Source organism: Bidens hawaiensis, unplaced genomic scaffold (genome assembly GCF_021521415.1).
Source record: "Bidens hawaiensis isolate Kalapana, Puna unplaced genomic scaffold, B.hawaiensis_p1.1 tig00017158_1, whole genome shotgun sequence".
NCBI lineage: Eukaryota > Viridiplantae > Streptophyta > Magnoliopsida > Asterales > Asteraceae > Bidens > Bidens hawaiensis.
Window position 1 is genome coordinate 234157 of NW_027492595.1, and position 58779 is coordinate 292935.

General features: G+C 33.7%; 3 protein-coding genes across 3 annotated transcripts; 1 reads left to right on the top strand and 2 right to left on the bottom strand.

Annotated features, from left to right (window-relative positions):
• Positions 1-12211: 12211 nt before the first annotated feature.
• Positions 12212-13644, top strand: LOC143553208 (uncharacterized). The gene is made up of 3 exons (XM_077043243.1): positions 12212-12353; positions 12459-12588; positions 12775-13644. The coding sequence occupies exons 1-3, from the start codon at positions 12218-12220 to the stop codon at positions 13517-13519; spliced, it is 1011 nt and encodes a 336-aa protein (XP_076899358.1). The 5' UTR covers positions 12212-12217; the 3' UTR covers positions 13520-13644.
• A 25571-nt stretch (positions 13645-39215) lies between these two features.
• Positions 39216-43748, bottom strand: LOC143553210 (lactoylglutathione lyase-like). Its single transcript, XM_077043246.1, has 8 exons — positions 43594-43748; positions 42560-42621; positions 42373-42433; positions 39994-40073; positions 39852-39922; positions 39683-39772; positions 39504-39618; positions 39216-39375 (listed from the first exon to the last, which is right to left on the bottom strand). The coding sequence occupies exons 1-7, from the start codon at positions 43684-43686 to the stop codon at positions 39518-39520; spliced, it is 558 nt and encodes a 185-aa protein (XP_076899361.1). The 5' UTR covers positions 43687-43748; the 3' UTR covers positions 39216-39375; positions 39504-39517.
• A 4909-nt stretch (positions 43749-48657) lies between these two features.
• LOC143553209 (heavy metal-associated isoprenylated plant protein 3-like) lies at positions 48658-50998 on the bottom strand. Its single transcript, XM_077043245.1, has 5 exons — positions 50798-50998; positions 50553-50715; positions 49381-49643; positions 49219-49306; positions 48658-49093 (listed from the first exon to the last, which is right to left on the bottom strand). Exons 1-5 carry the CDS (start codon positions 50804-50806, stop codon positions 48660-48662), a joined length of 957 nt encoding a protein of 318 aa, XP_076899360.1. The 5' UTR covers positions 50807-50998; the 3' UTR covers positions 48658-48659.
• Positions 50999-58779: the final 7781 nt, after the last annotated feature.

Consider the following 58779-nt stretch of genomic DNA (forward strand, 5'->3'; position numbering starts at 1 on the left):
GTTAAACCCAGGAGTAACAAGCTACCATAAGACAAGGGACTAAAAGTGAAAGATTGAGTTTAGGGACCCATCGCGCTACGCGATGAGCCCAAAACACAGGTCATCGCGTATCGCGATAGACCTTGATGAGTCAGCGAACACGTGTCAGCTAGTGGTATAGCGGTAGAGAAAAGGCGGCGCCGCGATACGCGAAGAGATAACCAAGACCCATCGCGTATCGCGATGGGTTACAAAATCAGCTATGAAAGGGAGGGGTCACGACTCTTCATTCTCACACCAAATCTCTCTCTAGATTATCTCTCTAGAAATCACTCTCTCTACCTCGGTTTCCGTGCCCTAACCCGACAATCGTCACCTCGTAATCCGTGCCATACACCAACGATACCTCGAAGTGCGTGCCACCCGAAAATAACCCGACATTCTATCTCGTAGTACGTGCACGTCACGACAGCCACCATATGTTGCCTCGTTTTGCGTGCCAACCTCGCAGTTCGTGCTTAGATCCGAAGTTCTGACAATTTAAGCACCAATATGCAACATAGAGTAGAAGTGCTGCTCATACAAGCTTAGGTATATAACTTCGAATGCCCGTGTAAGGTAGGAGTTCTGCCTAAGTACTACGAGATAGAATGTCGGGTTATTATAAACATTCATGGAGATAGATGCTCGCAAGGTAAAGATGACTCAGTTTTAAATTATTAAAATATTATGAAGATTTAAACATGATTAATAAATCAAACACTTGGGTATTTATTATCCGAGAAGTTTTCAATTAAATTAATATTTTATTTAAACCAAAGTCTTCCGCTAAAAATAAACTGCAACTCTGATATATTTACAAAACAAGTACCAACTTGTGGTCACACGCCTAGGCCCTAAACCGAGGTGTGACATGACAAGCTTGGATGATTTTGAATGTAAATTGATTGTGCAAAGAAATTGTAGAGATTAAGTGAGCTTTATATAGGTTCAAAATCGTTAATAACAATGTCAAAATGAGTTAATTTGATGGATAATCATAAGGCTTGAAATCATGGATTTAGATTAACTAATCAATTATTATGACCAATTAAATGTGTGTGACTCATTTGATAAAAGAAAGATGATATAATACTTAGGATTAAATTTGTAACATCATAAATAGTAAAACAACATTATAAACATAACATCATGAACATAAATACAAAAATAATTCACCATTTTATTAATAAATGAAGTTTCGAAAGGTGTCAAAATTTTAAATGAGTTAGGTTTTTGGTTTTTATAAATGACAAATGTCACAAGCGTATCTCGGTCTACCTATCAGGTCACAAGAATTGGTTTTTGGTTCGTTTTTTTATTGTTTAAGCCCCGAACTCGTGTTTTAACCATTCAAACCAAACAAGACTCAAACCATAATTATTCTATAACCCTCCAAACATGTTTTTATCTCTATTTATAATTTATTTAAATAAAAAATCATTTAAACAAAAGAATCAATGTTTATCCACCAGACAAGTTCATGCACCCTTGCCTCAAACCCTAATCCTTCCCCATATATACTCACTCAATTTCTACAATTTACAGCTCATCTTCACCTTTGTCTCCCAAATTGTTTGAACTTGCAAGTTGTTCTAGCTAGTTTTGCTTAAGTTTGATTTTAAAAGTCAACGGAACCAAATCTTGCATTTTAATCCTTTTCATGTATATGTTTTTGATATTTTTAGTTGTTCTAAGTTATTTTATCTTAAGAAAACCATTTTCATCTTTATATAAGTTTTTTGGACATTCAAACACACACACACACACACACACATATATATATATGCATTTTAGGCCCGTTTGGTCGTTTTCGGGAAAGTTTCACTTGTTTAACCTTTTATTTGAGTTTAAATATGAAAATTTTAATTTATTTTAGTTCTACGGTTTTGGACATGTGGTAACCATCCCTGGTCTCATACCATGTCAAGGACGGACCCAAAACCAAGCACGTGTTTAACCAATATAATAAACTTTTAAGCAACCATGTTGCATGAAACACTTTAGATCTGAGTTTTCTTTGTATTTTAGTTATTATATGGTTGATATGAAAGTGTTAGGACAAATCTTGGCTCGAACCCAAGTTTCGGATAAAAATCGAACACTCGTCTTCACGAGTTAATAACGTCCAAACCACCAAAAGTTCAACCTATCTTTTTTGTTATGTTTTACTTTATATTACTCATATTACTTAAGATTTTGAAAGTGTTGGAACAAACCTGGCTTAAACCAAGTTTCGGGTAAAAATCAAGTAAAAGTCGAACTACTCGTTTTAACGAGCTAGTTACCGTTCAAACCACCAAAAATCTTTCCTAATCCTTTTACTTCATTTTATATTATTTATATTTATAAGGTTATGGTGTGTTGGAACCAAAACTTGGTTTTATACCAAGATCGGTCCGACATACACTCGCTTAAACCCAAGTTTGAGACTTTAACTAATAAAATTCTCAAACTTGTTTAAGCTACTGATTTAATTGAAGTAGTTCATATATTTAAACATTATGATAAGTTGGATTTGGATTTGGATTTGTTTATTCATAAAGTCCCAAACCAACTAAACCAAACATATTTTTAAAAGTAGGATTTTTGATGCTTACATTAGTGGGATTGTGGACACTTACACAAAACCAACCCCCTTGTGTAATTTGAGCCCTTAAGTTTTACTTTGATGAAACAACAAAGTTTCTAAAACAAGTAGAACATAATTAAAATGGTTGATGACTTGAAGTTGTATGGACTTAATTATAATGAGAATATATGTTATCATATGGTTATCTTCAATAAATAAATAAATAAATAAAAATTGTTTAATATGTTTTCCGTTTTCTCAAATAAAAAGAAATTATGGGACAGATAATGTTAACATACCATCAACCTCATACGTCGTTCTTCATTTATTTGTCCGTAGTTTAAACAATCATTCTTGTAAATCAAATAATTGCAATTATTAGTGACCGGTTAACTTATAATGATTAAAAAAAATAAAACATCTCATATGGTTTTAAATCATTTTCTGTGTCATTATTCTTAATTGATAGTTACTTACATACTTATCAAAATCAGTTTTAGGTTACAAGTTCGATTTGTTTTAAACAATACTTACTTGCGCATTTAAACCAAATTCAATTAATGATTATATGCACATAGAAAGCAAATAATTTATGGGGAATTACATATATTCCTCTCTAAACTTGCAAAATTACATATTTTTCACAAAGCATAACTTTTTAACGCATAATGTACAATGTTTTTTAAGCACGACTTACGAAAATATACGATGTTACATGTTTGGTGGTAGATATATATGAAGTTGTGCTAATAGTTTCTACTCTAAGAGAGCTTAACGTTCCAAAAGTTAGTTTCCCAACTTTCACATACAAGCAACAATGTGCACCACTTAAAAGGAGCTCAAGAGTATGTAGCTAAAGATTATGTTATATTATTTGAGAGTGCTTTATAAATGAGAGCTTTACACTTGATCTTTCAAGATAGCTTTTGTGGTACTTTAGTTGTATTTAAACGATGTTATCACCTACTTACTACTAACCATGATGTTTTAGATTGTTCTATATAAATATCTTACACTTCTAGGGGATTTCATGGATCTTTGTATCTTTCTAAGTAGCTATAAACTTCTACAAGACTTGGATAAGGATTCAAGAATAAGTTAGATTTTTTTTTTCTTCAAGCCTTTTGATCCATATTTTAGATGGATTTTCTGCCCACCTAAGCCAACAACGTCATGTCGTGTCTTCTTCGCGGCACACTTTTTATTCCATGTATTGCCTCAATGGATGCACATGTTTCTTATATGGACATCTTCTTTGGGCGAGTTCTGGTTCTCACCCTTGACAACTTCACCTCGTACACCATTCACCTTTGCAGCAACTCTTGCGTCAGTCGTTTGATCTTTCACCCTTGACAACTTCACCTTGCCTTTTCTTTAGGTAACTCTTTTTTGTATGGTGACATCATTGAGAAGTTGTTGCGGCTCCTCCTCGTCCTCGTAGGATTCCTTGCATGCCTTTTCCATCATTTCTTGCAAATTACTTTCTTTCTTTGGATAATCACGTGGCTTATGCAGTCCATCACATAATGTTGAACCATGGTATCTGACTAGGATTTTCCAGTACGTACCAATGTTATATATTGAATTGATCAAAGAAACAAATATGATGTAATTAATAGACCACTGGAAAAACCACAATCGTTGACAAATCCGAACAAAGAGATTTGGTTATATATGTCATAATGTGAGATAATCTAGCAACGGAAATATCTTTGATATTCAGTTACCCCATGTTCATACGAGCATGTAAAAAAGCTAACCATTAGATTTTGGACATGCTCGAAACTTTATCATGATATAGTGTTTGATTTTCTAAAGTTGATGTGGTTTAAGTGCACCTACGAATCTTCAACGCTACTAGTGCAATGTGGAATATTTATTTAATGGAGATGCTATAAAATTAATGAGCACGTCACCAATTTTCATTAAGAAAACACACACAATTACATATATTTATATTTTTTTGAACGCCCAACTAAGTAAAGCCGTATGTGGCCCCTATTGGCTAAAGGTAGCCCGAGCCGGCCACTACTCCGGACGGACAGCGGTCCACATATTGAGGGATTCACCGGATAAAACCCGACCCCCACACCCGCCAAATGGCACGACAGCGAGGCGCCGGTAAAACCGGATGAGATCATGACTCAAACCTTGGTCATCCCTCATATCTCCCATATAAATTAGTGACAGTGAGGTTTAAACCCCCTACCTCTCACTAGTAAAATGAGTGCTCTACCATTGAGCCACATTCAATTTATTACATATATTTATTAGAAACCCAACCAACATAACCCTTATTTATTTATTTGTTATTATTATTACTATCAGTATTTCAATACCTTTAGTTTAATCAAGTTATTATTATCCTGTCGCGAGTATAGGCCTGGGCAACGCAATGACTAGTCAAAAGACTCAAAACACTCATGAGATGGGCTAATATTTTGGTAAAGACTTGGGTTATACTAACATGGGCCTTGTTCGGCTTTCTTCTTATTTCCTCAAAGGCAGAGGCCCACTAAATCCTTGGGAAATGGAGACCTTATTTCATAAGATAAAGATCAAACTTTGATACATCCTAAAATATCAACTTGTCAATCGTCTACGGCATTGTTACAGCTTGTTATCCAATCCAACCTATTTCATTTGAGTTAAATGTATCATGTTCATGACTTCATGTTACATTTACAGTTCTGTGTCATGTAACACAATAACACATGTCATTCATGTTTGGGTTTATCAATTTCAGTATGTAAACACGACACGATTGACATATTATAAGACTTAATTTTTTGCAACATATTATATATTACAAATAGTTTAGAAAAAGCACTCCAAATGCATAATGATTATTGTAAATTTGTTGAGTTGATATTGATTACAGAAGTTCATTCAAGTTCTCGTTCAAATTTTTATAATTAAGTTCGAGGTCTAAGTCCCGAACAAAAATAGAAAAATACATCTCAAATAGTATTCTGTCTAGTACATGACATTGACAAATAAGTGGTCGATCTTATAAAGAAACTAATTATTGTTATATTTATATTATAATTAAAAACTTTGGTGCTGTAAAGACCTAATTGGTACATATTGCGGCACCCGATTGGTCCAAGTAAGTCACGATTATAAGGTTCTCATTTTTGTTATATAACATATGCATTGCACTCTGGTTAGAAGTCAGGGGAGGCTCGGAGGGTGTGCGAGCCGCACCATCGACCGGGGCACATAAGTTTCGGGGGCACAAACTTTTTTTATACATATTACATACATATGTTTTTTGGTGTTAAAAATAAAGTTATTTGCAATGGTTTATGAGATAATTAATGCTCAGAATGGTTTCTGCTTATAATAAATCGGTCGATAAAAGTTTTATCCATATACATTAGCGAATAAAAAAATTTCGTTAAGGCCCACGGCCGAGGTATTTAAATTTTAGGAGACGGCCCTGTTAGAAGTTATGAACTATGAAGGCTGGTCGGTTGGCTTGCATTTTGGTTGGTATTGTTTTTTTTTCCTGGCCAAGGTTGATCCTCTGCCTCTTATACTTTTGGGTAATTTTTCTTTGGGTGGGCATGTAACGATGATAGGTTTTTTTGGTTAGTTCCGATCTTGTGAAAAATGTAACGAAACCAACCGAATGTCAATTTTCTTTTTGTTTTAGTACCGGTATTGTAATGAACGTGACAAAAAACGACTGAACTTGCGTAGACTCACCGTCTCAACATCCGGAATCGACGATGCTCAGGTTTTACCAACTCTCGAGTTTTACCGACCGACGCCACCCCGTTGGTCCAACTCCATTTTTATATTATTTTAATTTACTTTTTTGTTTTAGTTTTAATACCATAACGCACGTAACCGAAACCGAACTAATTCGCATCAACTTACTGCCTCACGCCCAGACGCGACAACGTTTGTGTTTACCACAACTTAGGTTTTACCGACTTGCCCCGAGTTAAAATTCTAGTTATACACAAATCAGTTTGTGATTTATAACAACTGAAAATTTGGGCCAATCTAAAGAACCGACCCACCCTATTTGTTATCTATACTTTAAAATTTTTATTTCACATATTAATCATCATTCCAAATTTGAAACAGCAAGCGGGTATAGCTCAGTTGGGAGAGCGACAGACTGAAGTTCTGAAGGTCACGTGTTCGATCCACGTTCACCGCATTTCATCTCTTTCGTTCTTCTATTTAATTTTTGTTGCGTAACAGTATAATTCTGATTTTCATTGATTTTTTTTTCAATTCGTTGATTTTTAGTTTGAAACAACTTGACTTTATTTTTTTGTATTTCCATGTTTTGTAATCTTGAGGTACAAATATCTCTTCTAAAAGTGAGTACAAATAAATATATTCTTTTTACTGGTGTTATCATATTTTAGTTTTTAAAAGTGTAATTAACTTTTTATCTTGTTATGCCATTAGAAATTTCAAGATCAATAAATATGAATATTGTAATCACGTAAATTATATTACAAATCAAAATTATGAGACTTTATCACGTGTCATCACTTGAAAATATAATACATACACGAGTCGTGTTTTTACATTTTGTTTTATCTTATACTGTTCGTATAGGTTTATAAGACTCGTATAGGTGACTATGCAAGTAGTAAAGGTGTCTATGACTTGTTTCTTTCTTTATAAACTTCCCTTGATTATCAAAAGAATATGATTGATTGTCCTCCATCCGGTTAACACAACTACTCAGATGCTATAGTACCTCACGACTCAATGGGGTGATTCTTGTAGCTCTAACAACATGTCCATGTCGAGGTTATAAATGCGAACGATATACCGAACGTCATGTTTATCGAAGTTATAGTACCAATTTGAACAAATGACATGTATCTGTTTGTTTTGTATGTCATGTATATTTTCAACACATGCGGGATCGAACGCACATTATATTATATCTTACACGAGGTAGGATGAATATAGAATGACTCCACTAAGGCATTAGTGGATGGATTTGTGTGAAGTCCATTAATAAAACTATTATCATGCAAGAGTTTGAAACGAACTTGTATTGGACGCAATGTTTCGTGGTTGTCTTTACTTATACTTTAATAAAACTATTATCATGCAAGAGTTTGAAACGAACTTGTATTGGACGCAATGTTTCGTGGTTGTCTTTACTTATACTTTGATGTTCGCCGTACACAGTTTTAGTGGCGGCACATTTCTATCGTTCCATTCCCCTAGAGTTGATAGTTTGTCACTCGAATGCATATTATGTTTGGTCAGCTTCTTCATCGTACACTTTTTATTATTGGATAATCGTATTGCATATGAATACCCCCCCTCCTTGTCCAAACGTTGAGCAGCTGGATGGTTGTGGTCATCACACATCACCTATAACGTCCAACATCGTACCCTTTGAATATTTACCTACTGGCATAAATAGGTTGTTATTTTTTTTGTACTAGAATGTCTAATTGTTACCTTTGTATTCACCATCACGATCACACTTTAAAAAAGTTAATCACATAACCTGCGACGTTATTCTTCGATAATGGAGTACATATGGTCATACCAATCTCATAAACCTCTCTGGTTTGCACCCAATTCATCAAGATCTCGAGAGACACGAACAACCAAAAAATATATGTTTTTGTTCACAACAATAGTGTTAGGTAACAAACATAACGACAAAATGTTATACCTACAAGTGAAACACGCTTATATTTCGCTAGATGACACACCATGTGATGCTAGATATATAACGTCAAAACTCAACATCGCTAACTAGTTCTTTTATTAAAATTGATATTATGTGTTATGAAATGAGTCGGGGGAAACAATAATATACTAGTTTCAATGGCATTTCGTGTTGTGTCAAATAGTTGGAAAAATCTTTAATTATCCTGTCATTATGTATCATGTTAAATAATTTGTGAAATCTTGCATAACATTAAATAACTGGCAGAATCTTGTATCGTATCAAATAATTAGCCGACACGTTTATTGAAGAAAACCTTGACATGCATCCAAAACCATGCCTTCATACAAGTCGTATAGCTTTATACATTTCGTTTAGTAAAAAAGTCGTATAAGTGTATACAAGCAATTTTCTGACACATCTACAGACTTGACGTGTACAAAAAAGCTACACGAGTCGTATAGCCGTATACAAGTCGTACATATGGCAATGACATGTGTCTGGCTTGGGGGGGGGGGGGGGGTTCCTAACAACTAGCGGTAGAGCTAGAACTTTTTCTAATGAGTTTGGGATTTTTTGACGCTCGATTATTTCAAGCGTCAAAGTTTTCGGCTCCAGATGGGTCGGGTCGTTCATTCGATCAAATAAACAAAATGCAATATCACTATTACAACAAAAGTACATCGTCGAATTATAGTCAAGCTCAAATTTTATCGGGCCGGGTCGATCATTAGTCAAACTCAAATTATATCGAGCAAATATATCTTCAGTAGCATGTTTAAGAGATAAAGTCGTCATATCCAAGAACTAAACAAATAAGTTGCTCTTAAACAAATCACAATTTATCCACATATCTCAACACCAAAACCATTTGTTTCGTTTTAGAAACATCCATGGACTCGTCAACTAACATAGTACTTCTTGTGGAAAACATTTAATAACCTTTTTTTGAATTGGTGGAGACGTCATTTAGCTATTTTTTGTGCCATTATTTAATATAACTTTACTAATTGATGACCACAAAATGTCCCATATAATAGAATTTTTCAAACTCATCTTGACAACGAAACGATAAGGCGCTGATAGGTGATGGTCATTTGGTCGGTAGTAACAGAAGATCAGGCGTTGAGGCGATGGCCGTTGATTTTGTCTTTTTGTTATTTAATTTTGCTTTAGGTATTATGTTTAAGTATGTTAATTGAATTGGGCTTATTGACCGATCTATGAATAATTTTGTATTTTTTATAACCCATATACAGGTTATTATTGACCCATTTATAACGTTTGTTAGTATATTTTTTTATAGCGTTTTTTAAATCTTTTTTATATTTTATAAAAAAGAATCATTGCTAAAAGAATTTTTAACTAAATTTTTCATAATCAATGAGTTCGAATATTTTTTTAAAATGATATTGAGATCTTTGTGATTTCAAGTTCGATCCCAATGACGCCCGGATTTTACCACCATTGGGCCTTTGGGCGGATGGGGTTTCCCCGGAATTAGAGATAACTTTGAGGCGCTTAAGGACTCTGTGCGGCTGGGGTTGGGTCAGGTGGCGATGCCATCTTCCTGTTGAGTCACCCCGTACGAAGTATCTAGGCAATTTTCTTTTGTTGGGCATTCAAAAAAATTAAATTAACTCATATATTAGTGTAGGAAGCTAGTACTGTGCCATGATGATTATCAGTTTGACGTAGCCTCTTTTGAAAAGCAGATTGGATCAGTGTAATGATCATAAAACTGGTTTGACAAATCAAATGAAATTGTTGGATCAGTCGATATGATATACCTGACCAGTCATCATTGTAATGCTAAAATGAAATATTTGTGAGTTGCCTGTACTGTTGTTGCAAATCATTGTTGAAGATTCACTTGAAATCATGCGTGGGAGCTGAGGCAATTAGCATGCACGACCAGATTACTTTATAGTTTATACGCTTAAGTACAATTTATATGTATGGACAGCATTTTTCTGATACTTTTTATACCAACTTTTCTGCATTTTAAAGCAACGAATCAATAATTGTGGGGACATGCATTTCTCTATATACACCATTGTAAGGCTTCAAATGTGGAAAATTTAAAATGTTTACATCCCAATTGGAGATGACCTTGGATCATTGAAACGGTTATAGGACTGTGTGATCTTACGACCGTGAATGCTCTTATAGCTAATCCTGACCAACCATCTAAGAGGCAAATGCTTCAACCGAGTGGGCTAGCCTCACAATGGCGAACTTACACTTCAACTTCTTAGAATTGCAGGATCAATAGTAGGATCTTATATTTGACTAGCGAGATCATTCTAGTTTTGAGTTTTGACTATGGAAAAAATAGGCTTGATGGAAGGCCAAATGGAGTCCATTAACTCATATGTAATCTACCATGGACCATTGGAGACCTACTAAGACCTGATGTGTTCAATAAGGCTCAATGAAGACCACTAAGGACCAATGGAGTCAAATGAATATATCTTCAAACGACTATCTATTCCAACGGCTATATACTCCAACGATAGTATTTTTTTCAACACGTATAAATACGCAACTTGCAAATTCATTTATCTAGTTTAATAGTTTGATTGTGATCATGACAAATCGACGAAACTACATTTATTGGAAAAAATGTTGTTTTATTTTCCAACGGTCCGCAAACTAACGAATGGTTAACTCCGTTAGTCTGTTGCTTACATGGAAGGCCTAGAGGATCGTTGAAAAATATACCTTTAGTCGGGACTTTTATTTGCTAATAGAGCAATAGGGCATAGTTGTTATTATTTAAAACCAATTTTCTTAAAAAGAAACATATGATTATGTCCACGTAATGCTACCACATACATGTTTATTGACAACTAGGCGTGCTACGTAAACATAGACTAATGGATGGTTAACTTTGTGAGTCGCAGACTGCTGGTAAAAAATACACCTTTAGTTGGGACCGCAACCATGCAAGAGTGAAGTTGAGACTTTTATTTGCCAATAGGACATAATTGGAATCATTTAACAACAAATATTCTTTAATTAATTCATTAACATTTTTAATTATTTTATATATTTTGAGGAAAAAAATCCTTAAACGAGCCTAAACCCAGCTTCAGTACGTAGTACCTTAAACGAACCAAAAGCTCTGCTCGAGCTCAGCTGTGTAGTGTGAGTTTAATAGCTGGAAGTCCAAAGAGATCCATTATGCTCAATGAGCCTATATGGGCTTCCTATATAAGGCTCGAGTTCGACTCAATAACAAAATTAACGAGCCAGCTTTCTTGGAGGCTTGGACTCGAAAAAGCTTTACTCGTTATGAACTTTTATCTATCCAAACTCAAGTAGCTTGCGAACGTTTGACTTGTTTGCATCCTTATAATTATGAGTTTATATTTTCTTATAGTTTTCTTTACTGGAAAATTGATTGAAGATAAAATAATCAAGTTTTATAGTATGCAATTATTTTACGGACGTTTAAATTTGTGACTGTAAAGTTTTAATTTTAGAGTACCATTAAGACGTAAAAGCATTAAAAATAAAAAAAATTGAATGAAATGAGTAGCATTAATTTGTGTCGATCTGTAAAAATTCTTGTCGTGTTTGAATTTGTTTCGGGTTCAAGCAATTGATATTCGAACTATGCAAAAGTCTCACTTAAAACTTTAACAAAGATTGACCCAACTCAAAAAAACAAAAAAAGTCCAAATGGTGAAATATGGATGTACCGTACTACTTGTTATTATTAAATTGAAAAAAGGTTAGGAGTTTTGTTATGTTTTGTCTTGTTTACTGACTTTGGTCCTTTAGACTTTTAGACTACAAAAGTCTTTAACCCCATAAAAAGCCAACCAGCATACCCACCAGACAAAATTGTCCACACACAAAGAGGTGAAATTTTCTACTTAAAAAAGGTCAACCTAGTGAGATACTTACAAGTTACAAACAATCAAGAGAGAGAGAGAGAGAGAGAGAGAAAGATGGGAAGAGCTCCTTGTTGTGACAAAGCAAATGTGAAGAGAGGACCATGGTCTCCTGAAGAAGATGCAAAGCTCAAAGAGTTCATAGACAAACATGGTACTGGTGGTAATTGGATTGCTCTTCCTCACAAAGCTGGTAGATATATATATTCTATCTTTCTCACCATCACTTTGTAATTTCTTGCAACAAATTAATTATATCTTATATATAGTTGTGTTAATTATGAATGTATGAACACAGGTTTAAAAAGATGTGGCAAAAGTTGTAGGTTGAGATGGCTAAACTATCTTAGACCCAATATTAAACATGGTGAGTTTTCAGAAGATGAAGATAGGATCATCTACAACTTGTATGCTAGCATTGGTAGCAGGTAATTATAAGTTTGTACCCTTCATGGATTTATTTATTTTTATTGTACCTATATATGGTTATATATCTACACTCTATTTGTACAAATTTTCCATCTACATATAGTACTTCTTTCCATGTTAGGCCAAACATACATGAAACCCTAAATTATGATAATCTTGATTTATTTCCATTTATACATATTCAGATGGTCAATAATAGCAAGTCATCTACCAGGCAGGACTGATAATGATATCAAGAATTACTGGAACACAAAGCTTAGAAAGAAGCTTTTAGCTATGATTCCTTCCATCCAAAAGAAACCATCTTTTTTCCCATCTATGCCCCTTCAAACACCACCTTTTTCAGATCATCCAAAAGATAGTAATTTCTTGAATGCTTCTTCATCATTTTACAATAACTTAAACACTAGCTATTTGATGAATGTTAGCAACAATATTAACTACCCTCTTCTCTCCACAAGCACAACCACTAATCTTTTCTCAAACCCTATGATTTCCAATGAAAAACATTATTTAGGTTTTCAAAATCTGAATATGAACAAGGAGTATTGTTATAATTATAACTTCCCTGAAGTAAAAGAAAGGATGTTGATGTTTGGTTATGGTGGTGGTGGTGGTGGTGAAATGAGTGCAAGTTGTTCTTCTGGCAGTAGTTGCATGAGCAGTCAGATAACCTACAACAATGATAATCATCATCAACAAGGTTTCATGACTGATCATAACTACATTGATCAGAAGCAAAAAGGGTGTTACAAGAATCTTGAAGAAGTGAAGCAACTGAGCAGTAGCATCAATGTGGACATCAACAGCTATCTGATGAATGATGATGATGATGATGATGATGATGATGATGATGATGATGATGATGAAAACAAGACAACACATATTATTACCGATGGGTTTTATAGGATGATTGATGGAGGTAATTAATTAAATGACTGTTACTGTTGTAGTTAAGAAATGTGTCAGGTTAGAGATCTCTTTGGATTCACAGTTTCTTGGGACCTGTGTTGATCTGTATTGATGGTGAAAAGTAATATGAAGTTACATTAGATAAGGGGATTTCATGGTTGATATTAACTTATGGTTAAAGTTTATGTATTTCAATAATTTGAGGGACGTTTATTGTACATACTTTTCTATGTATAAATATTGGTTTGTAACAAAACAATCATTTATAACGTGGATATACCCAGAACCGACTAGCGACCGGACTTGTTAAGCATATTTGGTTCGGTTCTCAGTCTTAATTAATTTTGGGCCCTGTAAAAACTAAATTTGGAAACATTTATTAGCGTATATAAAGATTTGTATTCAATCTTAACCCAACTCGAGTCCAACCTAAACCAAAGAGACTGAGACCACCCCACCATGTATTGGTCCGGTCGTTCGTTTTGATTCTCCGAAAAATTCAAGTTCAAGAACAATTCGATCTGATAACTACTTGGCATGTTAACTTTTTTTTTTTTTCATTTTTTCATTTTTTCATGTCAATCTATTTCCTTCTCTTTTGACATTACCCCTCTCTTCTCTTTAGGCTCTACACCTCTATCATATGAAGGTATTTTAGTATTCAACGAAAAAGATGACTTTATGTTTCTGAATTAATTTTTTAATTTAGTCAAAAGTTAACTAGAAAGTTATGACTAATGCAAGATGTCCAAACAAGTTTTTTTTAAAAAATAATAACATAATCAAAGTTCAAATGGAAACATTGGATTCACCTTTCTACCTAATATACATACATGAAAATTCAACGCAAACTTGCGTTGTTGGTTTAAACCGTTTATATATACTGATCAAAGCATGTCACCCTGGCAGGCAATCCGTTGCATCCCAAACATTTATAGTTAAAAATAGCTATCATTAGCTGTACGTCTATTCATAATCGTGATTAAACTAGGTTTAAAGATTTAATTAAGCCGTAAATGATCTTCACCTCCCATTGGTCTTATTTGAAGTTAGATAGCAGCTTGAATTTTTGTGTCATTAATGTATGAAGATGGTGACACATTTATATATGAAATTGATGAAATGGATGCGGTGGCTATTGAAGATGCTTCTAAGCAACACCAATAAATCAAACCATTAGATTTAACTAAATATAAAATCTCAGTAAACTATCATTGGCCGGAATATTGTAAGTATATATTATAAAACTGTTAAACACCTACCAATGATATGATTCAACGTTGAAATTCGAGCATCAAATTGACACTTGTTTGCTATATTATATGTTTTTATCATAGTATATTTTGGTGATAGAAAAGTTTCAAGGAAACAACAATAATTCAAAGGCTTAAGGGGCACATGCAAATTTATATATTAAAAGTTTAAGGCGTTTGCATTTTAAATAATTTTAAGTATATTAAAATCATAACGTAGTAATTTGTCAAAACCTCAATATGACCTAATCAAGATCTGCTAGTTTAAAGATAACATATTTCATGATCATTAAAACTATGTGTCTAAACAACTTTTGATGGCATCAAATCCATAATTTCACTTGATAGATGTAAACCAAAGTTTGATCACGTTTTCAAGTCCATGCGATACAAGTCTATAACATATATAAACGACTTCTACGAATAAGTCACTAACTATGAAAAACAAGAGACTGTATCAATTAGAAGTTGCCTAATTTTGGTTACAACACCTGCTAGCTCAATTATAAGGATATTGATTTATAGTCCATCAAAAGGATAACCATCATATATAACCTATTGAGTTAATTGATTCAGGTTTGCTTTACCGTGGAAGCTTGTGATTATTGGAAGCTAGTTAGTTAGTTATTGAGTCAATAAAATGTCTGGATCCTTTGCTATTGGATAGTTGTTTTTGATTCGGTCTATATATGTTTCCATTGTAAATTGCCTATTTAAGGCTTTTCCCTAGCGCACCAGTCAATCAATAAACTTGTTCTATTATCAATCTGATCCAATAAATTGGTATTAGAGCTCAATTAACGGGTTGTATATTTAATCACACTTGTAATACTGTAAGCATCTCGATGACGAGTTATACCAAGAGCATCCTCTTTGTGCTACTGGTGCTAATGGCCTCTACTAACACCAGTGGTACACCCTCTACCCCTCTTCCAATGTTTAAATGAGATGGATATGAACTTTGGAAGATCCGTATAAAGAAGATTATTGGAAGAATCCTTCACCACCTACATGCGTTGAGTTCATAACCTATATTAAAAGTGTGGATAACACATCGTTGTTTTTGTAACGTAATTGTTTGTATAACTAAAGTAATTACTTTACTTTTTATGATCAGAGTAACACTATAATGATGTTTACTCTTGTTACATTAACAGTTACGCTACTTAGAACTAGAGCAATCACTCTTTTTATAACTAGAGTAATTATACTAAAATGATATTTACTTTGGTTATACTAACAATTCTACTTATAACAATAGTAGTTACTCATCTTATAACTAGAATAATTAATTTACATTGATATGTACTCTATTTATTCAAAACAATTACTCCAGTTATACTCACAATCACGTTACTTAGGCTTAGGGGCATTGTCGAAGCTTCATTGAGACCCGGGGTGGCCTCGGCCCCCCTGTTTTGTGCATAGTAGTGTAAATTTATCCGTTTTCGTCCGAAAATTATTATACGTAGCGTAAGTTTAGCCTTTTTGGCCAATATTTTGACCCCCCCCCCCCCCCGTGCCTCAGTCCAAACTTCGCCACTGCTTAGGGGTATACTCTAACGCCCAACATAAATTAAGATGACATGACACTTTATCGGTGGATTAAACCACTTCCCACCTGTGTTAAATTTGTTAAAAATGGCCATAGATTAAGCTTTCTACGGGTTAAAAGACAAAAAAAACAATATATTAAATTAACAATTAACAGAATTGAGATGAAGTTAAATGGATTAAACAATTCCCTTTGAGTGAGATGGAGTAAAAGAGAGAAAAATGAGTGATATGATGCATATGTTGAATTAAGAGAGGTTAAAGTATACCTAACTGCCTTAAAACTAAAGTAATCACTCTTCTTAAAACTAGAGGAATTACACCATAATAATATTAACTCTAGCAATACAAAGACACAAAGTAATTAATGTAGTTGTAATAACAACTACGTTACTTATAACAATAGTACTTACCTTTTCTTTTATATTAAGTACACTATAATGATATTTACTCTAATTATAAAAATAATTACTCAAGTTATACTAACTTTAAGTTACTTTTATAATTAGAATCCTCTTTTTTATAACTAACTACAGTACAAGTACAATGATATTTACTCTAGTAATATTAATAATTACACTACCTATAAATAGTTTGATACTTTTATTGTCATCATGTTGATTTTGCTCTTTGCTTTGTACCATTCGCACGGTAAACTAATTTGCACGTGATTGGTAGTCTATTAAGGTCATTTGTTTTTAAAAAAATTTAGAACTGAAGTTTATATAAAAATTCACAGTATTGAAATTTAAATGGCATTTGTTAGACATATATACCTTATTATAATAACATACTAGGTAAAACAAAAGGTAATAAGAAAGAAACTGATCAATTACTATTAAATGAAATACTTTCATTCGTATCTTAAATACACATATCCAAATGGATCCAACATGTTTCTCTATTATTATCTTTTTCTGTGCCATATCATTGTTAACTTGTGTGTTCTTCCTTACTTTTTAAATATAAGTATGTTATTTCACGAATGGGGTGCAGCTCAGTAAAGATTTGGGCTGAAGATATCAAGTTTTCAAGATCGAATCCGATTTCAACAGAGTTTTATCATATTGGGTTTTTGGACAGTGAGTTTTTCTCAACATAGGAGATGACAGGCTTGAGCTATCCAATATTGTCAGTGATCGCAGGCGTATAAGGTCACATTTTACCTTTAGATTAACACAGTAGTTAGGCTTTTCTCGTTTGTGTATATAAAAAAATATGTTATTTCCATCGCTAGGCAATCACTGAAATGATATAATAAATAATAAATGGGGTCCAAAAATACACAAGAATGCAAGATCCTTGTCAGGGTATGCTGCTGTCTTCCCACTTGCCCGCTTAATTTTATATTCCTTACATTTCTGTGCCAATTTTTTATTTTTTGAAGTTGTAAATTTGAAGTCGTCCGATTCGTTTTCGCAAGTTTATTTTCAAACTAAAATGTCTTTAGCATATGAAACATAAGCACAAATATATGAGGGGAAGAGGGCTAAAATTTTCAAAGGAAAACCGGTAATCGGTCTCAAACCAATCCGACGGTTTGTAATCTGTTTGAGAACGCGAACGTTAAAACCGATTTGAAACTACTTAAAACATTTGCTCTGGTTAAAATCGTTTTCAAACCAACCTGATCATTTTCTCCTTATAATTTAGTTTGAGCCAGAACGGTTTTGACGAGCTTTGACTCAATCCAATCTATAGTATGGGCCCAAAACCGGTTTTATGCACCTTTATAACTCAATTATTAACCGTATTAGGCTCGAAATCCAAAATAACTTAACTTTGAACCGAAAATTCAAAAAATGTTTCAAAGTTAAATTATTATAAACAAATCATGTCCCTCGAATCGAAATTAGTCACATATTCATCATAATTTATTAAATCCAGAAAGTATAGCAAAACTCAATCCACACACCAAAAGTACCCAAATCGACCCGACCCTGCTAGACCCATTACCATCCGTGTTGATCAATTTCTCATGGTGATATTGGAAAACATGAATAATATGATAAACCTATAATTATATGTGTACCTGTTACAGTATGGAGAGTAGTAACCGCAGCAGGGTATGATGTAGTCGACATGTTTGTCATCTTGATCGAGTTCCCCTTTAGGATGTATAGTTAAGGATGGTTAGGGTTCTTGAGAGGAACCCGGTTTAGAAGAGAGAGGAGACACATGATTTTCTTATTATGTGTGTGAGATTATGTTATGATGTTAATTTATTCTCTCTATATATACATCAAAGGGGAAACCCTTTATTAGCTATTAAGAGTAATATGACCCATCAACAATTACTAAGCTAATATATAATAAGGTATAATTAATTATTTTGATCTATTATTATATAAATGATAATGATGGCCATATAAATAAATATATAAAATATATTTATTCTTACATTCTCCCACTTGGCCGAATAATAATTTATTATGAGTATTAGATAAGCCTGATCAGGAGTTAACACTCATTTTAGTTTTAAACTCAAACTGGAGCAGAGAAATACAGTCATTGAATTGAACATCAGCTCAAGACCCCCATTAATCATACTGCAGTCTTTTTTTAAAACCTAAGTAGTTATGATCAAAATTTTCAAGTAATCCCTTCAAACGTTTGATTTGTATAATAATTTGTCTATATGTCATTATGCATGCAGAACATATTAAGAGACATACAAAATCAAAACTAGTGAGGAAATATTAATAGTTAATCATTCATAGTGCGATATGGAGTTGTACATGGTCATCAATAAACCCCTCATGATTATAAGCGCTTTCATAATACTTACGGGTAGACCTTTAGTTATAGGATCCTTAAGCATATCATGAATGTATTCGATACGAAAAATTAGATTCCTCAATTCGTTCATAAATGAATAATTAGTTTCATATCGAAATTTAATGCAGCACCTCTCAAACTGTTAATGTTTAAGAAAACATGGTAGCTGACTTTATCACAATTAGTCTTCAATATATGAATTATCTGGAGTTTAATAAAACTTCTGAGTTCACTAATAAAGATTCAACAACATTGTAATTAATCAACATATTATGTCGTTATGACTTAGGTTGTAATCAGTTCATTATGACTCCTCCATGAGATAAATTTATCTTCTGACATAAGAATATATCCCGAAAATTACATTTTCTTATCTCTGAATAGGACAAAGTTTAGAGTAATCTACCGGTTTGAATTCTCACGTTTTCTTTTAAATTATAGTTTTTCGTTTATTTTAAAGATATTTTAATACTCTTTTTAGATCTTTCACATTAATCTAGACATATCTAGTGTGTTGCAATTTTGAGTAATATTTGAACGAGTATAGACTTGAACATACATAAGGCTTCTACTTAATGAAGCATAAAGTAATAATCTCAATGATCCTATTATCCTCTAAATAGAGCAATATTGTTTGTTACATGTATAAGGACCCATTTAAGATAAAAATTATAGAACAAAACTAACGTCCCTTTGGGTCTATCTCAGAATGTTATGATATCTATTATGTAAGGGATATCTCTGAGATCTATCACATAAAAGTATGTACGAACAATGCTTTGACTTACGTAACATATACTTTTCAGAAGAATGTCATCTATATAAGGACAAGTTTGTTTTTAGTTGCTCCCACTCATCTTGAGGTAGGTACATTAATCCACTAGGTTTTTGATGAAAATAATTGTATAAAAATTTCATCACATTTTGATGTTTGCTTTAACCTATATATGGATTTTATTGACTTATATACTAAATGTTCTTTATCCTTCAGTTTATAACTTTTAGGTTGTGTTATGAACATATAAATATGTAAGTCAATTGTTAGGGAAAGTTGTTTTAATATTCATCTAATGTAGCTCTTAACTATTATAAGCTACTAGAACAATAATGATACTTAAAGAAATCTTTTGTAATATAGGTAAGAAGATTCTTTGGTAGTTGATTTCTCCTTGAATATAATCTTTAACAATCAATTATGCTTCTTTGTGTCTTAACGTTTGTGTTAGGATTTAATTTAGTTATGAACACCCTTAGGTGTTTCAACAAAATCTTAAACGTCATTCTGACTTATGAAGTTTAGTTTAATTTGCTAATAATAGCTTTATTCCATTTAGAATATTGATTGATTTAATGGTTTAATTAGAAGGGTATGATCATTAAACTTTCCAACATCCATTTCAACTGTAGTTAGGGAGCTTACATAATCATCAAAGTTAGTAGGTTTTAAAACCTAGATGACCTCCTGAGTTGATTATTGGGTTTATTTGAAGTTTTAGTTTTATGAAATAGCTCTTGGTTAGGTTGCTATCATTTTCAGGATTTTAAGTGTGTAAGAGTTGGTACAGTATGGTGTACAAGAGCTGTAATTGAAGTTAAATTTGGAGTAAAATTTAATGACTATTTCCCCCCGCCTCTTGTACTTCTAACAAGTCATTATAAGGACTTTTACTGCTCCTACTGATCTCAAAAACCTTTAGGAAATTAGCATGCTTAGGGTCAATATTTAAAGACCAATAGATTCTAATAGAGAAACAAGTTAATGATGTAAGTTGGCGTAGTTTTTCTTGTGAAGATTATTTTAGTAAGGAATCGGAGTATGTCCACATTTAAGACACAATGAAACTTTTGTAAGAGTAGTAATAAATTCTAAAGAGATAAGTTTTGATGGAATAGTGTTGTGATGGAACAGTGTCTTGTACAAGAGGTGTAATTGAGATAATATCAAGTTTTCACTCCCCACCTCTTGCAAATCTTGCAGATTATGATCAAGACACTTAATGCTCCCACTAATCTTTAATGTCTCTAGAAAAATTACATAAGGAGTTTCAATGATGTGCGCGATGTGGGAATATGTCATATATGTTAGACTTGATTTGATTTCATTAACGTCCATATGTCATAATAAACTTAGGGACATATTAGAAGAAATCATATTAGGTATATATGAATGGATTTCTTTAAAAACCATGGACCATAGAAGTCAGATTAAATACAAGTAAATAGCCTTTTAAATGATAAAAGAATTATGTCTGAATATTCCATTTTGAATAAGTTCCATGAATGTCAGTAAAATATAACTTATGGTGGACCCAGACTTATTCCTTAAGCCAAGTAATGTTTAGGGCATCAACACATGATTAAAATCACTAATAATGAGATTAGATGAAATTCACCCTCATCAACCATGTCATGATTTCTCATGAAATTTGGTTTTAATGGATGAATTTTATAAGTTTCATTTGTCTTTTGTTAAATTTTTATTTGCATGATAACAAAAGTTGTGAAAGTATGTAGTATCATCTAATTCTATTTAATAAATGTTTCAATACAGATATTAATAACAAATAATATGAGAATTTAAGGTAAGAGTGACTTTATGTTAGCTATGCAAACCTCACAACTGTAATAATGTAGCTTAAGTATTAATACTAAATTCTGATTGATCTCCATAATATTTAAGGTATCATAAAACATAATTAGAAGACAGTTTTTCATGGTTATAATAGCCTTAACATTTAAATTTTGTCACCAACACTCATGTTAGTTATTTGTTGATATCGGTAAAGAAACTTATAGAACTAGACTTAACCTATCATGTTAATTGGAATATTAGGATTAGCATATTTAAATATCATTAATATACGACTACTGTTTTAGCCAAATGTTCTTTTGAATTATGGATAGCCTTGTTACTTATGCCTAATATAATAATGACATATTTTTATAACGAGACTTCTCCTTATAGAACTTAAAGTTGGAAGTAATACTTGTATTTTGTCTACGAACCATAGAATTATCCTCTTTAAGGTTTTAATAGTGGTGAGCTGAATAACATCTTATGTTCCACTGCCATATTCTGTTCTATTACATGTGTTGCTAATCAACATACTCATTTTCCTTTTGTACTTACGCGTGTTATAACTGATACTTAAGGCAACAAATTGTAATAATAGAAAATTTTAGTATGTACTGCATTAGAAAAGTGTATTTATTTCCATGTGTGAGCCCTTAACTTTATGGGTCATGGTATTGTACATAATTATGTATTCAGCAATGCAATTTAACCTTATAGTTAGAACTTTTAAGGAGTGCGTGAATCTTAGGAGTTATTTTAATTATTTAATAGATATGAGATTAGTTTTAGGAAAAACTAAATCTAGAATAACTCTATTCTATAGCATGAGTTTATTGATTATCATAAGAGACTTTAGGTTTGACCCATCCTATTTTTCATGCTCTAGGTTTCTTCTTTATTACTATTATTAGAAAGAGCAACGAGATGGTCATGTCTTGTGGATAATCAAAAAACGAGAAGAGCTAAAAGTTAATGAAACTCTTTATGAAGCAAAACATATTTGGGTTTGAGATTAAAGTGGATGATTTGAATGAGATAATTATTTATAGAAGAAAATTATAGTGAGTAATTTTATGGAATACTAAAATAATACATATTAAAATTTATGATCATTAGATTAATGAAGGATCATTAATGTGAGGATCATTATATTTTATTGAAGATGTGATATGTCTATTATTAACATCAAACTAATAGACTATAATTAAAAGTTCTACTTAAACAAAAAATAAATCACCTTTGAGCAGAATTAGAATTTATTTAAGTATATGTGTGCAAAACAATTGTAACACATCACCTTTGGGCAGAAGTGAGACAATTATTTTAATTATGCACGAGTTAACTTTGCTGGATATAAATGTAACATATTACCTTTGGGCAGAAATGAGACATTTAAATCATGTAAGCAAAATTAACAAAGCTTTGTAATTAGACTTGAATGAGGAGTAGATGTGTAACACATCACCTTTGGGCAGAAGTGACATATCAAAATTCATTCAAGTAAAGCTTTTATGTTTTGTAAAGGTTTTTAAGTTTTAAGTATTTACAAAACATTTAATTAGTTAATAATAACCTGTTTGGATTAGAAAAGTTTTGGTTTTGTAATGAGTTCTCGATTCTAGTAATGAGTTCTCGGTCAAATTATGAGTTCTCGGTTTTATCGGGTTTTCGGTTTTTAATAAGTTTTCGGTTTTTAATGGGATCTCGGTTTTAATTAGATTTCGATTTTGATGAAATCTCAGTTTGACCGAGATTTCGGTAAGCATTAAAATCCAAAAATTATTTAAGGTAATAATATTTTGGTTCAAATTGTTAGAGATTAATTTTATCTCCAAGATTTGTTTAATTTTGAAATTTATATTCTTAATAATTATTCAGATTTCAAAAAATCTTTTGAGATTTGTTTTTCAATTATTTTAGGAAAAAACACAATCATAATCTAAATTTAACCAAAATATGCATTATTTTCGAAAAACCCATTATGAACACGAAGAACATCACCGAAAAACCATAAATTTTTAACAGGTTTTTAATGTGAAATCGGGTTTCAAAAGATTTAAATAGTTTATTTATAAACCGATTTCAATGAGTACAAGCATAAAAAAAATTTAAAATTAGGTTTTATCAAGATTTTAGATTGAAGTCTTCCGGTTTAAATCCAGATTTAATGGAAAACCATGAAGAACTGATTAAACAACATCGCTCTTGATACCACATGTTGATCAATTTCTCATTGTGATAATGGAAAACATGAATAATATGATAAACCTATAATTATATGTGTACCTGTTACAGCATGGAGAGTAGTAACCGCAGCAGGATATGATAAACCTATAATTAAGAGTAATATGGTCCATCAACAATTACTAAGCTAATTGTAGGTTCCCAGCCGGATCTACACGGAATATCTCGTTCTACGTAGGTGCGGAATCCCTACGTAAGACGATACGAGCGTAGAAGACGATACACGTTAAACACAATCAAACACACGTTACAATAAACAAAGAACATGTTGTATTGCAACTGATAACACGTGATATATCAATCACCGATTACACAAAACTGAACAACTCCTTCCAAAACCTAGCCGCAGCTAAACATTTATAACATACGACAACTTCGCCTAACATGTTTAGGCGAAGTTGTCACTAACTTCGCTTGTTTCACAAGTTCGCCCATATCAGGCGAACTTGAGACACAACTTCGCTTAATTTCAAATACAAAACATACTAACTCGATTACAGACACTAGATACTGAACTACTGACATCATGTACCAACAGACTCCCCCTTGGCAGTAGCTTCATATCTCTATCTTCAAACACGTGTCTCGTAATCCCAAAAATCTTGTATCTTCCATCTTCAAGCATGAACGCCTTCTCGTACATAAACTGAAACTACTCTTTGATATTTCTTTGCTTCTTCTTTCCAAGCAGGAATGTAAAATATCTTTTTCTCGTTCAGCACCTGCAGATCAGCTTGAGACAAATTCACTAAATGCATAGGATCATATACTCTCATCAGCTCTTGTTCATCTTCATCCTCCATTACTGCTTCAGCTGTTTCACAATCAACGTACCACCATTTTAGATCTTTGAGCACATCCTTGGGCATTTGTTTCATCGGCACTTCTTTTAGACACCGGATCGGCTTATACTTCATTATCATCCAAGGCTTGCCATCTGCTCTCATTCCTCTGTCTTTGTCTTCAACGAGCTTTCCTTTCTGTGGTTTCAACAGCTCGAACTTTTTCTCCTTTATGCTTTCCTTCCAGACTATCTTTCCAATGATCCTAGCCATGTTATTATCACTCCTGTTTATCAACCCCAACCTGGCTAAGTCCTTCACTTCACATTCAGGCAACGTATTCAACGATCTCAACAGCCTCTTGAAATACTGAACCCCATTATACCGTTTAATCACAAAAAGCCTCAACTGCTCATCATATAACCAGCACATAATCCCCTTTTTCGATTCAGCATAACCCCTGATGTTGTAACTTTTCTTGAACATAGTAGGGACCGCCGGTTTCTTAGTCTTTACGAACCACTGAGCATAGCCTTCTTTCCATCTTGGCTGCTCCTCCCATTCTGTCTCATCACATCCCGTATCTTGACCCAAATCTGACTTTTCAACCTCTGGAATTTCATGCTCAACATTCTCCTCCACAATCTCTCCCTCTTCGACTTCACTATCAATCACGATCTCAGCCCCTATCTTCTCTATCTCCTCCAACAGTAACACATCCTCATCACCTATAACATCATCTAACACCTCCTCAGCATCCACAACCACCACATCATCACCCCCTAAACCGCCAGCTGCACTCGTTGACTCCCCCTGAGATGTGGAAGTCCCAAGAGCTTGTTCAGTTCTTGGCAACTCTCCACCTGCACCTTTCGATGCATTGGGATCATCGTCTCGATCGTTACGCTTTTTTGTCCTCAGCTCGTCACCCTTACAATCGGGTCGAAACGATCTCTGATTAACGTCATGACATAGATTATAAGATATGACGACACTACACACCTATAAATCGGATTGGTATTTGTCAAAGATAACAAAGATTGAATCGAAAAATAACTTCGCCGAGGTTACTGGAAGATAAGTTCGCTGGGTTTGAAAATAATGATGAGTCTGACCAATAATGTCTTTATATAGGGTCAAAGATGAACAGGTGAAGTTGGGGCTAACTTCGCTTACCCCTTAAGTTCGCCTGTTATATTAACTTCGCTTGATAACCATGTTACAAAACAGACCCTCTAATTTGAACATTATGCTTTTAACTTTTAAACCTTCCTTTAAAAAGAAGAATGTTACGATCAAAGACCAAGTAACCAGATATAAAGACATAAAACGACATAAGTAGAATAAAACTTAGAAATAAAGTACACGGGATCAAATTTCAGTCTCGACAGGGACTACCACGTTTTAGAAAAGATCCGAACAGGAATCATACTAATTAAGTGACTGTCACATAGATCCATGTTCAGCTGTATTATGACATAAAGAAACAGGTTGTAAGCAGGTAAATAACTTAGAATGGTTTTCATCGCTTCTATGATACGGGTTAGGTTCAATTAAGTTCAAAATATAAATGGGCAACATCTCAGAGATTATGATGTCTCCTATCTATTCTCAAAGCGTATTTGGCTTTCCCCAAGTCACCCCGAGTTGACCTCGGCCCGTAGTGTCTGATTAAATAGTAAGTACACGTCGATCAATAGAGTCTTCTTCCCGTTCTCTATCTTGCATCTTGATTGAGAAGTATTAACATTATAAGCTCTAGAATGTCTCAATAACACATAATTTTTTTTTTTAATAAATATTTACACAGTTTCAGAGTAGTAAACAACTGCAAGTCCCGAATCTGGATCACTGCAGTTTCTTGATACGCTATCTTCACGGGAATCAGAACACTCACGAGCTCGTGTATGACTGGGTAATCGCTTTTCTGCCTATCATTCTGAAAGATATATGCGGAGACATACACAACTCTTAATGAGTTTCCACTTAAGATCGAGGAGATTTAGTTAGTATCACTTCTACTTTTACGCACCATAAAAAGCTACCATGACATAAAATGACTGTTCTAAAGTCTTTTAGGCCTAATAACTTCACTAGTTAAACACACATAATCAGTTTGTCTATCACTTTCCAAGGTTGGATCAATTTTCTTTTAAACATAGTAAAGAAACTTCTTACGAAGTAGTAGACTTGAAAAATTATTTCATCTCCCAATAATAAAAAAAAAATTTAACTTCTATCGCCCCGATCAAGTCGAAGTCTTCAGGTAAACGGCTATCCTGAAGATCCAATGGATCAGCTGGACCGACCACATACGAGTATGTGTCCTTCTAACTAAGTATGAACGACTAATTTTCAGCGAAAGAATAAAAACACATCATAAACCGCCCCGGTCACTTTCAGTCATCTGGTTAATGGCTATCCTCATACTCTACAGGTAGAAATGAGGACCAAACATATCCGAAGATATGTCCTTCAAACTTAAGCAACCGACATAATTCTAAGCGATAGTGAAGTTTTTTTTTTTTTTTTTTTTAAACAAAAACGAAAAACACGGTTACTCGGGATTGATCATCCCATTTAGCTCAACAAGGTTTTGAAAACGAGTTTTGTCGAACGCTTTAGTAAACAAATTAGCGAAATTATCTAACGAATCAACCTTTTCGAGCACTATCAATTTCTTCTCAGCACAATCCCGTATAAAATGATGACGGATGTCAATGTGTTTAGTTTTGCTATGCTTTACGGGATTGTTAGTTACTGAGATAGCAGCAGTGTTATCAATGCAAATAGGAGTATGTGTGAAATTCAGACCGTAATCGCGCAATTGCTGTTGTATCCAAAGAACCTGGGAGCAGCAGTTCGATGCTGCCATGTATTCTGCTTCACAGGTAGAAATGGCGACTGAGGTCTGCTTCTTGCACTGCCATGACACTAATGTGCCTCCAAGAAACTGACATCCACCTGTTGTTGACTTCCGATTCTGATTGCATCCTCCATAATCAGAATCTGTGTAGGCGACTAACTCCAAGTCTCCTCCTTTCGTGTACCACAACCCTAGCTTAGGCTTGCCTTTGAGATATCGCAATATCCTCTTCACACCCTTCATGTGAGATTCCTTTGGGTTTGCCTGAAAGCGAGCACAAAGACAAACTGCAAACATAATATCATGTCTAGATGCAGTTAAGTACATTAAAGAACCTATGATTGCCCGATATTGGGTGGGGTCCATGTCTGCATCACTGTCTGAATCAGCACCCAGTTTATGGTTGACGCAAACTGGAGTATCAAATGGAGTGCTGTCATCCATCTTGAAGCGTTTGAGAACGTCTTGGACATATTTAGTCTGATGAATGAACATCCCATCTTTCTTCTGATCAACCTGCAGTCCTAAAAAGAAAGTTAGTTCACCCATAGCACTCATTTCAAACCTCTTTTTCATGACGGCTTCAAATTCCTGACACATGGCGACTTTTGATGCAGCAAAGATGATGTCGTCCACGTAGACTTGCACCAGAAGAAAGTCGCTTCCTTTTCTCTTAACGAACAGTGTGCTATCGATCTTTCCCCTTTCAAATTCATTGTCAAGCAAGTAATCGGATAGAGTTGCGTACCAGGCACGAGGGGCCTGATGTAGCCCATATAGCGCTTTACTTAGCTTGTACACGTGATCAGGAAAGTCTGGGTCAGGAAAACCTGGAGGTTGCTCAACGTACACAACCTCATCGACTTTACCGTTAAGAAACGCACTTTTCACGTCTAACTGGAACACCTTCATCTCCTTGTGTGCAGCAAATGCCAAAAACAATCGAATCGCTTCCAATCTCGCTACAGGAGAAAACACTTCATTGTAGTTGATCCCTTCTTGCTGATTAAAACCTTTTACAACCAGCCTCGCCTTGTTCCTGATAATTATCCCTTTTTCATCTCTCTTGCATTTGAAAACCCATTTTGTGCCAATCGCATGCACATTTTTCGGTTTTGCAACCAAATTCCATACCTCCATCTTCTTGAACTGGGCTAACTCTTCTTGCATGGCTTCGACCCACGAGCTGTCCTTGAGAGCCATTTGATAGTTCTTTGGTTCAATCTGGCTGATGAAGCAGGTGTACAAGCATTCGTTAATGATGCCTGTATCTTTAATGCTTGTGTAAACACAAGTTTGCTCATTCAAGCTTCGTCTTGTTTGTACACCGTCGGACAGATCACCTATCACGTTCTCCAAAGGGTGATTTTTGTGAACACTCGTAGTCGGAACCGAACTGACTTGCAGATTGTCTTTCAGGTTCGAAGGTAGCTCATCAATGGGTGATTGTTGTTAAGAATGAAACGGATTGAAGAATTCCTCTTCTGTAGAGGCAGCAGGGGTATCGACAGCATTTGACGAGGAAGGTTGACATTCATCGTACTGCGGTCGTTGCACAAAATTTTCTTCCTCATCATAAAGCATCTTCGTAGCAATTCTCTCATCAACTTCTGCACAATCCAAGTAAGGCAAATTAAAAGATTTAAAAAGCCTATCATAGTCGAAAGCCCCAGCGGGTCCCGTGCTTGGTTTTGGTGATTTGTAACTTGTGATGTCAGTGTTACACACCACCTCAACCTTGCTGGTCGATAGATTAAAGACTCGTCTGTTGGGGGTCCCAACAACATATCCGACTAAAATATCTTCGTCGGCTATCTCACCAAATTTTGAGTTCGTCTTTAATATCGAACACGGGGACCCGAATGGTTCGAGACCACTCAAGTTAGGCTTTCTACCATGCATAAGTTCATAACATGTTTTATTCAATCTTTAAACAGTTAAAACTCTATTAAGGATATAACAGGCTGTAGCAACAGCTTCAGCCCAGAACACCACAGGAAGTTTAGAATCAGCCAGCATGGTTCTGGCTCCTTCAATTAGCGTTCTGTTCTTCCTCTCAGCCACCCCATTTTGTTGCGGAGTATACGGAGCGCTGTACTGGTGGTCTATCCCTTTCTGTAAGCAGGATATCTCCATCTGATAGTTTTTGAACTCTGTCCCATTGTCAGTCCTGATGTATTTAACCTTCTTCCCCATAATATTCTCAACCTTGGTAATCAAATTCATTACCAACTGAACCGTTTCATCCTTTGTCTTCAGGAAATATACCCAAGAATATCGAGAGAAATCATCAGTTATCACCAAGCAGTATGATGTTCCACCTAGGCTTTTTACATTCACGGGACCGAAGAGATCCATGTGAAGTAGGTCTAGGGTACTGACTATTGAATTAACCTTCTTGGTGTGATGAGATTTCTTGTGTTGCTTTCCCTTTTTGCACGATAAGCATTGGTCTTCAAAGTTGAAATATTTCAAGGGAACACCCAGCACCAGCCCATTCTTGACAATGTAGTTCATTTTTCGAAGATGAATATGCCCCATTCTTCGATGCCATAACTCGGACTCCGATTCAGTTTCTTTTGACAGAAGACATGATTCTTCTGTTGCCATCTCAGTCGACCTCATGTCCATAACATATGTATTCTTTTCCCTTGGAGCCTTCATTACTATCCATTCCTCTGGTATCTTGAAACCAGGATACAGTACGATCGCTTCATTTTTGGTAAAGTGCACAGTGTAATCTTTGTCACAGATCTGAGATACACTCAGCAGATTATGCTTCAGCTCTTCAACGAAATTCACTTTTTCTAACTTCATTTTACCATTAGTCACCGTCCCAATTCCAGTAATTCTTCCACCACTCTCTCCAGCAAAACTTACTCTACCTCCCTGAACAGGTTTCCATTCGTGTAACAAATTCTTGTTACCCGTCATGTGCCGGGAACAGCCGCTATCCACAACCTATAGATTGTTTGCAGCCCTGTTCAACTGTTCCTGCACGATTAAAGCAAAGGATTAAAATCTGGGGACCCAAGACCTATTGGTCTTGGGTCGATTAAATCTGTTAAAAGGCATCTCGTACTTTGGCTGTCCAAAGTTAGTATTAGAATGATTTCTGTAAGTCCTAAAAGGATACCTTCTAGTAGATTGACTCTGAGGCCATCCAAACCTTCGTGAATTAAATGAATTATTACTAATGATTTGGTTGTTAACAGGGAAAAACTGAGATCGACTTCTTTGAAAACCTGGATTAGTCCAATATCTGAACTTTGATGAGTTTTCATTTTTACCATTATAGTAATTACTGTTAGTTCTACTCTCAGTTTTCGAAGGCCTCATACCTCTAAATCTCTGATTCAGAGGGCAATCAGCAATCAGGTGTCCTATTTGATTGCATCTGAAACAGCTCCTGTGTTCAACTTTCGTCTCAACAGTTGTTTTAGATGTTGAGGTTGCATTACTGCCCGTTTGTCTAACATATGGTGGGACATACGGGTTTATTGGAGAATTCTTTTCTGTTGGTTTATGTTCCTCTCCACGTTTTAGTAACACAGCCTCTTCTTTTGTCTCACTAGACTCAGATGTCTTGTCCGAATTTGATGAGACAGGACTAGGAACAGAAATCTTAACATTAGAAACAGGCTTACTTGTTTCGCTTTTACTAACTTCTGGATCTTTAATCGTAACCTTAACAGGAACTGTCTGACCAATTTCAACATCAACAGATTTCTGATTACTATGATCATAAGTATGGTTATGATTATAAGGAGGTGGAACTTCAGAATATCCAATTCCTCCCCTTTTAACTGGAGAACGTTGATCACTTATGAGGTGATCAAGTATTGCGAAGGAATTTCTAAATTGCTCAAGCTTTCTGTTTAGTTCCACCACTTTCACCTGGTAATCAGCTATCTGTTTATCCCTTTCAGCAATTAGTTTGGTTTTCTCTTCTAACACTTCATAGCTAAGATCAATTACCTGTATTTTTTCAGCTAGACTGGCTTTAAGACTTCTGATATCTTTCTCACTAGCTTTTATTTTTACCGTGTAATTTTTTTCTCTAGTTTTAGTGTAATAATGATCTTCTTTTAATGTTCTAAATTGAGCATCCAAACTAACAAACTGATCAGTTATTGTTTTCAGCTGTTCAGACAGATTTTCACATTTTGTACAAGGGAGTTTAGAACTTACCTCAGAGAGCTGATCTGTCACCTCTGCCATATAAGCTTGATCTTCTCTTGTCTCTCTGTTTTTTCCTTCAGTTTCGATGTTAACCAAGTTGGCCTGTTCGAACACTTCCTCAACTTGCAGATTCCAATTGTATTCCCCGTTCTGTCTGGATATCATTGCCCTATTCTCGTTACTTCCCCCATTCGGTTGTGTTGGCCTGTTCTGACTACGTTCTACACGTTCATTTGTGCATTCTTTAGCAAAGTGTCCATTCTGTTGACAGTTATAACACCGAACCTTTGACTTATCAAAACCTGGTCTTTCACCAACGAATTTTCTACCAGTCTTCTTCATAAACCTTTTAACTCTTCTTACTATCATTGCCATCTGCCACTGCAGATCCATCTCCTCCAGATCATCAGCATCGATCTGATCATAGTCTTCGTCTAAAATTGCAGGATCAACGATTTTACCTTTAATGTAATTTTCGTAAGAAGCAATGATAGAGACATAGAGAGCAAACTGATGTTCAGCAGATTTAACACTCATGGGCATCTGAGAGTAGTTGTTGTTCGGAACGCTTGAAGAAAAACTACCCTTTGTTGTTTGAGGTTTAGAAGTGTTTGATCCACCAGCTACGAAACACACATCACCATCCATGTTGAGAGTTACATGACCATCATGAGTTGAGTTAGAGCTCGAGTCTCCCTTTGAGTAGTAAGCAGACGATTCTGACTTCGAACTTGAACTTGAATTAACTTTCGCACCATACATTCCCGGATCCTGAACCTGATCAGTTGGTGTCTCTTTTCGAACCATGTTAAGTTCAAAAGTTCGTAGTTTGTTGACTGCTGTTTCCAAGTCAATGTTGGCAAACTCTTTATCTTCTCTCATCAAGACAGTGTACATCTCCCATTTCGGTGGGAGAGCATCAAGGAGTTTTATTACGATCTCCTCTTCTTTGTAAACAATGGAATAATTGCTGAGTTCGGTCATCAGGTGATAATATCTTGTGATGATATCATCAAGTGATTCATTCTTCAACTACTTGAACACCGAGAATTGGGTTTTGAGTAGCTTAATCTTGGATGCACGTATCCCCACATTACCTTCAAATCGGTTTTCAAGCGCTTCCCATAGCTCTCTAGCGGTTTTATATTTCCTGAAGGTGTGAAGAATCTCTTGTGGAAGAGCCATTGTTATCGCAGCATGAGCTTTGCTTTCAGCCTCATACATCTTCTTTTCTTCCTCTTCCATCTTATTGTATTTCTTAATTTGTTCACGACCCTCATACAAAGCTGTAAGGCCCCGTTACCGGTAGCCCTACTTTCGTGTTGGATTTACTCATAAACACAGTTCTAAATATCAGAGTTAATTAAAACATTTACGCGGAATATAAAACTTTCATAAAACATTACATAATTCATAACTTGTCTCAAAACATCCTTTGTCTTTCAACATTAAAGCATTAAAATTAAAACATCATAAGTCTTCAAATGCCAGACTCTTGTACAATGCCACGTGTCTCCTCAAGCAAGCCGCCTCATCCTACTCACCTGCGTGCATACTAAAAGTCAGCTACGCTGAGTGAGTTCTAGTTAATCATACACTATACAATACACATAAACTTATATTCTTTCATTCATACTTTCATACTTTCATACTTTCCTACTTTCGTTCTTTCATACTTTCATTCTTTCTTTTGTATTAACTTACCTTCATATCTTACGTTATAAAGAGCATTACGCCCTACATTCCTCGAGTATTATTAGGGCTCGGTACCCTCCTTCCTCGAGTATTATTAGGGCTCGGTACCCTCCTTCCTCGAGTATTATTAGGGCTCGGTACCCTCTTTCCACGAGTATTATTAGGGCTCGGTTTCCCTCTTTCCTCGAATATTAGTAGGGTTCGGTTCCCTAGTTCTCGAATATTAGTAGGGTTCGATTCCCTCTTCGTTACCATACAACCATACATCATACCTCGAGTATTATTAGGGCTCGGTACCCTTTTCGTAACCATACAACCATCATTTCCTTCTTTTATTAACTTTATCACTTTCATACACATAAGCATTCATATCATACCTATCTTATACATAGCGTTACAACCTGACAGTACGTGCAATATCCGAATATCGTTCACGTACCATCAAGCAATCATTCATACATTTCACATTATCACATAAGGCATACACTTATCTCTTAGGATAAGCGTATTAACAAACATATTGAGTATGCACACAGCCCCGAAAACATAACACATAAATGGGGCTAGAAACTCACCTGAACACGGTTACGTTCACCGTTGATCGTAATCCCTTTCTTCAGTTGCGCACGGCTGACTGTATAACAAGTACACGTATCAAACAACTATCACTACTCATATCATCTTTCCAGTCTTAACTACTACCCACAACGAACGGGGGTCCGGGGGCAGCGCCCCTGGCAGCGGGGTCTAGGGGCGGCAGCCCCTAGCAGGGTCCAAGGGGCAGAGCCCCTGGCTGGGGTCGAACTTGACAGTTTATTTCCATTAACTGTCTTAACACATTTTTCATTAGATTTTTAATTTATTTTCTAATCGAACTTGACTTTAGGCGAAGTTAAACCTTAGGCGAACTTAGCTTTAGGCGAAGTTGTCATCAGGCGAACTTGGCTTTAGGCGAAGTTGTCATCAGGAGAACTTAGCTTTAGGCGAAGTTGTCATCAGGCGAACTTGGCTTTAGGCGAAGTTGTCATCAGGCGAACTTGGCTTTAGGCGAAGTTGTCATCAGGCGAACTTAGCTTTAGGCGAAGTTGTCATCAGGCGAACTTGGCTTTAGGCGAAGTTACCAGTTAGGCGAACTTGGCCTCAGGCGAAGTTATCGCTTTGAGGGCGAAGTTATCGCTTGAAGGCGAAGTTATCGCTTTGAAGGCGAAGTTGCCCAGATGCAGGCGAAGTTGCCCAGATCAGCCGCTGTTTTAGTTTCTGACCAGCATTTCGAGCGATTTTAACACCCTTGCTATGGTTCGACATCACCCCCTGCGTTCCCCAACCGTTTCCGGTCGTATATACGCTATAAAGCTCGGATCTTTAAACTTCAAAGATCAAGAATCATACCTTTTTGAGCTTGTTTGGATCTTGTTTAACTTGTTATCACAACTAATCTCTCTCTCTTTCTTGGATCTCGCTCGATTCTTCCCTCGGCCGGCCGGCGGGTGCGGTGTGTGGTGTGTGTGTTTTGGATTGTGTTTAGAAAATAGATGGAATGAAAGATAGTTTGGGGTTTTAGGGGATATTTATATCCCTTAAATCCCATGGACCTAAGGCCCCTTTCTCATTTAACCCATCTCAATTAATTTAAGTCCATGATCCGCTCCTTACTCGATATTTAATAATTAATAACGCGAAATCACTATACATAACTTTCTTTATTCAACATTATAAATTTTAGGATGTTACAAAAGCCGTTGGTGGAATGTATCCATCTTGAATGCACACCTACATCTTAGCATCTTGATATTTAACATACTGCTCAAACCGATCTTTCCAAGCCACGAAATCGGTACCCTTAAGCATTTTCGGTGCCTTAGTAGCTGAACCTGCTTCCACCTCCATTTTCACCAGTTCCGTAATATTTATAGAAGTCATCTTTGGAAGAAATACAAACGAGCACTCAAAGAAACCAAAAATAAAAATTTTATTCTGAACAGTACTGTAGGCGAAGTTAAACTTAACTTCGCTTAAGTCTTTACTTCGCTTGAATTCTTAACTTCGCTCCTTTTTAAATTCGCCTGATTAGGCGAAGTTGTAGATAACTTCGCTTAAGTTAAGCGAACTTGTGAGGTAGGCGAAGTTGTTAATAACTTCGCTTAACCTTATATCTTCGCCTAAACCCTACAAACAGTAGCGGCAACTTCGCCTGATGAACAATTGTTTTTGCAGGTTTGATTTTGACGTTTTGCGAGGTATGCGAAGGTGTAATGGGTTGTATTTGATGGTGGGATGTGAGTAAGACACAAAAACTCGGTATATTAATGTAAACTCGTCCCGCGAATAGTCGAACGGAACGATTTCTACACCCGTGTGATAATCCCGAACCACACAATCACGAGCAAATGCTCTGATACCAATTGTAGGTTCCCAGCCGGATCTACACGGAATATCTCGTTCTACGTAGGTGCGGAATCCCTACGTAAGACGATACGAGCGTAGAAGACGATACACGTTAAACACAATCAAACACACGTTACAATAAACAAAGAACACGTTGTATTGCAACTGATAACACGTGATATATCAATCACCGATTACACAAAACTGAACAACTCCTTCCAAAACCTAGCCGCAGCTAAACATTTATAACATACGACAACTTCGCCTAACATGTTTAGGCGAAGTTGTCACTAACTTCGCTTGTTTCACAAGGTCGCCCATATCAGGCGAACTTGAGACACAACTTCGCTTAATTTTAAATACAAAACATACTAACTCGATTACAGACACTAGATACTGAACTACTGACATCATGTACCAACACTAATATATAATAAGGTATAATTAATTATTTTGATCTATTATTATATAAATGATAATGATGGTGTGACACCCCGCACTTTCACGTCAACACCGTTAACCCAAACTTCGTTATCTTACACGTCATGCATAACATTTACCCGAGTCATCCACATGAGTCTGTCGGTATGCGTTGGTGATTAATGTTGAATCAGATATGTTTAAATAACTCGGATATAATTATGATGTGCAAGATGAGTTTTGTGTTACATGATTTAGTATATTATGCTCGCTTAACCTGCCTTCAGTTGTCATGTAAAAGTAATATATCAAGTATGTGTTTATAATATTATCTATATGAAATTACACGTTAAATGATTATGTGCTTAGTTCGTAGCTTGTTGTGTGAAATTTCGATCAATGGCGCGTAACTTCTACGTTTTAAGTTTTTATGAAGTATTATTTACAACATAACAACGAGATTTAACTTTTATAAACTTGGACTAACGTTTTAGTCATAACATTTCGTTATAACCCGGTTCGTTGTTAAAAAGTTCGTTTAAGTCAAAAATTGATTCAACAAGGACCATTCTTGTAATTTAGATTATATTTATATTAAATAAAATAACCTAAACCCTAATTCCTCCTAACCAGCTGATTACGATCGTGAAACCCCAACCCAACCTTCATCATCTTAAATCAAGCCAACTAAATGCAATTGACGGTGTTTCTTGATCATCCATCAATTCTACATGCATAACAGTAAGATTGATCTTTAAATTTCGTTTAGTTTTATGTTTTTAATAAGTTATTGTGAAACCCTAGATGTTAAATCTCTGTAATATCGATGATTATGATGTTAATTGATGAATTAGAACCCTAGAGATGACATAAACATGTTAGGGTTTGAGTTTTGATGACAACAGTTAGCTGGCCGATTCGTTCTTGTTTATTTTTTGGTTTGTAACTTGATGTTAAACGATGATTCTTGATCGATTCTTGATTCTAGGATATAGTATTCTGAGTCTAGTTTCCAGAAAGATAAATTTTGTAATATTTGGACAAGGTTTGAATAGTTTTTATGATTTTACAAAAACATGTGTCAAAGCTGATGCGGGGATTCAAATTCTGGTCTGTTTTCCCGACATCATTACTTGAGATTAACACAGCCAAATGAGTTGGTTCCACTTCTGGAACTTAGCATTATGAGTCTAAAAGACAACCCAATTGGCCTTGCACAATTTGGATAAATGAGTTTAGAGAACCATGAAACAACTTTTTGTTGCACAATCTGCTGAACTGTTTGTACCTATCTACAATGATTGAATTATTGTGAATTTTGTATGCATGAGAAAATATACTAAAAAAATTGCTTGAGAAACCTACTTCTTATATGCTACTGTGGTAAATTTTGTACAATTTATCCTTAAGTTTTACTTATTGAATAAAATCTGTTTGTACATGTCATAATCTGTCTCGTGAACTAAATGATCATATGTTGAGTTGTATGATGAATATTTGGCTTATTTGCCATGATATGATGTGTGAATACATGTTAAGACTTTTTGGTACAGTTGACATTACTTATTATCACCAAAGAGTCATCGTGTCAAGTTTGTGTTTGTGTGTGAGCCCATACTTGGGTTTAAGAGTCATGTGTTGTTGAACACGTTATCATAACTTAAACACTTGTACTAGGTAACGGTTAGCGAGTCAAGTGCATCCTTTTGGTTTTGAGATAAGTATATTACACGCGACGCCAGGTGAGTTCATGCTTTTTTTTCCTATTTGTTTTCTGGAGAGAAAACACAAAACTATTTTCGTATACTTGTTTTCTAAAAAGAAAACACCAAACATTTTCCTTACTTTTTTTAGGATTGAAAACACTAAATTGTTTCGTATACTTGTTTTCTGGATTGAAAACAAAAAACATTTGCCTATACATGTTTTCTGGATTGAAAACACCGACGCACTTACATACTGGTTTTCTGGAGGAAAACGCAACAACTTATTTTGGATTTATGTAATTTCTTATATATCACAAGTTTATACTAGATGCCCTTATATCACTTAAAGTCCTTACGTTACCTTGAACCGATAGGATGGGATCGCGGGGTTATATGGAGTAGTACTACTGGGTTTGACAAACCCCACCCGGGCTAGTCGCGCTAGCACGGCTGTGATGTCGTAAAACGGGTGTTATATTTACATAACTTTTATATGCCAGTGTTGGTGATAGACATGGTAAGAAGGCATACATACAGTCAGCTTCGGTTCAAACGTCTAGTAGCTTGTAAATGGGTTAGCTACCCTGATATATTTGAAAGATGCTAAATCTACTACACATATACTACTTATGCTACGTAAACTACATACACTATTTATACTACTTTTTACTACAACTTTTGAACTCACCAACCTCGTGTTGACCCTTGAGTATTTATACTTGCCCAGGTTGCTAGATGTGCTAAGGAGCGGGTTGCATTGCATATGTTAGGAGTCACAGTTGTCGCATGAACTTTTATTTCACGTTGTATTCATTTGATGGGTTGTGCATGTTTGAGCACATGGTTTATTATTTTAAAACATTTACTTTACACTTCCGCAAAACTTTAAACTCTTTGGTTTGGTTTGGTTTTTCTCATTTTTGAATGAGACATAAATAATGTTTTAAATATTTGAATTGGATGTTTGGTATAACAAATGAGCTAGATCCTGGTATGTCACACGCCTCGTGGTTAGACTCCGTTAGTCGAAATTTGAGGGTGTAACAGATGGCCATATAAATAAATATATAAAATATATTTATTCTTACAATCCGCACATTTACCACTTTTGTTGATCATCTACAAGGTTCAAAATCAATAATCCTTGTACCTTCATTCCAAGTCTTTTTTTACTTCCAAATGGATCTAGCCGTGAATTCTATTGAAGTATATATTACAAATTTAAAATATTTAGCATGATACAAACTTTAATACAACATTTTAGTTAACAAAAGAACGTACAATTGCTATCAAGACTTCAGTTTATTATTACAAGCCACATATCCTACAAACACCAAGTTGCAGCCATAAAGTTCCTTATGTTTTATGTATATTTCCTTCAACTTCTTTTATTTTATAGTCCACATGACGATCGATCTTGGCATGTGCTCATCCCTACAAACACATATAATGTTCATGCAAGTGATTAACAATTAACGAACTTTAAATTTATCAATTAACATGGACTAACTTTATCAACAAAGTTTAAAATCATGAAAACACGACAAAGGAGAAAGACTTACCTTTACTCGGGTTTTTATTCAGCAGCCTGAGCTACATTAATAATGTTTTTACGGTCAAATATTTTAATCCAGTAGCCATCAGGATCTTTAATAAATGCAATCCCTTTCATTTTCCCTACATCAAAATTATACGCGGTTTCACAATCATGTATAAATACATTACTCGTATGTAAAGTTACCTTCATCAGGCTTTTTGACAAATGGAACGCTTAGACTTTCAAATCTTTTACACGCGGTGTACGTGTCATCAACCGTTATACCAATATGTCCTGCGCATAATATAACAAAGTATTTAAGGGAGAGTGAAATGGTTTGTATACACAAGGTGCATACTAGCAACACTCGTACCGAATCCTCTAGGTTCTGAGTTCCCATTATGGTACGCTTGGAATCTACGGTCTGTTTCACTACCCCAGTTGCTAGAAAAATGTTACAAAATGTTAGATTTAAAGATGACGTGGCAAATATTTGAAAATATAAAATTTCCCACTGTGTAATCTCAATGGTAGCCTTTTTATCAAATGTCCATTGTGTACGCTCGATTGGATCTTTAGGAGCGGATGACGTGTCCTGTGAAGAAGAATTTATGGTGATTTTATTGAAGTGATTACATAATCGGAAATTAGGTTTATGGGTTTTAAAAACAGTTCGCTCGATTGGATCTTTAGGAGCGGATGACGTGTCCTGTGAAGAAGAATTTATGGTGATTTTATTGAAGTGGTTACATAATCGGAAATTAGGTTTATGGGTTTTAAAAACAGTTCAGTTTCGTTTTTTTTTTATTATAATTAGTCACTTGGTCTCGTAACTTTTGGGGTGAAAAAACAACCTAAATGGCTAAATTAATGATGAACTTCGGCTTGAAACTTTGGGCCTAAGCTTTTCTATTAATTAAGGGATGTGTTATTCATACACCCTTTATAGGACGTATGTAGAGATAATATGTGTGTTAAAAGGGTGTGTAAATATCCAAAAAGGGTGTGTGAATAACCATCACCTTAATTAATTAGTAGAACTTTAGGGCTACACCATTATAATCTATAATTTCAATAACAAAAGCCAGTTTTGTCAGGGAATGGTTTGGTTTTCAAGAGTTTTTAATCAAAATAGACTAAAATAGCTAGGCATATCTATTTCTTCATATTTCAAACTCTATGAAGTTTCTTTCTTTTCTACAGTTAATAAAAATCATTGTTTTAGACGATGCTTATGTAGAAAGCCTTTTTTTCTAGTATTTACTAGTGAATTTGATCTTTCTTTACATTTTTCTTTCTATAGTGGAAATAGTCGCACGTAATGACAGATCACGGCCATATTATTAAAAGCTTGTGGTAAGAATGGGTTTCGTTCGAGCGCTCGAAAATAATATTCCAAAGCTTTTGTGTGTTCTCCGTTACTTGTGTGGATAAGTCCTATGTTATAGAGTATAGTATCTAATTGATAAAGTAAGCACCGTAAAAATCTTCAATAACAAAAGCCAGTTTTGTCAAGGAATGGTTTGGTTTTCAAGAGTTTTTAATCAAAATAGGTTGGGAGGAATAAATATTTACCAAAATTGGGAGTTTGAAACTTATTTACCAAAATATGTGTTTTATAGAGATTTGTCTTTTCCTTACATAATCTTATTGGGTAAAATTAATGTCTACTAATAAACTTTTATTGAAGAAAATAATGTCTAGTTTCTTGAAAATAATTGAGAAAATGATTATAAAAAAGGTACGTACAAAATAAAAAAAATAATTGTGCTTAAAACTAAAAACAAAACATACAAGAATGAATATCAGTGGAGCCACGATATAGCCAAATAACGAAATTAATATATTTTATTTAAAATGCTCATCACGTAGAACAAATTCCTTTTTCTCTATAAAATTTATTTTCATCATTATGTGTGAAAATTGTTTCCGTTCGTTAAATATTAAAAAAAAATAGAACACATAGTTGTGTTTATTTTTTTCTTCTCAACATTCCGATATAATATTTGTTGAAAACAAATTTGTATATGAGTGTTGGTAACGTATGGTATTATGACAAACCAAAACGATTCCAACCAAACAACATGAGTATTGTTATTAGTTTTACTGGGATAGGTACCCGCATTCATTTTTATGGTTTTCACAATTATGTTTATTTTTTCTCTTGACATTTTAGCATAGATTTTGTTGAAACGGTATTGTTCAACATTTTATTTGAATATAGTAAGTTTTTCGATTGCCGGTATCGTATTGATACGGATGTTGATTCGAACATATTCTGCCTAAGCAACGTCGATATTGGTATCGATATTAAATCTAGTTCTATTTTTGAATGCCCTTGATATAAGAAAAAAACATATGGATGAAAACAATTATAAATCAATAACAAAAAAGAACAAAGACATAAAACTAAAAAAATAGTAGTTTTTAATCAGTTTTATAAAATAATAAAAAAATTATTTTAGAAAACAAATTTAAAAAGGTTTCTTTATTTCGATGAAAACATAACTGAAGATAAAAATATAAATTCCAATATTTTTAGTTCATTTTTTAATTATTTTTTTTACAAAGAAAACTTGTAATAGATATGATTTTTACCCAGTAAGGTTATGAGTGGAAAATGACAAATCTACCTAAATTCACCTATTTTAGTAAATAAGTTTCAAATTTCCCATTCTAGTAAATACTTATTCCTCACACCCCATTTTAGTAAAAAAAAAAATCATTTCAATACATGCCAAGTCAAAACCGAACTGAAATTCGGTTTTAGAAAAAACATAAACAAAAACTGTCGATTTTGATTTTGGGTTGGGTTCTGTTATTTCGATTACGCATCATTTTTCTGTTTCATGCATGCTCCATTAGATAGTAAGTACGCGGGTTAAACCTCTTACCTCATAGCCCAGAAAATACAAGCTAAATTTCATATCAGGAAAATCCAGTCTTCTAAGCAATCTGCAATTTGAAAATGATATTCAACTACTTTGTTCGGTTATAGTTAAAAGAACACGAACATAATGTTGTACGTTCATGTTCGTCCAGTTAGTTTACGGCCTTGATCAATAAAATAATAACACTTACGACATTCCGAGGACCTTCGAGTAGAACCTAAGACTTTCTTTTGGATCTTTAATTCGGTACATCTGAATATTAAGAAAGTACATGGTTAGTGCACCTTTAAAATATGATTACATACTTCAAACTATTTTTGGTTCATGAATCATGATCATGTGGCTGACCTAAGTACCAAACTTTGTATTTGTTGTATTGATTAATGTTGAACGTTCATTTTTTCAATAAATCACGAAAAAGTTACATCACCGATTACTCTTTTTTTTATAAAATGACTATTATACCCTTTATTTATAAAAGTAAAAAAAAAAGTAGAATAAAATTATGAAACATTGGCACATAGCCCGGCTTTCACAACTTAAAATTGTGGATTGTTTGATACTAGGGGTGAGAGAAAATAAAAAAAAATCGGTTCACTCCCAATTATGCTTAGGGGTTGTTTGTTTACATTCGAATTGAGCAATTCAGATGTAAACATCTGATTCATTCAGACTTCAGACTGTTTGGTTTCAAACAGAAAAATATCTGAATGGTTAAAATTAGGACTGAATCATTCAGACTTATTGTTTTTACTGAATGAGACAAATATTCATTCAGATCTGGATGAACCAAACAGCCTCTTACTCCAAAATCTAGTTGTAGGTCTGTAACGAACTTTTTTGAATGTTTGTTATTGGATTTAATACCCATATTCATTATTTTAGGCCAAAATTTTAATGCCTAACTTCATTATTAGGCTATTAGCAAAATATATATATATATATATATATATCAATCAAAATTACACTTTTAGGCTCGAATTTATTGTTTTGGGTCAATATTTATTAGGCCCACACATTTTAAGCCCAAATGTAAAACTGAAAACCAACTCTTAACAAACCGGGTAAAGACGAAAAACCAAAAACTGAATAGGTACGAAAATCCACCAACCAAAATTTCGGTTTTGATTTTGTTGGAACCCAACACCCCCCTTAGATGCAAGTTTCATACACTCATATTTGTATACACAATTTAAAAGCATGTGAAAACACTTGATCAAGTACCGTTTGTTGCACGAAGTAGCTCTTTGTTTCTGCATCAGGTGGTCCACTTCGGAGTCCCGAATTCTTCTCCGGCGTTTCCTTATCTGTAGCCATTGACGACGAAACCAATCATTAACGTATATTAATGAAAAACTTCAAAGATGATTACAAAAAACATGGAGGGGACTTGAGGTGCATAATTATAGGGTTTGCTAGTTAGTAGAGAATCTGAGTGAACAAGATAAGGTATTCGTGGTTACAAAATCCGCCATGCAAATGAGAATAAAGCTTGAGAATCCGGAGATGATAGTGAAATATTATGCCCACCATCATGGATGAACCTTAATGGAACCCCCCCCCCCCCCACCCCACCACACACACACACACAAAATCATTTTTTCACTATTGTGTAAATTTACCTGTTATCATCCGAAATATTCGAGCCCCTCCCCACGTTTCCATCTAAATTTTGCCGTTGCCGGCAATTAAACATGAATTTGTGATATAAAAAATGCATAAACAGTCATTGGGATGTTATATATCTTGGAAGGCACAAGAATAAAAAAAATAAAAACAAATAAACAAAGTTATGGAAAATTATGAAGGTTTTATGACTACACCTTATTTTTGTAAAAAGTCATAAATCTGACTGGGCGTCACATGGCGCATAACTTTATGACTACACATGGTCTTAGAATGGAGTGTTAGAACACATCTTTTGTATATGTGGGGTGTCATATGAACTTATCAAACTTGTTAAAGCATGTTGGGCATATTAATTACTACTATATAGTATATTCTGAATTTAAATGTAATGTTTTGTAAAGCATACAAGTTGACATTATGAAAGTAAACATATTAAGATCGTTTACTATTTGGAAAGGGTGGAAACAAATTATACCGTGTTAAAATAAACATCTTGGTGTTGTTATTAGACAATTGTTAGAAACACCACCAATATAAAACCATAAACACAATTAACATGAGCAAAACCTTCAGGACCATCATATTTCTCAATTTATTTATATACTTTTTTTATCACAAGTTCATAACTTGATAACCATGATAGTGTAGTGGGTGGTGCTTGGTAATTTTAGTGTTATCAACATGATTTTAATTGTATTAGGTGAACTTGATGATATAAAAAATATTATTAGTCATTAACGAATTAGGAGACGCGGAAGTGCAAACTCATTTATTTCCAATAATAATACGTTTTTTGTTTAGCCATATACTAATGAGTTGGGCTTCGATTAAACAATTGATACGGGCTTAATAGGTATTCGGGCTTTGAAGTTAAATTGCAATTCGGCTTACGGTTTCACATTGAGATTTAATTGCAGTTGGGTTTCAAGCTTTGGAGATTTTCTTGGAATTGGGCCAGGTATGCTAATGATCCGATTTGGGATCTGTTTGTGGGGGGCGGTTTTGTAAACGGCTGTAACAAAACGGGTTTAGGTAATAACCGCAGGACGGTGCCCAATTTATTCTCTCGATCAATAATCAAATTCGTTCTTGAAATAGCCTAATCGATTAAACACTGAGTGTACCCTCAATTGGTTTGATCTGATTGTGTCATCACGATTTTAAATTAATTTGGGTGCTTAAAAGGTTACATGCACTAGGGCCATGTGTGTATGTGTGGGGCACAAAATGTTCAACCAATCAAACTACTTCACTCACATTTTTATTAAAAAAAATTAAATAGCATTGTGTTTTTAATCACTATGCGATTTTAAATGAGAAGTTAGTAAGAGCCCAAGCCTACATTGCAGTGACGTGAGAGTCTCGTTTTCACTTTTAACTTAAACCATTACACATAATGTGCGTGATTACCATTATTACTACCACCCTTACTAAGCCTACCAATACCACAATCAATAACACTAATAACACTAGTACCATCATTAAAACAACTTTTATTTTTACCTTTTAAAAAGAACGAACAATTAATCAAATAAGAAAATGTATAAAGTAAAGACTAGGACTTGAAAACCCTATGAAACTTATGAGGACTACATCTAAATCTAGGAACCAAATTAAAGCAGTGCTACTTATGCTAATGAAGCAATTAAAATGAAATTAAAAGTTGGCATTAAGATCCTACAACACTTCAACCAAACAATAGCTTTCAAGTCCACAATGCTACATTAAAGCAATGAATGATAATGTTAGAAGAAAAATACAGGCTTATAACATGTCTAAACTACTTGAAATTTGAAAAAACCTTCTTTGCACGGGAAAAAAAGTATTAAATATAGTAACACTAGTCTGATCCTCTCGTTTTACGGGAGTTTATTTAAGTTTTTGTTTTTAATCGTTTTGCTATTTTATGATGATTTATTTTATTTTTTAACGTAGTTTGCTTTAATTTAATACATATATATTAGTTTGTTATTATATTTTTTTGCGTTTGGGTATTTTCAATTGAGATGTGTAGGTTTTTAGATTTTTAACGAACAAAAATACACGAACACGAGCATGTTGATTTTTTTTAAATAAACAAACATGAACAAAAATATTTGTCTGATGAAAAATGGTACGTTGATGTAGTTAACGATGACGGGTAATATCGGAAGTTAACCGGTGATGGAGATGATAGACCATCAATGGAGAACATGTAAAGAAGATAAATTAAATTAGGGTTTGAAGATGAAAGTATTTACCAATAAATAATATCTCATAACCCATTTGAGAGCTATTAGAGTTTGGTAAGACCCATAACTCGTGGAAATTATTCTTTGATGATTAAAAGGTTATTTCACAAATAAATGAGAAGTTATAACCCGTTTAATGGTTATCCGGGTTTGGTGAGACCCATGACCCACGAAAAATTATTGTTTGATTATGAAAGAGTTTCATAAATAAATGAGATGTTATAACCCATTTAAAAACTATCTGGGTTTGGTAAGACCCATATCCACTATTTCGGGTCAAATGCATGAGAAGCTTCCATTTAGAAATCAAGCAATCTGGTGGCTCTAGAGAATTAGGGGGACAACCTGAGAACGACACGTAGGATTTTATGGTAGACAATTATATAGATAGTTAGATTAGATACACGGAGATAGACACATGAACATGTAATTATGTGTTCTAAAAGACAAAGTGAATTTAACATTCCATTTATCCCTACATTTTCTAAGTTATTATCACAGTTACACTAATATTTATAAACAAGTATTTGTTATAATAAACTATTTACATTTTCCTGTCTTGTGTATAAAAATAAGAAAAGTTCAAATTACAAAATTTTAAACTTTAATAAAGCTTTTAAATTAATAAATGTACCTTAGAGCATTCATAATCCTTCCTCTAAATTATCAATTTATGTGAGTGCGATTCTCCATCTTTTCTTTTAGGTTGTAAATGGTTGCAAGAGTGGAAGAGAAAAAATTTTCCGTTCATGAGTACATGTAAAGAAACATTGTTCATTCTCTATAATTTTTTAATGTTTTTAAAAGTTGTTATGAATGGAGAAGATAGAAAATGTAATGATTAAAATATAAAAATATTATTTAATTAAAAACATGAAAGAAAAGATAACAATTTAGTGTAATTATAGAGGTATATAGATAGATAATGGATTGTGAATGCCGTTACAAACGTTGAATGAGTTTATATATTTATAAGAGTTAAGTGTCATTTTAGTACCCGTGATTTGATTAACTACGCAACTTTAGTACTTTTTTTGAATTTTTCCCAACTGGTTACTCCATGTTTCATATCATAGGATACTGATTTTCTTCCTAAACGACAAGGAAGTTGTGATCGTGTGTCCAAATCGAAGATTTAGATCTCAAATCAATTAAATGAAAAATACATTATTTCGCATTACGTTGTTGACTTTATGATTAAAGGAAGTTAATAACATAATGTAGACTGGTCACAACAAGTGGGTCATGCAACTGCATGACAACAATAAATAAATTTTAAAGTCCACTAAAAACTACTATAGGCCGGGTACATTACTTGTTGCCCCTTGGGATAGATAGATAGAGTGGCTGAGTGGATGTTGTGTGTCACGTCGGTATCAAACCTAGTAAATGATGTTTTCGCTTGCTTTCTATATCGGGTCTTGTATGGTATATTTTCATCTTTTAATCCACTTATACTAAGGAGACTATTCTTGTCAATGTTTCCTCTCGTTAGTACCGGACCTTATGAGAGAATGTTCTCGCTGATACCAGAGACGATACATCATCTGCTCCATCCTCTTGTTACACTCCTTGTTGCAATGTTGCTTCTACTTTGTTCACTTCACCCTTACTGGGATTTAATGTTTGGTTTCAAGCCGAGTAAATAAAAAAATGTGCACGTTCAAAATCGAATCGAACTACATGTTTAGTTTTAAATAAAAACCAAATGGAGTTTTTGGTTCCACAAGTTGATCTTGGTTCGAACCGATACAATTACATGTTTAGTTTAAACATGAATAAAATCACATCTGCCTTGTTACAATAACCTAACCCCAAAGAAAAAATAAAATAAAATTACATACTAAGTAACGAGATTCTATGCCACTTACCCAGCTTATCTTAGATTTACAATTTCACAAAGATAACCACAAGACATCAAATTTACACTTTCATAAAGAGAACCACGAGGCATCGAATGATTCAGCCCAATATAATGACAAATTTAGCTTGATAATTAAACTCAATCCAATAACATTTATTGATTATTCTGATTTTTTGGTTGAAACTAAACCAAACATAATTCGGATTCTTAGTCGGTTTTGAATGAACAAAATTGCGTTTAGTTCGATTTTCAATTTTAGTTGGGAATTGAAAGTTGAAACCAACAATGATCCGACGAACACCCCTAGTTATAAATTTGTGAGGATCCTTTTGAACATGTGTTATAAGTGCGAATGAACAAAGTTATTTTAACAATTAATAAAACTATAAAAAAGAAGAAAAAAAACATTTAACCACCAATTTAATGCTTACAAAATCCTCATATTTCACTTACCATATATTATATGAAACTTAACGAGTCTATAAAATTCCCAAAAAGGCAAAAACATGCTATAGATCCATAATTTTATATACAACTTCTAGTTCCCATTTCTACCTTTTTTCCCTTCACATAACAACACAACCATTCGGGTTCTCGTCACTGAACAACTGAGGGGCATGAACGTATTCCGCATAACCCGGCCCGTACGCATATTGTGGATACGGATACCCGATCGGACCACCATAAGTTTCCATTTTAAACATCTCCGGCTTACCATCACCGCCACCATTCCCCTCTCCACCCCCTTTGTTTTTCCCCTTCTTCTCACCACCACCACCGCCGTCTTTACCCTCACCACCATTGGCATTGCCACCACCACCCTTCCCCTTCTTTTCACCACCGCCGCCTTTCTTCTCACCATCACCCTCTTTCTTCCCTGGAACTATCTCCACCGCCCGCTTCAACTTATGCTGCAACGCCTCCGCTAGTAACTTCATATCGATCGCTCCTTTCACTGCCACCAAATCCTTAGTTTTGTCCAGAGACATATCCATATACCCTGTAACCAATGTCGTATTATAAACGTATAACCGTAACCACTAAAATCTCACTTGTTCCAATTTAGAAACATTAAAAATTCAAAAACTACAAGTAAAATAAAAAAACATGAAAAGACAAAATTACCCTTGGTTTTAGTAACAAGTTTATGAATCTTCCGAATACACCCCTGACAATGCAACGGAACCTTCAACACCGCCATGGTTACCGGTATCTAGTTAACCAAATTAAAAAAACTAGTTAAATGCGTACATTAGCAACAGGTAGTACAAATATGCTAAAATGAACCTCTTTCGGTTTTTCGCCACCGTTCTTTCTGGCGGTTTTGGCAGGTGGTTTGAGGTCCTTTTCAGGTGATACTTTTTGCTGCTTCTTTTTATTCTCACCGCCAGCATTATCACCGTCGTTGGCTTTCTTCGCCGCCGGCGAGAGCACTTCCACCTTTTTTTTGGTTTTTTCTTCAACTTTTTGCCGGAGTTTGACCGGATCAAGGTATCCGATCACCGTCAGTTTGTTCAGCTCACTGTCACCGATTCTAACAGACTCAACACCTATACACACAATTGTAAATTGCTTAAAAAAATTAGTATTAATAATAACTTTAAAAAAAAGTAATAATATTGTGCATAGTAACGTATAGGCCCATAAGAATCGAAACTTTGTTTTTAGTAGGATTAAGTTTGCTATCCAAAAGGGGGTTGCGGTGCAGCTTGTTGCCCGCTTACCTGCCACTTCATTTTAAATCGTTTGGATTTTTCTATGATTCCGTATGATGATAAAAATTATAATATTATTATTAATAACATGTGTACTAAGGGCGTAAACCGAGCAAGCCAAGTGACAACTAATCATTCACCCACAATCGGTTTCACTAACCCGAACTTGTTTCCACTGTTTCACAAACCAAGCTAATGGCGTCAGTGTTACCAAACAAGCCGACAAAACCGATGCACTAACCAGTGGCGAAGCTTAGACGAGTTCGTGGTTGGGTGCCCCCTTAAAAGGTATTAAAAAATATCATAAACGAGGGGGGCTCAAATTCGGGCAAAAACAAAAAAATTACATTACGTATACACATTTTCGAACAAAATAAAAAGTCAATTTACACTACTGCGTAAAAACAAGGGGGCCACCCAAGCCCTAAGGAAGCTTCGCCCTTGACACTAACCAAGTGGTGCCTCAAGTACACACTAATAATACTAAAACATTTTTAAAGTTTAACCGTTTATAGTTAAAACAGGCTCGTTCAAATATTAACTAAACGGCTATTCTAACTAATAGTTTTCATAGTATGACCATTTTATAATTAGAACAGCTGTCCAGATACTGTTCAACTAGTAGTTCTACCAAATAATTATTTTCGTCAAAAAATAAATAAGTGTTTTGTGACGGCCGTTTGGACGTTTGATGGGATGAAATCAAAAAAATTGATGTAGGTATGTCAAATTATCGGAACTCACCGTCGAGTGTACGGACAGCTTTAACTACTCTACCAGCACAACCTTCACAATGAAGATCAATTTTCAGAACCACCACACTAATAATATCAGCAGCTTTTTGCTTCTTTCCACCGTCACCACCACTGTTGCCGCCGTCGTTTTCATTGTTGACTTGCGTCTTCTTCTGCAAAACCCACAAAATATTAACCAAAACTAAGATAATTAAAACGTTAAAAACTGAAAAATTGATTAATAAAAATAATTACCTTTGCCATTGCCGGGAAATGGAGAGCCGGAGAAAACAGGGGAGCTAATGTAATGTAATGGGGTTGTTAGTATTATTATATAGAGGAATTAAGTTGCAGAAATGGTCATGTCAAATTAATGAAATGAATGATTTAAGATTTGATTGGAAATAATTAAATGAATTTGAAAGGAAGTGAAGCAGCGGTTATGATGATGATGATGATGATGATGATGATGATGATGGTGAACTTGAAGTGGTGGGAGGGGTGTGCAACTGAACTGCTTTTATATGACCAGGTCCAAGCTTCCTCATCAAAATTCGCTTTTATATTTTATTATAATAATAATAATAATAATAATAATAATAATAATAATAATAGTTTTTTTAACAACGGTTAAAACCACACTCATACCTAGGGATGATCATTTTCTCTCAAATACTCGTACTTGTACTGTACTGTAGTGGTACCGATTTAGTCTATTTGGTACGGATATTGGTATTTGTTTTTGTTGAATTTCGTACATATACAATCGGCTATATGTACGGGTATGATACAAGTACCTTTGTTATTTTTAAGTGTTTAAAATATGTAAGGGTTTAATGGAGATTCTTTATATCTCTACCATATATAATGGAGGAGTCAAGGGCCTCTTAAAATTTAAGAGGTATAAGATTTGTTACTAATTGTACAACACACAATGTATAAAAATATGAAGTTTTAGGGGTAATGTGGTCTTTTATAACTTCATGAACGGTTAACATTATTCCATTCAAATATAGTTACAAATATGGTCCTTTTACTTCAATCAAATTATGTTAATTTTGTAGTATAGTTACATATGAAACCCTTTATCTTTACCCATATATTTGACAACTTTATATATAATTTTTATTTCATCTATATCTTCTAATATACTATATATATATAAACCGAATTTACCGTTGTGACGAGCTTATTTTTGTCAACGTTTTGATATACAAAAGTTTCAACACTTATGTGTAATCTATAATGTACAAGTTAATAAAACATAAATGTACAAGCAAATGATGCAATTATGAACCTATAACATGTTACACATACAACCCATGTTCTCCTTTTACTATACCTCAAATATACAAACCAGTCCTTTCAATTATACAACAATTCAAATTACAAAATTTAGTGTCTTAACTTAATAATTATATGTCATTAACCGTTATAATAAATAAACCACATAATAAATGTGAATTGGTTTTGTTAATATTTCATTTTTAACATGACTTTTAATGTAATTAATATAACATAACTTTGAAACAAATTATTGACTTTATTATTGCATGATCAAAATTATTAACATAAAAATTGTTTTTCGTAATTACGTACATCCCATGAACCTATAATATGTTTTAACATCAAGTGAAATCTATTTTCATTAGATTATATCAAGAAATATTAGTATTAATATTATAAAATTTGTAACTATTGTAACATGTTAAGCTTCTATCAAGGAACTGAACTGAACTAAACTGAACTCGAACAAGGCTCAAGTTTGTCTGAGACGAGTCTTAACTCAAGTTCGAACACAAAAAAGATAAGCTCAAACTTGGAGATAATAAGAAAATCGAGCTCAAAATATATAACGTGTCACTTTATTATGGTTACTTAAAAAGATGTTAGAAAGCATGCCACTTATATTAAGTTTTACTTTGTATGTTGATCTTTAACAAACATAAAATGAGAAGTTATGATGACAAAATGAGTAAAAAAAACATCTAAAAACATCGTTGAAAAATTACCACGTAAAAGTCATATAACAACTTTAACACATATAAGTTCACGTGTTAACTTCGAACAAAATTATGAAAATTTTATAAAATGGCATAGCGTAATGTATGACCACTATAAAATCACATGTTACAAATTTTTACGTTAAACTATATCTTATTCTCATATGTAATGGTCATAAGGGAAAGAAGAAACATTGGTGAAGTAAGTAGCCATAACGTAATGTGCAATTTATGTATAGTTACTGGTTATACTAAGTCCTATAATATAAATAGTGAAGTGTCTCACTTAAACTGTTTTAAAAGGGTATCATATCAAATCCATTTTAGCTAACTCGAATTGTATCATAGTCAAATTGAAGTTCTAAGGTTTTTTTTTTTTTTAGTTTTAAATTCATTGTATTTTTTTTTTCTTTTTGAACTGCAAATTCATTATAACTTAGTTGACTATTATAAGCCCAAACTATCTATGATTTGATATGGATTTTGTTATAATGTTAATAGGTTATTGTATAAATAAAGAGAGATAAAAATTGAATGACGAAGGAGGAAAAGTTAAATTTTGTTAAATACTTAAATCACCAAAAATCCTTATAATAAATGTGTTATTCCAATACAAATATGTCATTCATTTACCACCAAAACTAAAATTACCAGAATAATCATCTTTATTTAAGTTGATTTTTTAATTTGTTCGAAAATATTGCATTATATAGGGTTTCAATAATTTACCTTATATTTCACATATTAAACACTTTACCACTTAATCAAAGTAGGAATGACTTATTTAATTTGAAATCTTTGCACTCGATGATCTTTGATTTTTCAAATAGGACAACTTTTTTTTAGATAATTGTAAATTTACATATCTGTACTATATATAATGCAGGAATGGTGAACCACTTAAAACTTTTTTATATGATAGTCATGTAATGCTTATGAAATAGATATAACACATTCATGCTATTAACTTAAAAACTTTAATAACTAATAAAAACAAATAATACTATGAACTTTTATAAAATATTGCACGAATAACAAAACTAACAAAAGTACTATACAATATATCACGAGATGATTGATAAATCAACATAAACAAGTATAGTGTTGCAAATTATTGACGCCGCAACATCGCGCGGACACCCAACTAGTTTAATTAATATAGAAAATAAATTCTCCTTCCATTAAAAGAAAACTGTTTGTGGTGGTTAAGTTCACTTACTTAACATTTGCAATTTACAATGTATTAGCTGTGTTCACAATAATATGGACCGGTTTTATAACTTTTAATGGTTTGGGTTCGTATTTAAAAAATTAAATGGCAAGGATAGTTATAATACATATAGATTACTCTATACTTAGTTTAAATCAATATAAATAAATAAGGCTCAACGGTCGGTTTGGTCATGGTTTCTGTTCCAGTAATTCAAAGTTCAAACCGTCGACCAAACCAGTGAGTAGAGTGCCAAGCCTTGGTTAACAAGCCGTAAACCGAATCTCACTTAAATTTTACATCAATTGAATTAGTTTACCTTGTTCAGATTAAACGATTTAGAAGTTTCAACTTTACATTAATATCCTTTATAGGCATGATGAATATGTTATTACATTCTTTCTGGTTATATTGTAAGAGTTTTGATGAAAATAGTCCTAAATGTTATATGTTTAAATTATGCTATCATTAACCATAAACTTAAATACTGTGTTTACTATATTTCTAAATCTAGTTAATTTGCGATCGGCTCAAGTAAAATACACTATGTTTATTTCCATAAATATGATGATTCTGACTAATATTTGAAACTCGGATATTTAATAAATAGCATATTTTAGAAAGGGAAAAAACATTAAGTTTTTTCATCTTACATATAGTGATATTATTATAATCATATTAAATAATAACCCTAAATAATAATATAATAAAAATCTCAATTTCATAGTTAAAGAATTTAATATAGAAAATTAGCACAATGACAAATTCCCTATTTTGTTCATCCCATTAATAAGTTATTATAAGTTAATATTATCCATTAAATTATTTTGCTTAAAGACCTTCAATGTTGCTACACTTGTTAGGTAAATAACACTTTGTATTTGATTCGCAACAAACTTAAATATATTACCAATTTTACGTAAAGAAGGTGATAATGGCATAGCTAGTTACATCTATTGATGTAAACAGGTCATACCGGACTATTTTTTTTTTATATATATATATCTTTCTATGCATCCCACTATATGATATTATCTTCAACGTATAAATTCCTGTACGGTTGACGTAATTGTTAGTTCAGTTTTAAATAGGTTATGTATTTAATCAAGTATGTATGATTCATAGAAGTGCGATGAATCTAACAAGTGATACATTTCTCCACTTACCATAATTTGATCAAATTCTATATGGGATGGGTTAAAAATAAAGTCTTTTAAAAATAGGAACTCGTATGAAATGTATCGAACATACTCTGATTATACTCAAACATGCGGTATTGGAACCGTCCCGTCGAACTCTACGATATTATATTATAAGTTTTAGCTTTCCGACCTTTAGCTTGTAGATTTTTGAAATTTTGTTAAAATCATTGTGTATTTTTGTTTGTTTTCGTTACCGTATCTTTTTTTTTTCTCTCTCATAATTATGTTACATTATTCATCATTGTGTTATTTTGTTTAACATTATGTTATATTTTACGATTCATTATTTCTTTGTACCATTTTTAAATTTAAGAGACAGTGTAAGATAACTTGGTCATTTTATATACTATAATTTGATCTTTATTTAATTAGTTATACAATTACAGTACATGCAATGGAAATGAGGTTTAGAATAAACTTTTTTTAAGTATCTTTTCACAAGGCTTTGTGCAATAAGCCAATAATTGCTGATTTTTTTATATAATTACATACTTAACTTCATATTATACATTGCTGATAATTCTTTGTGATACGCATATTATTTAATAATTATTTTGTTTTATGCATATGACTGTACTTGGATCTTCATTACTTATTTAAACCGTATTACTAGAAAATTGATTAAAATGCTTGTTTAGTTACATTGAACTTGTTATTTTGTTTATGTTGGTCTTAAAGTATACCGCATGAGTTAAATGTTAAATTCTATTATTATAACATGATATTTAAAACTTTGCAATTAATTTCATATGTGTTAAATGGGTCGTGTATGGAGGATGGTTGGTCAAATTCGACACGAATCCAAATATTACACGAGTTTTTAGTTTTACTAGCTGGCACAGACATAACTTGTTTGATCCAAAAATTTTATTTGTCTTTTGCATATACTACTTTACATTACAACTAGATATACAAATGTATATAAATCAATAACACGAGTACGGAAAACCGATGATTACTTCTTTTTGTTTATCATTTATAATTTGATATCCAATCAATCCAAATTGCAAAACAAAATAATATATATTTAAATAAAAACAAACATGTTAACAGAGTTAGTTCGTGAACAACTAAACAAGTTAAGTTGACTAACACAACCTGTTGTTCAGGATCGATCGAAACATACAAAAACTCATTCGTATTAAACTTTGGCCATAATTTTTATGTTAAATTCATGGCGTGTCAGAAATTTACACATGTAGGATAAGAAATCTCCATGCTTAAAAGATGTTTAACGTCTCTAGTAAATCAAATAGGTATAATCTAATGCATTTTTACATTTGCTATTCCTGTTTTGGTTGGATGGTAAATACTTTGTAGTGGATACCAGAATTTAAAATCAACATGTCAATAAATTTTTTATTAAGAGTAGTTTAAAATAGGACTAGATGAGTATGTGTGACTGTTTAATAAGAAGGGATCGTTACATCTACCGGGAAAATACGATTAAATCCAAATATCATGGAAAATAAAGCTTTTATACTTTTACTTTTCTTTTATTGGGAAGTTTGCATTTTTGCACTTTAGCATACATATTTTTCATTTTTTAAAAAAGTCAATCCCACGTGTGCCCCCACATGATACTTTTATACAGTTATTGTACAATCACCTTATTTTATTAAATAGATTAAATAACTAATAATAAATAAACACATTTACAAAGAGTCGTGAGACAAACTGCTTAAATTTTATTTAAATAATTTCACATACTTAACTTTGAGTAATCGTTTATATTCCTTTATTCATCTTCATTTAACATTGTTAAAGATCCAAGTTAATTATTGTAAAAAAAGAAAAGGATGAAGTGGTGCATCTTTACGCATGAGATTATGGTCATGATGGATGGTGGTGGTGATACCATGCACTTTCAAGCTAATTCTGAGTGGTGGCGCAACCATATAACCTGGACTTAAGTGTGGACATACTCACATGTTGCCACATGTCAACCCACCTCTCAAAACTACCATATTTAGACCATGCATTTAGAGTGAATGTACGGTATTGAAAATCTTGATCTCGTAAATCATAAATTTTGGATACCGATACCAGTATCGGTATCGAAATATTCGGTTCAGTATCGGTTGGGTACGGTAACGACATTTAAGATAAAATTCGAGAAATACTGGTGCCGTACAGATCAGTGTCGACGCTTGGGGTCACCGAAGTCACAGACTCAAAAATTTTTCGGTCGACGATTCGGTTTGTGTCGGTGATTCGGGTTGGGTCATATCAAACAATATGGCATCTATATATCTGATTTTTCATCATTTATTCAAACGATTGTTATTACAATAAAAAACAAAATAATTTATTAACCAACAAAAACATAAAGTATTCATGATAATGCGAGAGAATGGCGAGTAGGGATAAGCAAATTCGATATTGGTACCAACGGTACCGATTTGGTACAGTCGGTACCTAATAGGTACCAAAGTTTTGTTTCGATACTGGTATTTCCCAAATTTTACTTTTAATACCGGTACCGAACCGAATATATTGGAATCGATACCGGTATCAAATATTTGTTATTTTCAGGATTAGGATTTCGGTACCGGTACCACTACCGTAACGGTACGTTACCGATCTCATCCCTAAGGGTGAGTACCTAAAAGAAGAATTACAAATACCTGAAATATTTATAAAAACAAATATTTTATCATTCAACTACTATTTTGTAACTTCTGTTTATAAATATTGTGAGATTTTGTAAAAAAACAAACGATGGGGTATTATATTTATAAAAAAATTACTCAATGGTGACTGGTAGCATTTTAGAAATATACATCTGAAAGCGCTTAATACCTATAAAAATTTTCAAGAAAAATCGTGAAATTTAACCTGCTAACGAAGAAAACGGCAATAGCCGAGCCCACCCCCGAGTCCCCAAAGAGCTACGCCACTGGTACAGATACCGGTACTGAAAACTCAAAAAGTTGTACCGATCAGTAACAATACCAAATTGTTCATCTCTAATTTTAAGAGAGAGACTAGGATGCGAGAGGATGCCACGTCATCACTGTGAGTGCTACACACAACTGTTTTTTGTTATTTCTGAGAACCCCTAAAAATTCCGAGGCCTGGACGAGTAAAATGAAACGGGAGCCAAACTTTTTTTTATATGTGCATAAAGAGAAAATGCCACTTCTAGGATTTAGTATTTATATTTTAACTAAAAATTATATTTTCATATATTATTTATTGTATTTTAAAAAACTCACATCTCTTTTTTAATATTCAATTAAATATTACTTATTTATTCTTGTTCTTTTTATTATTATTTTTTTTACTCACATACAACCATAAAAGTTACTAAAAAGAATAAATATACGGGATGAATAGTAAAAACAAATTTGGGGGTTTGGATGATTTCCTTATAAAGATATGATGAATTGAGATGTGGATGTGTTTAAAATGGTTTTTCGGTTATTTTATTTGTAAGACACAATTACGAAGTTAGTCTAATACATGTCTCTAATATAGCAAGATTGGGTATAAATGTTCAAGAATTGCAGTTATGGATATTAAGGTTTTAATTTTGTAACAATACTAAGTATTTACTTTATCTTCCGTTAAAAGTTAACGGAATTTGCATGAACTCGCCGTCGTAATGCTCGGTATACCAATGCCAAAGATTCAACGCTCGGAATTTAAAAAAAGCCCGATTTTTAACGATCGAATAAACACCGTTTATTATAAGTTTTTGTATGTTAATCTTTTTATATGTTAATTCAACAAATTTAAATTCCGGGTTTTATTAAGGTACCTTTAATAATGTAACTAATACCCATCGAATACGCGTCAATTCGCTGCTGCAACACAATG

Excerpts from the sequence above, each read along its gene's own strand:
- LOC143553208 (XM_077043243.1), top strand. The coding sequence starts at position 12,218 with ATGGGAAGAGCTCCTTGTTGTGACAAAGCAAATGTGAAGAGAGGACCA. Across the intron at positions 12,354-12,458 it reads TGCTCTTCCTCACAAAGCTG|GTTTAAAAAGATGTGGCAAA; the intron begins GTAGATATATAT and ends GTATGAACACAG. Across the intron at positions 12,589-12,774 it reads TATGCTAGCATTGGTAGCAG|ATGGTCAATAATAGCAAGTC; the intron begins GTAATTATAAGT and ends ATACATATTCAG.
- LOC143553210 (XM_077043246.1), bottom strand. The coding sequence starts at position 43,686 with ATGGCTACAGATAAGGAAACGCCGGAGAAGAATTCGGGACTCCGAAGT. Across the intron at positions 39,773-39,851 it reads CTCAGAACCTAGAGGATTCG|GACATATTGGTATAACGGTT; the intron begins GTACGAGTGTTG and ends TATTATGCGCAG. Across the intron at positions 39,619-39,682 it reads TGTCAAAAAGCCTGATGAAG|GGAAAATGAAAGGGATTGCA; the intron begins GTAACTTTACAT and ends ATTTTGATGTAG.
- LOC143553209 (XM_077043245.1), bottom strand. Across the intron at positions 49,644-50,552 it reads AGCTGTCCGTACACTCGACG|GTGTTGAGTCTGTTAGAATC; the intron begins GTGAGTTCCGAT and ends TTGTGTGTATAG. Across the intron at positions 49,307-49,380 it reads GTGGCGAAAAACCGAAAGAG|ATACCGGTAACCATGGCGGT; the intron begins GTTCATTTTAGC and ends TTGGTTAACTAG.